We start from the raw sequence: 60948 nt of genomic DNA on the forward strand, positions 1-60948 counted from the left end.
ATATTTATAGCCCACAGGCACATACCTCCCATCCTATGCATTGCTCTGCTACCATCTTGTCTTCGCACGAGTCTGCGGCTGCCGAGTTCACACTTTGAGGTTTTTTTTTTATTTTTTGCACGCTCAACGCTGTGCTGCTCTGGTTTTATTGTTAGATGGAGAATAAAGAAACTCCTTTGCAACAATCATGTCCTGTTCCCTCCCTGCCTCCACTATTACACAACAGTATGGTATCCTATGGTATAAGTTTAAAAATTTCTAAAAATAACTAAAAAAAAAAAAAAAAAAACTAAGTCTAAGCAAAAAAACAAACAAAAAAAAAAGACCAAAAGCAATCAAACAACAGCAAAAAACCTATCACACATATAAACACAAACTTTTTATGTTATTAGTACATGTTTTACTTACATTTTAAATAATTTAATGAATTATTAATTACATTTACACTGTCCCTATATCTCTTCCCTAGAAGACTCCACACAGGTTCCTTTGCTTTTTAAAATAGTTCACTTGATCATCATTAACTGCATTATGCCCTTGTTGTATATCCTGACTCTGAGGTTCTAGTTCACCTTATCCTTTTGTGGCCTAGCTGTATTATTCTGTGTGATTATGCATCTGCCCTGCTAACTACATCTTGTTTTTCACTGTGCTGTCTGTTCTGACAATGGTATCTAGAAAAGTCCTTAACAGGCTACTCAGCAGGCATTTGTATTAAATGTTTAGATCAGTGCTGAAACTATACTATTGTGATCACTGTAGCTATAATAATAATAATAATAATAATAATAATAATAATAATAATAATAATACCTCAAAGATTGCCAAATTCTTATTATTACAAAGGAGTCAGTGTAATGGACTTTTGGTTTGAAAAAGTGAAAAATGAAAGTATTTGTTTCGGGAGGACTACACCACTGCACAGCAGAATCCTCCCCAAGAACCCATTTAGACTATATAAGGATACAATGCAGGAGCCTGCTTTACTTCATTAGAAAAAACTAACTGTCCTAAATCTCTGCCTGGAGTCTAAAAGACCTTCTATCTTTATGCAAAAAGATGTTTTTTGTTTGTTTGTTTGTTTGTTTGATTGTTTTGTTTTGTTTTTACCAATCCAAAATCTTTGTCTATTAGTGTTTGAATTAAACTTGTATTTTATACCATTAGTTTTAGCGATGTTTTCAGACCAGTACGTCTGCAGGTTACTTCAGCTGCCAGCATCATTAACATAAACTCAAAAACTGTTCTCCAGTCAGTGACTCTGGGTAATGTTTGCCTGCCCCAAAAATCCTTTCCTCTTTTCCCACGCTGAGCTGCTCCAAATATATACCCACTCAAACAGGACATGCATACCAAACAGGCAGCAGACTGCAATCACAAATGTCTGGGCCACAAAACACCCATCAGTCCAGCTGGGCACAGAGGCTCTGAGCTTTGAGAGCAGAGTATGTGATGATCCTTATTTCTCCTTCTGAATCTCACCTCTCAAGTTAGAAGCTGCTCTGATATTCTAATTAGTCTAGGTATGGCACTAAAGGGAGGTGTGCCATAACTCCCTCTCTTCCTTAGCTAAGAAGTGAAGAGAAATATGGGGGATGCTCTGACACGCTGAATGTGTGTTGCCCATAACAACCACTCGCCCGTCTGCCCACACACACTCGTGGTGGGGGTAGATATGGGGCAGGGAGTAGTTCCTGATGACACATGATGTTGTACATCATCTACACTTGTCTATTCTCTTCCTTGTCTCATGCACACACTTGTCTTTCTGCTCTCTCACACTCCCCTGTACTCTCTCTCTCTCCTTCCCCCAGGGTCTGATAAGCTGGGGAAGTCCTGAGCTTGAGAGCAGAGAGCCTCTGGCATCACTGCAGTGCTGATATGCTGACATCAGGCATAATCATGGACAGTCATCAATACTGCTTGACAAAATCATCATTAACTATCATCACATGTGGACAGTGATCTTTGATCCTCTTTGATCATTGGAAAATTATCTTCTTCTTTACACATGCTAGGTTTATGCATTACTCTAAAATTATGCTAAAGTGAGCTCTGAAATTATACTAATTATATATTTTTCTCTTGCGAAAAAATGGAGGAGATCTAGACACTAATCTTATGGCCCATCAGATAGACCCACAAGTTTTGAAAAACTGAGTTGAAAACTCACTCAGTATATAATTAAATGACAATTCTGACATTTTAAAACTGACAAAGTAATGCCCACCTCTGTTATCTTGATTCATGCCGAAAACAGAATTATGGGAAATGACAACTGATTATGGGAAAATGTTGACCCAGTTATATTCAGATGTGACAAAATATGGGCCCACTGAGACATTTTGGCATGTTTCTTAAGCTGTTAATGTATAAACTAACTGGGGCTCCCTTGTCATATACAACATGAGATAATACATGGAGGTCATTTTGTGTTGTTTTCTTATTCCAAGTTAACTGAAATCTGGGAGACATTTTTCTATTTTCCTGAGACCACCCATACATCACAGCTTACAGCATCTGAATCTACATACTGAGTACTGATTTATATAGAAATGTATAGCGGGCTTGCCTTTAGGCATGGCAGTGCCAGTCGTGGAGAAGCCGTCTTTCACCCTGCATTAAATCCACTCTATGAGGTATATTAAGTACTCCACCGAGGGAAGCCACGGTCACTGTATTAAGGGTTAAGTTCTATTTTTATGTTATTGTGCTTGTTCGGTCACACTGCCCTGGAGATCGTTTACTGGCCCTCGTGCCTCTTGGTATCGGGTCCTTTTTCTCACGGATAGAAGCCAAGATCTCGTTTTTGGAAGAGAACCGTTGATATCTTCCCACCTAAACAGACTAACAGTTCCAGTTAACTGTTTTTGTCTTTTTTTTGAGAATGATTCTAAACGTGCATAAGCCGCTTTATGTTAGTTTAGACCTCTTAAATGGTATTATATCTTTCAGTCCATGTTTCGGGTTATACTACATTTGTTCGCGAAGCAGTTTTTTTTTTTAAAAAAAGAAAAAAACGCTGTAGCAATGAGCACAATGCGCTGACTTGGTTTGTCTTGACACGTTACCTCCGGAGGCGCTTATTCACCCGAAAAAAACTATTATTAGTCTTAATTAAAATGAATCGACACGGGGAACAATCACACCTAAATTGGATTTAAAGGATTTAATTAAAAAGAGCAGAAATGTACTGGATACACGAACAGGAACTGGAAAAATTGTAAGCGTAAGACAGGCTGGGTTTCCCGGCTTACGAAAAAGTGCCAAGACAAGATACACGCACTGGAGGCATATTGGGGATATTTGTAGGAAGAAAAAAAAAACATTTTTTAATAGGACGGAACAACGCGTTTCTACGCATGATAAATTGAAAATTTATCTTAACTTGATGGACAACCCCCGCTAGTTCTTGGAGAAGGCAAAGCAAAGTGACGTGGAAAGAAGCAGAAATCCTCTTCGGGTAAGAACGGGATGTGAGCGCGTGGATATGGATGAATTCTAAAGCCAGCATCATGCCATTTTTCAACTGCACCCGGTCTCTAGTGAATTTCTTAACCGGGAGCCCGGGCTTTTGAGTAGAACACGCACCATGGACTCTGTGGACGTGTTTGTGTGTCTTTTGGTAGTGGCAATCATCGTAGTATCGTTGCTGTCCAACGTCTTGGTGCTGATCTGCTTTTTGTACAACCCGGAAATCAGGAAACAAGTACCAGGGCTTTTCACTTTAAACCTTACCTTCTGTAACTTGTTGCTAACCGTCTCCAACATGCCGCTAACTTTGGTAGGACTCGTTAGCAAGGGGCAACCGGGGAGCGACGCGTTCTGTAACGCTGTCGGTTTCTTGGAGACGTTCCTGACCACCAGCTCTATGCTGAGTATGGCAGCGCTCAGCATCGACAGGTGGATCGCAGTGGTCTTCCCCCTCAGCTACCACTCCAAAATGCGCCACCGGGACGCAACTGTAGTTCTAGGCTACACGTGGGTGCATTCAATGTCGTTTTCTGCGGCGGCTGCATGTTTTTCCTGGGTGGGCTATCATCAACTTTACGCCTCATGCACTCTGAGCGAGACAAGGGCGAGCCACGGCCGGACTCAGTTCATTGTATTTACCGTCACTTTTCACGCGCTAACCTTTCTCCTGTCATTCGTGGTGCTGTGCATAACATACCTGAAAGTACTCAAAGTGGCACGTATCCACTGCAAACGAATAGATATTATCACAATGCAAACTTTAGTTCTTCTCGTGGACATTCACCCAAGGTAAGCAATTCTCTTCATGACTGTAGTGGGCCATCTATAAATGTATGTATCATTGTAGTGCATTATTGATTTTGACATTTTCACAGCATAGGCAAGAGGCATAATTGAGAGCAAAACTGGATTTGAATTTGTATATCTTGGAATATGTACAAATTGTATTAAATTTAATATACTTGAGTCGAACAACTAATATATTACAAATATACTATTAAAAACACTTGCCATATATGAAATAAAAAATATAGTATTATAAACATTAACAATTTCAGTTAATCAAAAATAATGAAGTTAAAAACAAGGAAATGAAAATTAATTTGTTTATCGACATTAAAAAATGCAGCTTTAAAACTGAGCAGTCAAAGTGTCGCTTATTTTAGCAACACCATCAAACTACTGCAATAGAGAAAGATGGTTTTTGACTCGGGACTGATTCCCTTCATTTGCTGCCAATGCCTGTGGAAGCCCTGCTTTGAGATGCAATTTCATTATGACTCAAAAGACTCGAGGGCACATAAGAAGCGACTCGCTTGAGTAGTTAGCATTCAGCGTAGCATCAGAGGGCTTCGTAATGGCGTTTGTGACCCCTGATCACCTCATTTCGGAACGTAGCTGTTGAATGCAATAGCTATTTAATGTTTCAAAAATATTTCTGAAGTTCTCCCAAATATAAAACTGGACCATAATTATCAAGTGCCTAAAGTTAAAAATTATATGTCCCTTGTCCATATTAATTAGATATTGATTGATTAATTAATGCACTTTATTAAGAAGCAATTAATTGGGAAAACAAATCCTAGATCGGCGCTGTTGTGCTTTAAAGTTTGATAAACATGTGACACAAGCATGTCACACGTGCACACGCACGCCCACGAAAACTATACCAGTGACAAGGCTCTGATGCTGCAGCGTTCGTCAGCGATGCCTAGAGGAGCAGAGAAGGCGGCGGCAGCGCGCGACCAGGAAAATCAGCACCTTCATCGGCACGTTTGTGCTGTGCTTCGCGCCCTATGTCATCACAAGGTAAGAGTCCATATACACGCGCTCTCTCACTCTCCTTCATACTTTATATTGTTTTCTTTTTATTATTAATTTTGCTAACTGGAGTCTATATTTCAACCCCGTTTTATGTATATATTTATATGTATATACTCCTCGTTTTAGGCTGGTTTTATGGATACTGGCTAAACATGGTGCTTAACCAAACCTGCATTCAGAATGTTGCATACAGACTGTGTTATTTAGACTTTGCCTAAGTATAATGAACACAGCATTTTGTTATTATGTGAAGAAAAGAATTAAAATGGCATATTTTAGATTAAGATTTAAGCATTTTGCAAAAGATTCATTGTCTGGTTTTTCAGACCCACAAGACTATTAAGAGCAGGACCAAACTGGGTTGTGAATAGAGAATTCATATTAATAGAGACTGAGCCAGAGGGCTTAAACCATGTGTGGAAAGCTAGTGTATAAGAGGGCCCAGGCAGTCGAAGAACACCCGCAAGGTCAGAGTTAAGTGTTTTTTGGAGTGTGCTTACTGCAGCCCTCATTTATAGCAGCACTATGTGGTACTGCTATACAATGTGTGTGAACTAATACAATATTACAATATCCAATATCCTGTTTCACACACACACGCACACACACACACACACACACACACACACACACACACACACACACACACAACCACACACACACACACACACACACACACAAATACACATACATCTTATTGGCAGACCTTATGATAGAAGATCTGAGGTTACCTCTAACCCCCCACCACAAGCCATACATTATATTAGCCCATATTCACCCAGTCTTATATTTCATCCCTGAATTCACACACCTGATAGTAAAGGTGTGTATGGCTGTTATCATTAGTTGAAAATCTTATACGTGTAGTGTGCCATTATTGCATTTTTAACAAAATGATAATAACGATGATGATATGTTGATTATTACACAGTAAGATGCATGTCTTGGTGTAGTCATTAGAACAACACAGTAATCCCAAATATTGTTGCCTGGCAGTTGAACAGCAGAACATCCAACTATCTATCAGATCCACCATGTCATCCAGGGTGCCATCTGAATAAGCCAGCATTCAGAAATACCTGCTCAGAAGGCCTTTTTTAACTCTTTAATATTACTTATCTGTAGAATTCATAATGTAAAGCAATTTGAAATCCAGGATCCTTGTGAAGAAACCTGAATTCATCTATAAAATCATAACAAGATTCCATTAAGTCTTACTTTGCTAAATTCACTCTAACAGAAGTCATTCATGACAGCTTTGGTGATTCAATAGCACAGGCAACATGAAATGTGCATTCATATCATCACAATGCAAGAATCACCTGACCCATTGAGTGAGCCAGATTTAGCTTGATTACTTGCTTGCACTATTCATTACTTGCTTGTACTATTCATTCATACAGGGTCTGGGAAATAAAATATGAAACAAAAAGGCTAATAATGTAGGATAATTATGCAGCTGGTAAGCACTTTTGACTTTTAAAAAATAATAACCATTTGTACCCTGCACAATCAAACTGTATCTGCTGTAATTAAAATATAACTGGCCATGGCTATGAATTTATTATGCTTTACAGTATTTTACAATAGTATTTTTAATCCTTGTCCTGAAACGTGCACTTCACTCATACTTGCCGCACAAATTGACCACTACTTTTTCTAACCATTGCATTATCATATTTCTTTGTTTAAAGATGTTTGTGATCTTCTGTTTGATTCTTAACTCATATATGCCCCCTCCCTCCCCATCTCTCTCACACACACACACACACACACACACACACACACACACACACACACACACACGACAACTATAAAATGTTAGGGGTATAAGGGCTATTTAGCCACTATATGGGCTCAAAGTGCCCAAAGCATATTTTCTATGTATGTGTTCTGATAAAAGCTTGGAGTGAATGATCATTTGCCAGAATGGCTGTGCAGCTGTGAGCATGTCTAAACAGGAATTGAACAGGTACAGATGCACTTTGTTGGTTTAATTAAGGAGAAACAGTCCCACTGCCTAAAATCCCATCATCATGGCTCCCCATTGTGTTTATCATGTAAAGGACCACTGATATTTTTGTTCCACTGATGTGATAATGGCTTAGCTTTCTTTACCCAATACCCTAACTTCAATAGATATGATGGATGCCTGTATTGTAATTCAACTTAGGGCTGGGCTTTTTCCTTTTGTGTGTGTGTGTGTGTGTGTGTGTGTGTGTGTGTGTGTGTGTGTGTGAGTGTGTGTGAGTGTTTGTGAGTGTGTGTAGTGCCTGCTTGGCAGCCTCAGATGGTTCAGTGAGTGTATTGTCATTAATTCTATTTGAAGACCAGAGGGTTGATGTTCAGGATTATAATAAAATAAATGCTCTAATATATGCCAGCTGCAAACTTACAGTAAAGATAGCAATATCCAACACTCTATGTGTGCACGTGTGTGTCTGTCTGTATGTTTTTATGCTTTAGTCCTTTTATCTCTTGTTCATTTGCTTATTCAATGTCACACAGGAGATTTAATATGATAATGAAGCTTGTATCCACTGTGATGCTGCACAGTATAAATCCAAAGGTGGTTGCCTGTCTTAATAATTCTGTGAGAGTGGTGACATTATCAACGCATTTCCATGAGCTCTCTGCTAAATTCTGCATCATGTCAGGAGGAGAGTAAAGATGGACAAACAGAAATAGGAAAGACATTGTAGAATGCACTTCAGAACCTAAATCAAATACAGGCTATCTGTATGGTATTATTAAAACCACAAATGATATGCAGATGTGCTGCATTAGGCAGATGTCACAGTTGTTTGTAATGAATGAATTAGATCTATCTGTTCCACAGCACGAAACGCTGTGTGAGTCTTCACTATACAGTGTGCTGATTAGAATTTGGAAACCCTAAACACTTATTTCCCCAAAGACCAACAGAGACAGAGCATAAATAATCCTCATTATAAGAATGAAAAGCTGTGCATCAGGTCATGAAGACTCAGAAACCTTTTTTTTAATTTTTATTGGCTGCTTGCCTCCAGTTGAAACCCCAGAATTCCTCACACCGAGATAAGTCACACTTGTATGATACTAGTGATGAAAAATGTATTGGGTTGTTACACACTCTTAGAACTTAAATACATAGTTCTCTCCTTCGGGTTCTGACTTCAGCTTTGTGCACTGAAAGTTCAGAGAAGTAGATCCCTGAGCATGAGATGTATGTTCTAAGAACTTTAAAACAAGGGACGGAAGAAAAAAGCAATCCAAAGTTCTTCATGGTTATTTCAATGGCATTTCATTCCATAGTAACACTATGATTTTCATATCATGTGCCACTGGTGTTTGTTCAACAGATAATATGATTTTGTGCTTAAACTCACAATGAAATCATGGGTATGTTTGCAGGAAAAAAAAAATTAAAGGAGGTTTAGGAGATCCTCTTCTACAAGGGTCTAATGAAATGACTGGTAATTGTACAGTGTGTGTGTGTGTGTGTGTGTGTGTGTGTAGTGCCTGCTTGGCAGCCTCATAGCCTCATGCAGGTGTGGGGATAAAACAGACTTTTAAAAAAAATAGATGATGAAATGATTAAAATGCTTTTAGATATTAAAAGATATTTTTAGATCTTAACAGATCAAGTAACAGCAAAAATATATATTTAAACAATAATCTTGCTATTTAAAGTATGATATTGTAGGAGGTCAATATACATTCTGTTTTAAATAATAGAGTAAAGTATGCTATTAGTAATTCTGATTTCTGGGTTGAAGTTATGGCAGTGAATTTAAAAACCTCTTACACAGACATTGGTTACCAATTATATTGTTCATCTGATATCGCCATTCAAAATATTACTCGCTAATCAGTCATGTTCATTATAGGAATTCATGTTCTATATGTTCCACTTCTATGTATGTAACCTTAGTAATTGTTGTCCCACCTTTTCTATGGCAATTGGAAACCAAGAGCAGCACTTTCTTAATGAAAACAGACAGTCTTGCAAGGTTAGTTTATTTTGCAATGGGATGAATGCCACATACAGAATATGTGGCTTGAAGAGTAAATTAATGTTTCATTGTGCTGTATACTCACATGTGGTCTTACTGAATATGTGTAATTCAATGTCATGCCAAGACCAGTCCACCATCCTTTTAATAGCAGGTGTGGATATGTGATGAGGATAAGGCTGCATTTGTAAATTTACCTCATAAAAATACAACCTAACATTAACCTAGTTTCACTCTATCATTACTTCACTCAAAGCTAGCAAGCTACAAACAATGAAAGTCATGTGAACATTCTAGTAACAGCACAAGTTCTGCAAAAGACCTACCAGAAATAAACACCAATTGCATTAGAACCTTCATAAGAAATGAGTAAAACATTTCTATTGACACTTTTATCCAAAACAAGGTCACAATTCAAGGGTCCAACAGTAGCAACATAGTGGTGGGACTTGAACTAGTAACCTTCTGATTAGAGGCAAGTACCTTAACCAGTGAGGTCCTAAACTGTATGACTATCAACTAAGCCTTGCTGTTCTAGGTTGTGTATATCAACAAGCTACTGAATCTCCATCTACGCATTTTGTTTTTTCCCCCATTTTTATCACACCTGAATCAAATAATGAATTACATTACAGTTGAGTCAGGTGTGCTGGGATACTTGAGCAATGGGAAACAATGTACTAAACAATGAACTAAAACAGCAAAAATATCTCTCTCCTTGTCTCTCTCTGCAATAGGCTTCTGGAACTCTGGCCTACAGTTCGAATAACCCAGCACTGGGGGTTGCTGTGTAAATGCTTGGCCTATAGTAAAGCAGCATGTGACCCCTTCGTCTACTCCCTGCTCCGGCACCAGTACAGGAAGACCTGCACTGACATCATCAACCGCCTCCTGAAGCGCAGGTCTATGAACTCGAATGATTGGCAGCGCAGGACCGGCCCGAGCACCATCGTCCAGGCCCTGGAGTCGCCCAGGGCGATAAAGGGATGTGCTCCGTGAGAGGCGGGACCTGTGGTGGAGGACCCTGAGGAGCCTGCACTCATCAGAGCTGTGATTCAGCAGGCCTGCCACTCACCAGTGGGAACATGCCTTGCCTTGACAAAGGGGAATCTGGAAGGCTCCACTGTCATATAAGTGTTCTAGAAGAGAACATTCTAGACAATTTTCTTATACATGGACATTCTAGAAACCTTATGGATTAGGACTTCTAATTTTTGGAGATATTTTTCAATCATTTTATTACTTGCTTAGTACCTTCTTGCTGACCAGAGCTGTAGCTGTGAATTTTATGAGTCCTGAGTTCAGACACTAAGGGTGATATGCTGGAGGTTGGGGGACATCTGTGGAGTTTTGTGGTTCACTCGAGGCTCAGCACAAGGTGATACAGTAAACTGATATAGTTTGAAAATTTGATAGACTTTTATTCAAAGAAATAACAAGAGTTTATATCTCTTCATGTCTATGAAATCTAGCCTCGCTTGTTATTATGACTCATGGTAGGCTTGTGTGACTACACTATTTCCAAAGGAAATGTGTATGCTTACAGAGAGCATAATACAAAAATGTAGCGCTCAGCTTAACACTCCATAGAGTGTAGCTTAGTGCCAATACAGAGAACAACTTGTCATTTTACCAGTAACGCTAAGTTGTAAATGAGATTATTTTACTCATTTTGTGTCTAGAATTCTGCATAGAAATACAGAGATAAGCCTGAAGGAAAAGAAAAGGGTTCTATCCAGTTTCAAACACTAAAGTATAATCCACTGCAAGTATAATCCACTGTGCTGGTATTCTCCACACACTAACCTCTACAGAATGGAGAATAGTGAGAAAATAAATGCCATGGCCTATAGGTCTTCAGCAGAATCTTTCATATGTGGTGGACCTGTGGCACGACCTCAGAGTTTTCTCTCTGGAAACTTGCCTTTTTTCCAACAGACTCTTGAAGCAATGCTATGTGAAACCAATTAAAGCCTGTGGCTGGCAGCAAAGAGGGGTCGGAGGAGTCAGTGTTGGGATGGAGAGAGATGGGACACAGACCAGGGCCAAGCTGTGCTGATGCCTGTTCTCTCACACTGACAGATCAAGTGTAGCGTAAATGACAGGGCTAGTTTGAGCCTAATGGACAAATCACCACCCTGGCTTTTTAGTGCCTTCCTGCTCAGGCATAATTACATTTAGATTAAGGGCAGTGGACCTCGTGGCTGACCTGCAAGTGCTCCTACTGTAGCTCTCCATAGCGCTTGTGATAGCTGAAATACAGGGTGCTGTTGGAATAAGTCTTGGTGGTCATTTGTAGCCAGTTTTATCCGATCCGTCATAGGAATAGATGTCACAGATGTAATCAGTTTTCTTATGGAGTACTGTTAGTACTGTTAACTTTAGTAGGCAGTAGTCATTAAAGAAGAAAATAAATGACCCAGCAACTAGCTACCTCTGAACAATTTACTCTGTTTTACAGTAAGTAAATGAATAATGAGGTTAGTGTAAAGCCATCTTCTCTATAATTAAAAGATACACTGTATCTGATGAGTCTCTGCATATATAAAACAATCAATATATATATATACTAATATATTTCTAGAATGTAATTGATATTCAAGAACAGGACCCTGAAGCTTGCCAAGGAGATTGCACTAGTAATGGGAATTAACTGAATATGAGTGAGTGAGTGAGTGTGTGTGTGTGTGTGTGTGTGTGTGTGTGTGTGTGTGTGTGTGTGTGTGTGTGTGTGTGTGTGTGTGTGTGTGTGTGGTAACTCCCGGATTTCCAAAGTGTGAATTGTTTGTAGTTGAGTGTTAATTGAACATCACTGTTCCAGGCATGCTTTATCAAAAGTGTAAATTTGGGTGAATACACTTTGGAACCCATATTACAATGTCCATACTTTTCTTCTTTTTTAAATGAACATTGACAATGACCTTATTTGTAAGAGCTAGTATCTGGCCATGAATGTGAGTGCAAAAAAAGTAAAGGGGTATTTTATACAAAACAAAAAAAAAGGCTAACAACAAGTAAAAGCTAGTAGAACTATCTTACATTAGCTCCTTACCATATGTTAATGAGCACCTTCTAGCCCTAATTCATAAATAGTACCATTAACATTTTGGATATTTTGTTAAATATTTGAAAATATGCTTACTGTAATAATTCAAAATGATGGCATAAAACCAAATATAATATCTGGGATATGGCATTCTGAGTTTCTACAGTAAGAGACTATACCTAATTTGTCCAAAGAAAGTAACGGGTTATATTTTCAAAAGTGTTCAAAGTAGGTATAAATTTCTCTTCTCTTAAGCAGAGACAGTTCAATTTTTGCTCATAGAATTAATAAAATAATAAATAAATACATGAGTAATAAAAAGCAGGATATTTGATATAAGTAATAAAAAGCAGTATATTTGATATAGAGTGGTAACACATGATCATTCCAACTTCTAGGAAGTAACTTGATACATTTAGCAATATTCAGATGTTCATCCAATATGTTTGTAGTTTCATGTTTTGAGTTGACATGGTTGGTAGCACAGATTTCCAAATGACTAGTCATCTGTATTAAAATTTGCTGACAGGAAAGGTGTTTGTTTACGAGTCAAAGTAACATGCCAAACTCAATTGGTAAAGTTTACTGAGTTGAACTAACATGCCAAACTCAATTGGTAAAAACCCGCCTGACACATTGCCCACTGATAAGCATGCTGAGAAAATGGCACTGAAATATGCTGCTGACTATTTCTGGTGAATAAATTGTGATTGGATGAAAATCTACGAGATGGATTTGATGTAGTTGTTTTGTAGACAAAGACTATGTCATTGATTCTGTATGATGTGAGTCAATCTGCATAAACAGATTGCGATTTAGAGCAGGGAATTCTGAGAATGTGCTCCAAAGGCTTGGATACTGGAAGCCACTGGGTTTGAGCACTGACCCCTGCATTAGTATGTTGCCCCATTCTTAAGATACATTTCACAACTCCATGTTCTGTCCCACTGAGTGAAAACACTGCAACAGTTCATTTGTATTTGTTTCAGCTTTTGCATAAAATTTGCACTGAAATAGAATAGGGATACACTTGAATGTGAAATACATAATTGTATTTGTTACATGGAAAATAAATAAACTGATCATATAAATATTTATAAAAGAAGAGTTCTGATGTGTTTGGTGAGTTTTAGTTTTAGAAGCTGAAGTGAACAATATTTTTGTGTAATCTATTATGATTGTGTTTTAGAATGTGTAATAAAGTGGATCTTTTTAAACTAATGTAAATAACTAGATAATGATATACCTCTTTATGTTGGTCTTGAAAAATAATATGAAATTATGCTGGTATTACTATATGAATTGCTTTTTTTTTTTAAGTAATTTATCTTTGGTAGCAGTTATTAATGTTTCCAGGGGATCATTAAATAGACATTTGCACTGGTTATGTTTAAGATGGTAGAAGATGATGTCAGAGTTCAAATAGTTTCTGGCTTTGTCGGCGACATTTGTTGCACTACTCGCTTAATGAGGTACATTTAGTGATCTAGTGTGCATAAGGGATTTTGCTAAGTTGTTCTCTGTCTATTGGAAATGTTTTCATTTCAATTTGTGTTCCTAAACTGGCCTTTGAGGTGAATAAAGTTTAAGTAAGAAGGAACTAAATGAGTCTAACATGTGTTTGATGTTGGGCTTCTGTATGTAATAGTCTCTAGTCTCCAGAAGTCATACAGTTGTATGGCTGGGCTGTGCTTAAAGGCATACAACCTTTCCTTCACATTCCTCTGTTACTGGTAACAACACAGCCAGGAGAGTTGGCAGAATCTATACACAAATATGTACAATGTGTGTAAAATTTCAGGTTTATGGAAACGTTCAGCTACTGTGGATAGCCACTTATTCTGTGCTGAATGTGTTGGCCTCTGGTTTTGCGTATACAGCCCTACTGCACTAAACATTCCAATTGAGCAATGAGTGCAAGATAATTGATTAAAGCAGCAAAAGGTTGTTTAGTGGTGTTTGTGTTTTTGTAATATCAGTACACTTCTAGCACTCTTACAGACTTCTCAGTCTTTGCTCATTTAGGATGTTTAGTTATTCTATCAGTGGTCAAACACACTTATGCCAGAATCACTTCAAAATTGCTTCCAGAGAGAGAGAGAGAGAGAGAGAGAGAGAGAGAATAGACCTGGCATTAACAGAGAGAGCTTTCATAGCATGGATTATTTCCATCTGTTTGTGAGGCATCCTAGCCATCCATAATTTTGTGCTTGCTGGAAAAACCACACTATCATTCCCTGCACATGTGTTCACATTTCTCACTCCATATTCAAAAAACTCTTCTTTGGTTAAGTGATTCAAACCTCAGATGAAGAACAGTCCGTACTTCAGCTTGACTCAAAACACAATGCAGACATGTGCTATGTAATGAGCACTCTTTGTCCATGTGCGCTTTTTTTTGTGTGTGTGTGTAATAGTTTCCTGTGAGACTTTTTTAATAAAAATGAAATGATAAATAACATTTCAATGTAATTGCTTAAAATTGCTCACAAATACCAATAATCAATTATCAGTAATGTGTTGTCAGACAGAGAAAGAGGGGTGATGTAGAAGAAATGGTGAAGAGTGTGCATACACACTGCGAACGGGGAAAACACAACAGCTGAGGAAACTTTCTGCTCACTCGTCTGAACTACAAGTGGCCACATTTCTACATCAAAGCTTGGACACTCTTCAGAGAGATATTGGTGACTGAACCTTAGCAGAGGTCAGTGCCTCCTCTTCTTCTCTATTCTTCTCGTCTCTTCTCTTCTTGTCTCTTCTCTGCCGCTTCTCTCACTTACTCACTCATCACTCACTCGCTCACTCCAGCCTGTGCAGTGATAGGCTGTAGCTCTTTGGGCGAACCCCTTCCAACAGGTCTCCGGCTCCCACCTGGCCAAACAACTCTTAGAATAGGTGTTGTGTTAAAATGTCTTGTGGGAAATTGGCTGCTCAATGTAATCTTGGGGTTTTTATTTATCAATGTGTAAGGTTAGAGTTAATTTGGGTGCTGTGTTCATACCTTTTCTAATGACTTGACACAGATGTTTGGTCACACAGGTTGTTGAGAGAACTACATATGCGTATGCTGAAATGTTGAGTATGGTTATCTCGCAGGGGTGGAAGCCAAAGACTGCTTATAACAGTATACATGTCCTGATGAGCTGTCTATGACATTAGTTTGAAGAATATGAATATTCTTCATCACCTACACAGACCCTGTCTCAACAGATGGTGTGATCTCCTCAGAGTTTAGTCATTACTTACACTCAGAAAGGAAACCCCAGCACTGTGAACCATTACAACATAAATAAAAACACACCCCCACACACACAGCCCACAAGAGACAAGATAATTGGTTGACCACCAGTATCAATATCTACTCATCCATATCAACAAAATGTCTACAACACAGAAAATCTGTGGAAAGAGGCGATAGAAGATGGTCGTTTTGGTCAGAGGTTCAGATAATTACAGGAGCACCATAAGGAGGTCTGTGCAGGCTCGCAAGAAGCTTTAAAGACAGTCAGAATACAGCAGGTAGCATGTAACAGAGAGCAGCATAATTAGAGTTTCATTCCCAGCACCATTAGACCGGAACTTTGCCTTTAAAAAAGAATGTAAAAAATCTACAAGGTAATTTGACCCTGAAAAACCCAGATCCCCCCACTTCCCTGGTGCAGGCTGATCAAATGAACAACCTGGTCACCTCACTCTCCTCATACAGGCTGATCAAATGAAAAGCTCAGTCACCCCACTCACCTGGTGCAGATTGATCAAATGAACAGCCTGGTCACACCACTCACCGGGGCGTGGCTGATCAGATGAATATGCAGTTTGTCTAAAAGCAATAATAAAGGTGCAACTCTGTGATCCGCACTAAAATTCACAGAGGGGAAAAACATTGCAAAAAATGTTTGTGTATGAATTTATTGATTACATAAAAGATATCTGGTTTATGTGAAGCCCAAAGCACAAATTAGCTATGTGCATTGTATAACTCTACAGGTTGATGCCACGGAGCTCATGTAATATTGTCTTTATTAACCATTTGCTCATTGGTCAATGTCTCTACTGCTGCATAAATTATCAGTTCATCTGATTTCTCAAGCATTCTTGGACTGCTACAAAGTATTTAGTTTAACTCAAATATGATATAAAACATAAATCCTGCTAGATTTGATCAAGAAAGTGGTCCAGGGAGCTGGAGTACCAGATTATTGGTAGTTGTATACTAGGCTTTCCGACTTATAAACAAAATAGTGATCTAGTGTCATTTGAGTACCTTTACATGTGCATAATGAAGGACCATTATTTGTTTTTTTACTAGTCAAACATACTAAAGAGAATTTTTAGAAAGTGCTAACCCAATTTTCACATTTTATATGTTGTTAAAATGCATTTTCATGTCATAACTGAGAGCTTTTAAGAGACTGGTATTCCATCAGGGTTATTAATCTTGGATCGGGTGATGGCTCTGAGAGGTTTCTAAGACAGTCCTAGGAAATCCTTAGTTCACACGTCTGCTATGTTCTAGCTCCTAATTCACCTGAGGCAGGTAATCAAGGGCTGTAAAACACTGGTGTCCAGATTATGGTGGGCTGGGGGCTGGAGCAGAACAGAACTGTGGACAGGCTGAAGTCCCCTGAGGACTGGGCTGAGAATCTCTGGTTTTTTACTTATAGCGACATAACTATTCACTATGACTATCTTGCAGTTTTCAACCAGCAGCCTTTAATCCAGGCCAAAATGTCAAAACCTTCATCTTTAGCAAGTCTATCTGCAATAATCACATCCACATAGAGTACTTTAATGCCAGAGTTTATTAAGAGCAGTGGTTTTAACATTTCATACATTTACATAAAGAATACAGATACTATTATCAGTAAATGGAACAGATAACAATAAAGTCCCCAAGCATCAAGCATTACCAAATGTCCCAAAACAACTGTGGGTCCAAGCTCAAACTAACCCATCTGGCACTAATATGATGATGATTCTGAATATGACTTGTAGCTGGAGCAAATATGTTAGGACTCAAACTAAACTGAGGGAATATCTCCTGGAAATGTTGGGTCCCCCTGGTTTAAGCAACATCAGAATAAAAAGCTCAAGTAATTCAGCAAAGTAACAGGTCTGAACTCTCAAAAGAATGGCAAAAAAAAACAGAATTCAACAAAACAAATCCTGTTAAAATGCCTCAAATAGCTTCATTACATCATTAAAATAAATTGCATAAATGGCATAAATTACCTCCTCTTTTAATTAAAAATGTTATAATTCAGAAGCTCTTAGGCTATATAAGAGATGAAAAGGTCCAGTTATTAAATGATTTTAAAGGTTTTGATTTTATCACATCCTACCTTCTTCATAAAAATCCAGTTTGCTCATACTGTTCTACCCCAGTGAGTTCTAATAAATGTCAAAGCCCTTGTCTTACGCCAGAGGAACTGATACAGTTTTAAGTTCTATCTCCATGCCTTACAACTGATCTAAATGACCTATTAACTTGAAAGCAAATTTATGAAACTCAATCCTGAGGTAATGTGATCTTATCGATGGCTTGTACATCTAGCAATATCCTTTTAAATCCTTTGCTCATGCAGTCTTTAATTATAATAATTCAAAAAAAGGCATTTGACCTCTTCCACTTCTCTGTTGCCATTGGCACTGGTTAGAAGTGGAACCAGCCATTATCTGAAAATTTTAACATCAGCAGAAGAAAGCTAATACAGTTGGAAGTAGAAAACTTTGGTTCCTAGGTAACTGAGCAGCCCCGTTTTCCCCCTGCCAAACCATTCTCAGTCTGACTATGCCACATTTCCTCCCAGTAAAATAGACAACAAGCAGTCTACATAGCAGTCTAGAAATCTAGAAAGTCCATCAAATAGTGAGAGGACAGTACTGGGACCAATGTTGTGGAACTGTATTTCCCCTGCAGTCCTCAGAAGTCCCCTCTAGGTCCCCAGGGGTCTATGTCGAGGTCTTCTTGGAAGTTGCCGAAGGGTGACTGGCTGCTTATTATACTTCTTCATGATTTCTTTGATTCGCGACAGGTTGGAGCGGGTGACAGTGAAATCGCAACGTGTGGCACCCATGTCATAGCCCACCTTGCACATTTTGCTGGTGGTGGGGAAGCCTTCAGCTCGCACGGTCACCCTGTACTCCCCTGGGTTCAGCAAGCGCCAGTAGTCACCTTCAGCAGCTGCCCAAATGCAAAACACAACCATAGGACCATGTTACTCTGCTGATGATTTTTTTTCATAAAAGGAGTACCCAATAAAATTATAATTTATAAAAACATCTTAAGTAAAACATGAGCTACATTAAATTACCATAAAACTATTTCTATTTAGCACAAAGTTAAGTCTTTAATTAAATTAGTTCATGTAGCTGGTCTAAATGTGTTTAATTTTTGCCATCTCTGCAAGACAACACTAAGAGGTTATCATTTTGTGATAATCGTTGGCTTGACTCAAAGAGAGAAATTTGATATAATTTATCCAGTACACCCTGCAGTCTTTTCATTTCCTTCTCTGTTCCTTCAAAGTTTTGTCTCTAAAACTTTGGGAGTACCTTTAATGTAGTACCTTTCTTTACTTTACTTTAAGTGACTGCCCTTTTTTTTTACCAAATAGAAATTTTCATGTTTCTTATTAGTCCTCATTGTTCTAAGTGACTCAAACCTCTGAGCAACTGCCAAGCTCTTCTGAGCAAAAGCTAAACTTGTGGACAGCATAGCTATAATACAGGTCAGGGACAGAAGGTGAGCATTAATGAAATATGAAAAGTCTTTTCCATGCAAACACCTACAATCTTTCATGTAGATATGGAGAATGACAGATAGGTTGACCACATTAAGTTCCTTTAGATCACAAAGGACAGAGCAGCAGTTCTACCTTGTTTGTAATAATTGGTAATTATTTTAAACATGCAGTTATTACTATAAACACCTAAACACCATCTTATTATATACTGTATATAACACTTTATTTATTATATATAGTATGTTTGCTATAAGAAAAAAAACCCTTGAGAAAATCTGTCTGATTGATTCTAAAAGCTTTTTACTGTTAACAAGGATGTCATTTCTACTAGATAAATTATCTATCCAGGAAAGGCAACCCACAGAAAGCAACTATGGGCTTTGAACATTACAAATAGAAAATCCTTTTCTTTTGTTCATTTATGTTAATATGGTAGCTACAAGCTGGAGACTTGAGACATCTCGGAGAGGCTTTACATGCATTGAACAAACATTTGTATTTATGGTAATCACGATAAATTACATCTCTTTTAATTTCCTGCTTAAAAAGAGGCCACTATCTCTCGAACATTCACTGTAAGAGGGAAGAATGTTATTTTATTTGTGCTTCTCTGCAGAAGTCTGCTGTCACGGTCCTAGCGTCCCAGTCTCCATGGTTTCCCTGTCTTGTTTATTTGTTTTGCTTCCGTGTTTTGTTTATCCCTGCCCATCTTTGGTAGCACCTGTGTCTAGTTAAATCTTATTAGCACATGTATTTAAACCCTGTCTTGTTGCATGTGTGTTTGCCGGTCATTGTGTTAAAGACTTGCCTCTGTGTGTTAATCCTAGCCACTGTTCCTTTTCCAAGCCTCGTGTTTTCTTTGCCTGTTTTGTGATCTTTTGTTTTTGCTCTTATTGTTGCTTGTGCTATTTTTATAGCCTGCTTCCCATTTTGTGATCGCGTTGTGTTTCATGTAGTTGCAGATTCCTTGACTGCATGGCAGTCCTGACCCTGCATGGCTCACTGACCCTGGACTGTGATTGTGGATTTGCCCTTAATAAATCTTGCTCTTCTCAGCGTATGCATCTGCCTTGTGATCACTCCACTTTATATCTGCTATTCTATGGGCAAGAAGTCAAACACTGTCATTGTGAACAGCTTGCTTAAAACTAATGTGACTCAGCTGGGGAGAAAAAAATATTGTTAAAGTTGCTTTAGCACTATAATGTTTATCAATATAGGCAATACAAATGGTAGTTGTCTGTAAAATTCTATCTTAAAACACTACAAACATACCTTATATCGACAAACAATTTTTCATTTAAAAAAATCACTTGAATGGAAACATGACCAGTACTTTTCCAATAATAATTAAACAATGCCTGTGAGACATTTATACCAATGCCCACAGCAGCACACACTCCAGGTAGCATTTCAGTTAAAGCGTTTATTTAAAAAAATCTTGGACCTCAATGATTGTACATATCATATTGGCTTTTGGTGAGAAAGTATGCTTATTTTTAAGTCATCTAAGCTATTTGAAAGCAGACATAATCACAGTCAACAGCACCTGCTAAAGGGCTTTAGCTAGCAGCATATGCATTGAGTGTCTCTAAGGCACTGCTAGGAGCAGAGGCTCTCACAAATGCACAATGTTGGCATCTGAATTCAGGCACCCGGAGAATCACTGGAGAACATGCAGCTTTAGGAGAACCAGACTGCATTGACTGTACAGTGTCAGCAATCCTGCATGCTGTTTCCAAGACAGAGCAAAACATGGCAGGGATAGAAATGTTTTTCTGCTTTAGCAGATTAGGATATATGTCAATAGGTAACAAACTGCAACATCTGTCAGAATAAGAGCTTTTGCAGAATGTTATACAAAGGTAATTAGAAGTGTAATATGCCATGGTGGAAATGCAATATTATGCCAAAAGCCAATTTGGAAATGTTACAGACACAACAGACAGTAACATTCCAGTACTGGCAACTAGTCAAGCTAAATGTACTAGCATGAAAAGGGGAGAACATAGAGACTTTCCAACAATTGCACAGAGGTACAACACACCAACCAAGCCATTGGCCTGGAGAATACTGGGGCTTTGTGCTTCAACTGTCTGGACTGAGCACAACCTAAAAGGTGCATGTAACTTTGTTTAAGTAAAAGATAAAAACACAGAACTAAAGAAAGATGATCTTCAGTCATAACATAGAAATATGTTTCAAAATTCAACTTTAAAGATTTTTTATTGCATGGTTGGTATTACAACTGTGTTAAGATTTCCTAAAAATGATTAGAAAAATGTAGTTGATGTGTGTATGATTTTAATGTATTAATAATAATATACCATTGATCTACATACTGTATAGTGTTCCATGCTCATTTCTCATTAGGTATTCAAATTCATAATGCTCGGTTGCACTGTACCTGTTCGAATGTCATGGTTGATGCCCTCCACAGAGATTATTGCATTTGCAATTCCTCTTCCCTGCATATCCCTTACCACCCCTTTAATACCACGATGAACCTAACACACACAGAGACATCCACACAGTCATCATCACAAAAGATTAATTTACAACTGTATGCAGTGGTAGCTCCGTGGCTGAGGTACTTGACTAGTAATTGGAAGTTTGCCAGTTCAAGCCCCATCACTGCCAAGTTTCCATTGTTAGACCCCTGAGCATTGCTTAAGTTCTATTCAGTCATACTTGTGAGTAGCTTTGGATAAAAGTGTCAGCTAAATTCCATACATTTACACTGAGAAAAAAGTTAGCTTGACTAGAAAGATACATAACTATATATTCATTTATACCACCTACACATTTAAGACTACAACATTTAAATTAGATATTCATTGTAACTGCCTTAAGTAAATAATCTTCATTAGCCTCTTTGAATTCAGCTAAATTGTGAGAAAATATTTAAATTTGACCCTTTGAAAGCCCCCACACACTCACACTACACTTGTTAAGATTACCCTGGATCTCATGAGGCTCCCATCACTGCCACTGCTGGTCTCTTCAGCCTACTCTGATTACATTCTTCCCACTTAATTCATAGTTTCACAAATGCAGAACCCACTGCTCGGATATTTATGCTGAAAGGTGATCTAGAGATCGCATGTGTAGGCTGTTGGTGTAAATGTCATTGGGTTCATTATGTCTTACTGTGGAATATGCCACATGCCAAGTGACCCCTCAGCAGACCTGAATGGAGGTCTGTGTTAGATCTCTGACTGCTACAGGTGACATGATTTACCTGAAGTGAAAATTTGGCTTGGGTGCTGGAAACTAATAATACTGGAATAACAGACATGTCAGTATTTCCTCTCTTTGGTTGGTTGTTGCTGTGTTTGTGTGTGTGTGTGTGTGTGTGTGTGTGTGTGTATGTGGGTGGGGGTACCTGTTCCATAAAAACAAGTAGCGACTCTCGGTTGTTCTCCCACTCCTCAGGCAGTTCACTCTCGTGGGGGAACTTGTCACAGCCAACATACATGGACAGCTCAAAGCAGTTGGTATGGAGGTAGCTGAAATCATTCATACCTGCAAAACAGAGCAAGCAGCACAGGCACAAGCCTTCCATCTGCTGTACCAAATGATGTGATTGTGATCTATCAGGCATCTTAAACCATGCTGCAGCTCACACTGATTGGCCTGCTGTTACAAAACCCAGAAACCATGCTCAGCCCCGCACTGCCACGCCCACTTGCACACACCCCCAATCTGATTCACCAGAGTACTAATACACACCTGATACTCATCTTCCTCATTACTGCCCCCCTACTTAAGCTTCCCTCCCTTGCGTTCACATCGTGAAGTATTGCCAACTCCATGTTGCGTACCGAGAGTTCCAGATCGATGTTTGTCTTCGACTTCTGCCTGTGTTTCAGACCTTGTCTCCTGCCTGAGCCCTGGACACCATCTGGACTCTGCCCCATGTTATTGACCTTGGAACTACCTGACTACAAATACCTGCCTGACCCCACTGATCTGTTTGATTTAAAAAGAAAATAAAACCTCTTGCAATTGGATCCTCTTCCCCTTGTGTGTGTGCAATCGTTACACCTGCGTTCAGATAAGCATCACTGCTATCAGCATCTGAGGATCTAACTCACCACCACTGCACTTCAATTACAGTGTATAAAAGACTAGCGTGAACACAGCAAACTTTCCTCAAGTCAGGAAGTTTCAGGAAAATGTACTCTCTCTCATAAATATGTAGAATACCTGATTAAGTGCTATCTGGTCAGTCTAAGGAAATGGCACCAACACATGCTGAGCATGCTGAGCTGCAGCAATAGACTGGCTGGGTGCACGTGTCTAGTCACACGTGTCCTGATGGGAGCATGTCTTGCTAACTCCTTCATCATATACTTATAACTGGGGCCAAATAGTGTAGACTTTATATTGATATTTTGAGAGTGTTATATTTTTGTTTTCCTTCTTTTACAGAAAGTTAAACCATGCAATACAGTGACACAATATTATGCTCTGTAAACCAAATGCATACTTTACAGCACATAATCAATAAATAAGGCTTCTGTGTCCACTGTAAGAAGAAGCATACCAATAAATGTGCAAATACAATAATATTTTTTAATATGTTTATCATAGAATTTTCCATTAAATATATAGAGCAACACACAGCCATAACAAATGGAATACTTCTCCAGGAACAGAACCCTGACCCCACACTGACCAGTGCCTCATTTACCACCAGAGTATAGCCTAGCCAAAATTATACCAAACTTATCCTTAATGCTACAACATGCGGGTGACAAGTGTTCCAAGACCCTGACACCTGTAAGAAAAATATTTTTACACTAGATAAAATAGTTAGACTTCATAAGGCACTGCACATTGTAACAGGCGTTCAAGCTCCAGATTTGTTTTTTGGCATCTGCTTGTTAAATAAAACTGAAACCCCACCTGCCACCTTCAAAGGCCTGTGATGATCTACTAACCCCCCACCCCAAGTGCCTGTGATGAGCTACTAACCCACTTGCCACCCTCAAAGGCCTGTGATGAGCAACAAACCCTACCCACCACCCTCAAAGGCCTGTGATGAGCTACTAACCCCACCCAACACCATCAAAGGCATGTGATGAGCTACAAACCCCACCCACCACCCTCCAACGCCTGTGATAAGCTACTAACTTCCTGCTGCTGTGTGCCAGGACGCGCCATTAATGGTACCATCTTCCTTGGCGAAGTCGTCAGTGTGGCACACCCTGCGGGCAGCATCCGTCATTAGTCGGTGGGTGGAGGCATATGAGAATGCTAGCCAACGGAACACATGGTCATCTGGAGTGGGTGTGGCTTCCCGCATGGTTCTGTGGGGTCGAGTGCGGTCATACGGGAAGGTCACCACCAACTCGCCGCCTTGCAGGTTGCTCCCCAACACGAATGGAATCTTCTCCATCCATCCCAACAAGGCACGTGTCTCCATGGCAACCTGCACTTAGTGACCAGTGGAGTTTGGATTTGGAGGAGGGGGATGTAGGGAAATGTGTTATCCTTTAAAACTTCAGGCTTATTATTTAGTTATTATTCTTAATATATATTATTCAGTAACTACTGTGAATTATTCAGTTACTACAGTAAATTATTATTCAGTAAAACTGAAAATGATGTGGTTACAAAAGTGAGGGATGACAGTCAAGAGTTCTCAAAGTGCTAGAGGTTAAATGTGTTAAATGTGTTTGGGGACTTTGATGGAGCAAAGGCTCTTAAAACAAGGATAGGATTTAAAGTGGTGCAGCGTTATTATTTCACAAGAGTAATCATGAATGTTAATTTGGAGGTACCTTATAAGAGAAAAAGATATATTATGGCACTGACAGTTAGTACAACACCATGCTAACTCTTTCCTTAAAAGCATTAGACTTTGAAAGGAGTATTATTTAGAATGATAATGCCACAGGGAGTGGTTGAGGTGATATTTCTGTAAGAAGAAACATTACTGGTGAAATAAAGAGAAAACATTAACTCCCCACAGTGCATGTTTGCATTAGTGTGGCAGCCATAATTAGAAAATAGAGGCAAACTGCCCAGGCTGTCAGTGTTCACACTGTTTTAGCAGCGTTTATTCAACAACGCACACACACACACGCACCTCTTCCTGCACAGCAGAGTGTGTGTAGCTACAGCATCTGCTCTGCTGTTGCAGTTATTTTTGAACATGTGTGAGTCACTGTCAGTGCTGCCTGCTGTCCTTGCTGTCCTCATTATAGAAACCGCAAGATTGCACCATGAATTACTGAACACAAAATGTGCTGCTTATGAAACCCTCTTAAATAGACACAATGATATAAATTAACAGCTAAAGCCCTATGTTATAACTGGAATTGTTTAAAAAATAATATTGGCAAGTTTGTTTTTTGTTGTTGTCATTGTTTAGGATAACATAAATATAAATACATTCTAAAATAAGAGCTCTTCCTAAAATTCCTCTGTGTGAAAGATTCAGGAAATTCCGGAAATGCATCACTCCTGAATACCTTTTTCATATTCTTTAGTTTCTAATTAGCATTCCTTTTGCCTTTGCATTCTGTTCCTTTAAAGCAACATAAGAGCTATGAATGACTAGACATAACAGTAACATACCGTGGCATTCTTGGACTGGTACCACTCTGGAATGGGTATGTGGTGGTTGGGGAATCTGCGGGGGACCCACTTGCGGGACTCCGCTTCCCAGAGGATGGCATTGAGATCAGGGAAGTTGTGGTGGATGTCCAGGCCATCCTGGCTCCATCGACCCAGTGACCAACCACTCAACTCAGAACCCTGCGAAAATGTTAGAAGAGTGTTAGGAGTGAGTATGTGTGTGTACGTGTGCATATTAAGTAAGATCAATAACTTGAAATAGCCAGTACAAGACATACATTTAATGAAATGTCAATTAAATTCTACACGAAAGCTGGGAAAAAATGTAAAAAAAAAAAAAAAACATTTTGCAGTTTTTCAAAAAAACTGTAATCAGGTCATAGAGTGAATAAGGTTTTATGTACAAAAGAGCTTTCTATTTCCTGATTAAACATAAGGTATAAACAGAAACATTAACTGTTCATTAATTTCTGTACTTTGCTTATTAAGGAATTTATTCATTCAGTTGTGATTGCAATCAAGTTGAAAGTTATATCTGCTGTTTTGATTGTTGTTTTGTTCTAGTTCTGTTTTTGTTTTTGGATATTGTATTTTGGCCAGTGTTTTGTGAGCAATATTTGATTTTGATGTAGATTCAGAGATTACACATGGCACTTAAGAAAAAGGTTCCCTTCTGTATTGTATTGTATCCTATTCTATTTGTGCACTGATACCAAAGCAGAGCATGAATGAGTATGATTTAACCAAAGCTATAGAAATTAATTTCAGGCAAATGTGGATTTGCACTTCTTCCAATGAGCTGTCAGTATTGCACATGACCCATGGCTGTGTCAGTCTTGAGGCTGTGGGAATGCCAATACCCTTCACTCAATCCTCTACTGCTTATACTACAGCTCAGCAGCAGCACTACACAAGCTCTGTCGAAGGTCAGAGGTCTGTAGAATACTTTCATTTATTCTCTCTCTCTCTCTCGTACACATACACAAATGTTTTAGCTACATCAAAGTCACATACTCATCCTGCACTCAGTCATCTGAAGTATGAAGCCTGATTTACTCCTTGCAAATGAGAAACCATGGACATGAATGTAGTCTTTCAACCTTTTCAGCTTCCCTGAAACTCAATGAAGTTGCTTTTCCCTGCCTGACACTGTAAACTAGTTTAGAGTTCTGTGTGTAAACTAGGTCAGAGGTGTATTTATTAAACTAGGTCAGAGGTGTGTGTATGTGTGTGTGTGTGCATGTGAAAATGTGATCCGAGGAGCTCACGGCTTCTGCCGCTTTGTTGTAGCCATCGGGGTTGATGGAGGGCAGCAGGTGAATGCGAGTTTCATGCACCAGCCGGCGTATGCGTGGATTACGGGACAGGTACTCCTGACACATGAACTGCATCAGCAGGAGCAGGAGCTCTCGTCCCAGCACCTCGTTACCATGGGATCCTGCAGTATATCGGAACTCTGGCTCACCTGTAAGGGTGTCAGGAGATTGGGGGGGAGGGGGAGATTGTGTGGGGCCTTTTGATGAGTCATGCATAGGAAAAGGCTTCGATGAGTCATTGTAATGCTTTGTTCAAGAGGTTAGTGGTGCACGTATGAAACATCTCTTCTACTGTGGCTGCTAAAGGCTGGATCTGGGGACTGATGCCCTTAACAATGTGCTGCGATTAGGAGGGCTTACCCAGCTCATGCTCTCCTGGGTTATCCGAGATCTCAAAGGCATAGAGCTTCTGCCCGCTGTAGCTCTTACCGATGTTGTAAATCCGAGTAATGTTCGGGCACATTTCATTAACCACCTTCATTAACTGCAGCAAAGATGATATTTTATTAAATGTGTTTTAAAGCAAGAGCAATATTCATAAAATCAAAAAAGCAGATCCTGTAAGACACATGCTCTTTAACTCCCTAGGATTTGTCCCAGTAATAAACTTGATGATTAATTTTATTAATAACACACTTTTCTAATATCCATAGTGTAACAACACAAAGCAGAACAGACAATATAACAAGATGAAGATATGCAGGAAGACACATCAGGAGCCATGTGCTGGTATCCAAATACATCACCACTACTAACAAATACTAATCATCGAAAGCCATATACTTGCAAAAGATTCCTTTAATTAATTGAAAAACTTGGAAAAATGCCATGGTTGGGTCTCATTATCTTCAATTAGCTCTGGAACCTCAGTTCAGTATCAGATGAGACCCAGCATAGAGATTATAATAGAAATATTTCTATGCATTTCAATTTCAAGTGTGTACTCTTGTAGAATTTACCATCATTACAAGGCAACTGTTGCACTAACAGAATCATACCATGCAGTCAAAGCAATTCAGGCACTTTATCTTACTTCTGCAAACATTCATATTTGTATGGACTTATTTAAACCACATTTAAACAAGTGGTGCACAAACTAGGCCATGTCCTGCCTTTGGGATCTGCAGTTTGAGGAATTTCTAACCTGCCTCATAAACGGCCCAAAGGCACCAAGGCAGAAAACAAAGCATGGAGATGAGTTGCTGTCGAGGAGGAGAGGTATAATTAACCTCTGATCACACTTTAGATCAGTAATGACGGCAGGTGTCATCACAACAATGACATGAGTTATGGTTAGAAACGTGCTGCAGTGCCCCCTCTGAGGGCTGTGCATCTGGATGTGAGCTCTCTCTCATGGCAAAGCAACAAACGTTTGAGCAAAGGCAATGCATGCTGGGAAACACTATGGCAAGCTGTTAAATCAGCCCATCATTAATTTTAGGTTTGTGTACTTTATTTATTTCTAGTGCCAGCTGGTTGTATGGTAATTAATCAAGACATAGGATTTTAATTTAGAGTATATTGAAGCTTGATTTCTACATTGTAAATAATTTTTTAAACATCTGGTTTTACTGCTTGAGTATGCAGGTGAGCATAATTAACCAAACATTAGACTAGTTAGAACTAAGAAGCTTGACAACAAATACATTTGCAAAATCAGCATAGCTTTTGAATAAACCTACAGTTTGTCTTTTCTTTAAGTACAGGCCATATGAATTATTTGAAGTGAATAAAATGATGCACTAGGAGATTTTAACTAGCAAAAAACTTTCAAGACATTCAGTGTCACATCAAGGAAATACTACACTTCTTGTGCAGTATCATAACAGCAGGATACATTTTGAGTTTTATCAAACAATACTTTCTTATATCACTTTTTTCTCACATCACTGCACGACATCCTTCTGTTTTGAATGCTACAGAGGAGAGTGGATTAGTCTGACTGATATTTAGACATAGTCTTTTTCAGTCCTCAGCTGAAGGCCTGCAGACAGCGCAGCACCATAATCAGCCCAAAACTCCATAACAGCTTTGACACACATACTTTGGCAGCCCTCCATCACCCTATCACAGAAATCTTGCCAGCAGCACTCTACTGCACAGAACTTTATTTTAGGACGAGAAAAGATAAAGAGTTCCACTCACAGGATGAAGAGAGAGAGAGTGCGAGAGAGAGAGAGAGAGAGAGAGAGAGAGAGAGAGAGAGAGAGAGAGAGAGAGAGAGTGTGCAACTGGATAAACACAAGGGTCAAAAGGATGCCCTCTCCATATAAGGATGCTTAGTTTCTTTGTTTTGGCATGGCCCTAAAGTAAGTTGGGCTCTCTCCAATTAGTTTCCCAAAGTCAATGCAGTATAAGCATCATGAACAATAGTTACCCACAGTTATGTTAAAGGAATATTAATTAATGATACAAGATACTGCTGTCATAAAACACACCCTCAAAATGTAATGTGGACGACTGATGGGGCTAAAGTAATGTTATAACCTTAAGAACAATAATGATTTGCAAGGTCACAAGGGAGAAGCACAAGTGTTTATAAAAGAAGATTCAACATTTTCCAGAGGCCAAAGGACACTCCGTGGGATGAAATGGTTCTTGGTGTGTGGGCTTGTGGATCGTCAGGGTGCCGTGTGATGCTCAGGGTTCCATGGTGCTGCTTTTATATTCTTTGTATTTATTCACTGGACTTCGGAATTTGTGGGAGAGAAGGATGGAGTGGGATGGGGTGGGATGACACTGCCTGAACACTCTGCTATGTGTTTCCTCACCACAAGCAGACTAGATCACACCTCCTTCCTCACAAGGCATGCACACAGTGCATCCCTTCAGCATCAAAGAGACCACGCCTCTATAGACAGCATGATGAACACCCACTGGCCCACATCTGACAGAGAGCATGTGGAACACACGCTTGTATGTAGAGTCTACTGTTCTCCATGTTTTAACATTTAATATGCTTGGACTGGTTCATTAACTAATTACCACTAAGTCCACTGTGTACCAAACCAGGTCTGTTATATAACTAAATTATGCAGTGTTGTGATCCTCCTGGATGTTTTATACAACTGCTTTACATGACAGTGCACAAGAATTCCACCTATAGGTTAGTTTAGTAGGCTTAATGAGGAGCATGTTTAATGAGCAGACACTAATACAGCACTGACAGCATGAAGTGGCATAAAATCCGTCCTTTACCTGCCTCATCTCCTTGTAGCTGTGGTGTTTGAAATCTAGGTTGTCTGTAGTGGTGATTTCATTTCGCCTGTGGTAGTAATTGTTTGGATCTGTAAAAATTCATATAAACAGAAACACTGACCAGTTACCTATGAATTTGCAAAACTATCAACCCACTGCAGAAAATGTGAGAGTATTTATTCTGTAAATAACATAATGAAATATTAAATATTATCTTACAAATGTAACTGACAAAGGTTATATACCATTATACATCCTAAACAACATAGGTTTTAACATAATTTTTAAAAATCTTTCAAATATAGTTAATATTAGTTGGCAAAATTATTCATGGCGACCAACACAGCTAGTCAATCCAGTAATTTGATTTGAGATATAATAATTCTTAAAACCTGATTTGAAACACAGCCTGTTAGCCACTCTAAAGACATTATATATATATGACATTTAACTGTTGATCTCTCCTTGTATCATGGATTTCTGTTTGGTTTTTTTTCATTATTTAAATGAAAACAATCAGTCCGTTCCATGTTCCGTGTTTTCCATGTCTTGTGTTTTTGTTCCGTTCCATAGTTTCATTTTGTCCTCACAGTGATTGTGTACACCTGTCCCTCATTTCTAGTTCATGTATTTAAACCCTGCTGTGTGCCTTGGTTGTTGCTGTTCATAGTGTGTTTGACTGGAGGTTTGACGGTTTGTTTCATGGTTTGTTTCATGGTTTGACTTAATGTTAGAATCTTTGAGGGTTGTTTCTTTGTGCCCTGTGTATTTGTGTTTCCTAGCCCCGAGTTTTCACCTGTCTTAGTTATAGCCTGCTGCCCTAGTTTGCTTTCATGTGTTTTTGTTTTGTTACGTATCCCGGTACTCTCTGTGTCGACTCTATGACCCCTGGACTGCCTATATGACCCTGATTTTGGATTTGCCCCTATTAAATCTCGCTCCTCTCAGCACGTGTCCGCCTCCTTACCGCTCATCATTACAATATATATAGCATATGAGCATTTTTTCCTTCATATTTCCTTCATATCCATTTTTAGAATGTAGTTTGACATTTTAAGTAAGGTAGGTTTTAACTCTTCTTCTGGCTTACAAATATATTCTACATAGGTAACATTCTCTTGGGTTCTAACCTGGCATGGGGCATCCCAGTATCTCTGTCCTCATACAGATGCTGCCACCACTATACCATGAGCGAGGGTTGATTCTAATGTAACGAGCTACCACAGGCCTGGGGAACGTGTTCTGGACTGGGATCTCCTTCTCTTTATTGCCTATGAAAAGCTACTGAGACAAGCAGAGGTTATTAAAAAAATGACAATCAAATATTATACATCAACCCCTTACATGCACCATTCTGAAATTCAAAAGAAACCAAGCAAAGTGATAATGTACAGCAAACATTTAAAAACTAAGCTATATGTGCCATACATGAAAGCACAGCGAACACTGAAATATACAAAAAGAGAGATTAAGAAGAATTTTGATTTCTACAGCACATAAAAATAAAAACATGTTCACTAAGTGCTCTACGGAGTAACCAAAACATATCAGATTAAAAGACAAAAGAGAAAGAACAGATAATTTAGCATTTATGTTATTCATTTATCTCATTCAAGCCACTCTTTCGGGTGTAAACTACATTCAGTAAGCAAATACTCCTGTGTCTCTCCTTATACAGGATGTTTATTCATGCCTTTTTTGTTAGACCAACACTCACTCCTTATTGTCCCCGTTCTTTAAAATCAGCATTGGAACTGGTTAAGGACTGCATGATTAAACACTTCAGTTCTTAAGTGGAAAACCAGTGGCATGATGAGTTATCCAGGTGTGCCTTCATCAGCGTATAGAAAAAGCTACTAATGGTTTCATCTTTAGAGAGGAGAACAATTATAGAATACATAGCTTTGCCACAGTCAGGAATTCAGACATTTTCCAGTTTAATGCTCTTTTTGGAGTGACAACTGGCAATCGTGATAAGACCCTACTGCATGCTGACTAGGTACAGAACTTAATAATTGCTGTCATTTTAATTAATCACTCTCCACTTCTCAAACCAATATAACAATGAAAACGATAATGCATGCTCATCATTCTGGGCTATTACAAGAATGCTGCAATCAGTGCCTCTTTTTCTTCTTCAGGCACAGATGAGATCAGCCTAACACTCTTGCCATGACTCAGCACTGTTTTAATAAACTAGTTTGACTCTGCCATATGGTTCACAAATACCCATATTTACAGTATCACCTCCAGCTCATTAGATTTGCAAATGAGCACTCCTACATATCAAAACAGAAAATAAGGATGCTCTGATCAGAAACTGTGCAGAAATTGATCATCTACATCTAAATGATCTGTAACAAATCCCATATCTTTAATTAATAACAATCCCAAGTAATCAAAATCCTAATTAATTAAAAAAGGCAATGATCAGTCTCCAAAGAGAAAATGGATAATGGATATATAAATAATATATAATAATAAATAAAACTTAATGAAAGGTATTTTGTTTTTTTCCCTACAGTTCGGAATGAAGTGATCATATTATGCCAGTGTCTCTCAGAATCACAGGTGGCTTGAAAGCACTGGAGAAAGCATTATATTCTTAGAAGGTAGGGAAGCTCCAACAAATTCTGACCTTTGCATTGCAATGGTTATATGCATCACCTGCCGAGTGGCACTTTATATAGACATTTGTGACTTTTAAAGTAATTTTGCTTGCAGAAGTATAAAGTAGGTATGTTTACTTTTGAGGATAATTCCTTTAAGATAGTAGAGCATTCACAGAGCATCTTTCTTACCGGCTAATTGGTCTTGCATATCTAAAGCTATAAATATTAATCTTAATCTGTCAAAAGCTATGGCCAACAGAACCTCAAACCTCTTCCTTCATCTTAACAGCAAATCAAGCTGTAGCATTACTTCTTTGTTGATCCTAGAATGTACCTTTGCCTGTAGATCACGGCCCTGCTAAGCCCAGGATAATGCCATGCTCGTAACTGTGGAAGACACACGGCCTGCTCACCAGCTCTCTGGTGCCATTCTTCAGGGCCACCCAGGTGTGAGAATCATTGCTGAGCAGCACACGGTACAACGTCACCCAGTCACTTCTGCAAAAATGAACAGAGATGGAGGAACCTGCATTATGGCATCACTGTCTGAATTATGCCATCGGGCCTGCATTATGGAATCATCATATCAATTCATGTGTGGATGGAGGAAGATTAGCTATAGTGTTTATTTAGACTAAGATCTTATATTTCACACAATATTAATCAAGCACTTTCATTTGAATTACTTTATTGTGAAATAATTTCCCCACCAATTCAGTTGAGTTTAAAATATATTGGAATCTCTTATAACATTTAAAATGTATGCAACTTTTAAAAGTTAGAAAGTTGGAAGTGAAGAATGCTTAGCTGAACAATATCTGCAATCTGCACCAGTAATGAGCTCCAAAAAGACTAAAATATCCCCAGCTAATTAATTTATAATAAATTATTCTTTTCTTCAATGGTAATTAATATAAAGTGGCCTTGAGCAGAATTTCCAGTTCGTCCTGTTCCGTTCACAGTGTGGGAGGCTTGAGGGTGACATGATGTATGTTGGCCAGATGGATGTGTCTATGAGAAGTCACAGCAGAACAGAGCAGTGCAGTGGGGAGCGAGACTAAGAATATGAAATATTAAAATGGCACAGAGACCTCAAAATGAACAGAGATATTGGTTTGCTTTCACTTGTGAACCTCATATAAACTGTACAAAATGTGTAGCACATATCTTTGAGAAATTCAGTGTGTGCGTGTGTGTGTGTGTGTGTGTGTGTGTGTGTGTGTGTGTGTGTGTGTGTGTGTCTGTGCGTGTACCCCAGTTTGTCTGTAAATTATTCTTTCCTAGTCCGTTTGAATGCATAAAACCTTCCTCCCTGTCTGTTCTTCCACCATGTAGTGGAGCACCATGAAGAGGGAATGCAGTTGGATTCAGCCATGAGCAGTGAGGGGGTGGGGCTGCTATAGATTACAGCCTATATTCCACCTTAAAGATCAATGCACACAGAAGATCACTATCACCCCCACAGCATCATAGCCCAAAGGCCAAATGTGCATGTATGCACAGAAATAGACGCACAAACATACACAAAGTCATACTCACATATATGCAGACACTCTCCCACACTCACACATGCACACTTCTTCACATGGTTGAAGTGCTACACCAACACGCACACACAGAGTTTGACATGGAATATTATTCACCAGTAAGAATGCAAAAGCTTCCTATAAATCAACAGCTCCTCAAATTAAAGACTCATCATGTAAAATATGACTCACACATACAATGTAAGCTTACGTGTACTGTTTTTGGTCTGTGACTTGTTCAGTCCTAATGTGTTATCTAGCTCTCAGCAAGGTGACTCTTCTATTTTTTAGCTGTCTTTTAAAACAATTACACTGTACTGTGTACTTATGATGTTTTTTGCTTTATACTCCATTATTTGACAGTCTTCCTTCATAACTTGGGTACAAGTGCTTAAATTCTAACCACCACTCACAGTTCAACCAGAGCTACGGATCCTCCAAACCAGTTGGCCCCTGCACTCTCACGGCTAGTGGGAGCAGGCTCTGTGATACACTGCTAGCTCTACCACCGCGGCCCACACACCAGCTGAGCTCTACCACTCAGATCTAGGGGAATCAGAGCACTGGCAGGGCCAAGCATGTCCTGCTAGATGACTCAAAATGACTTGGCACTTCAGCATGGCCCTAGAACATGTGCTGGTGCATTCTGGGTAATGCAACGTGAAGCAGTATGACAAAGCTTACTCAATATGCTGTACCCACTGGGCCACCTCGGAAACTCTGTGTGTGTGTGTGTGTGTGTGTGTGTGTGTGTGTGTGTGTGTGTGTGTGTGTGTGTGTGTGTGTGTGTGTGTGTGTGTGTGTGTGTGTGGGTGGGTGGGTGTGGATGTGAGGCTTGAGCTTTTCCTAACCCATTACTACCATCTCAGAATAGGACTGTGCATGTCAGATAGTGAAAATGCCATATGCTAATGAAAGTCAGGCAGTTCCATGCTGATAAAGTTGTCAGGGTTTCTGCTGAATAATGTTTGCATTCATTAATTGTTAACAAAAAGAACAGACAGCATTGTGTTACTGTCTTACAAAGAAAGAAAGCAGCAGTCTAACTAAAGTTTAGAAACACCAAAAAATTAACACAGTTTAGTATATAGCGAACTAAAATAATTAGGCCATACTGAGACTATGTTCATATTTGTAGTTTGTTGCATGGTATCCTCAGAAACAGCCGCAAACCTGAATCGGGACATATAATGTATGAGAGAAAGAGGAAGAGGAAAAAAAGAGAATGAGCACAGACATATTGAAACCCTTTTGCTGAAATCAACTACAGAAAGAATATTTGACAATGTAACTGTCAAATTGAGTCCTTGGTCTTATGGAGAATTCAAAGAAAGACACACAAAACAGGAATTTTTTTTAAATAAAAAATGGCTCTAACAGAACTATCTGGAAAGCAAAGAGTCTTAAATCTTACAACTTAAACCTGCAACTTCAGTTGTTTTTTGTGCTATGTGTTTGTGTGTAACTCAAAATCACAGGTTCATTAAGATTAAATGGGTCATACAAATTTTAAAAATGTTTTTCAAGGACTTCCTGTTTGGTAACCATAATTTTCTTCAGAATTTTCTGAAATAATATGTAACAAACTGAATGTCTAACAACCAACTTCAAACTGAATGCATCTGGTTCAAAATCAGAAAGTAATGAGCAGAACTGACTGGTGAGATTGTGTGTCATAGCGGAATGGTGAACAGATGGGAAGGGACTGGATGAAACATTCAGCATGTGTTATATGTTGGGGAAGAGGTTTTGGCGTTACTTCCATCATCATAACAGCCAATGTAATTACAGCTTAGCATCCCAAAACGACCACTGCATCCACGAAGAGGCCTTAGGAAGACTCATCCTCGCTCTACTTAACATGATCTTTGCACTGTGGTAATTTTAGTATACAAGGCATTTCTTTGGAAGATTAATGCCAAATTCTAACATTACAATTACACATCACTGAATAAAGTATATGATGGTGTAATTTACTTCATACATGATGCTACCGCATTTTGTCCTAATTTGCATATGAGCTTAGCGATTCTTAATAAAACAACACTGCAAAACAAGCAAACCAATAAATAAGCAAAAGAAAAAAAACACCACATTTAGTCATATGCAAGTAATCAACAAAATTCTACACATGCACCTATTTAGTTAATTGACAAATTTATTTAAAAGGCACTTTTTTTTCTTTTTTTTTTTTGCTCTGTTTAGAGTAAACATGATGGCAAACTTTGCAACTGCAGAGGAAGGGGGCTTGCTTGAGCAGGATCGCAGAATGCCATGAATTTTTGCCATATGATCTGTAACTTTCCTTGTTTGTTTTCTTAATCTGTAACACCTATAGACTGAGAAAAGATAGTATTTTGCTGCTCTGCCTTGATTTAAAAGAAGCAACTCATCAACTCATTCAGTTCCCATATTAGTGAAAGTTACAAATGTGCTACATTTTTATGTAACTGGCAGTGTTCAGCATCACTAGCCTCACATTTGGGGTTAAATCAGTCACCTATCTCTTGGAGTTTGTCTCTGATATTCAAAGCCTAAATTATATGTAAATTTTGTCTGGCTTTTGACTGGACAAAGTGAAGAAAGTTGAAGAAACATGCCATTCCCATCAAAACGTTTTGGGCACGTTGTTTATTTTGGACGTTTGGGGCTTATTTTGGACGTTTGCTTATTTTTTTTTAGTTACGTAAGAATAAGCTATTGATAAAATGTCATAAATGTAAGAAAATAAATACTTGTCATTAAGTACATGACAATTTGCTAAAAACCTGAAAGGTAAGTGCTGAGGAAGGTGGACATCACAATATTATAAAATGCATGGAGTAAGTCATTGTTCCCAAGCTAGCACTTATTATGAAAGCACGACCTTAGGAATACCTTTGTTGTTTCTTCAGTATTACAGGTTTTGTATAAAAAGGATCTAAGGCAGTATCAGAGAATACTAAGGCATGCATCTTAACACAAGAACCCAGGTGACGCATGCGTGATCTGTGGGGGAGTTGAATTAGAGAAATGAGGTGCTGATATACCAAGCATGGAATGAATGCCAGACATTGCCACCTCTGTGTATCAATTCAGGTACCAGCAATTTTAGGCAACTTATAAAAGATGCTTGTACTGGTTTAACATAATGTGCAAATATTTCACCAAGAGAGCTGGGCATGCTGTACATAACTACTCTGGTTTTGTCCATTGGTTGTTTGGCTGCCAGCCAGAACCCATTATGCTGATGATAGAGAGAGAGAGAAAGAGAGAGAGAGAGAGAGAGAGAGAGAGAGAGAGAGAGAGAGAGAGAGAGAGAGAGAGAGAGAGAGAAAGAAATTTTTTGATCACGCATGAAGTTTTAGACTTTGTGTTCATCCAATCAAAACTAGATATTTTTTTGTTTTCAGCCAACACAGTACAGATCAGTTCAAAATAAATTCTAATTAAGGTGCTATAGTTAATAATAAAACAGAGTATATATGAATGGGTGGAACATTTTTCCATGTTCCATTTCAGGTTTGTTCACAGATACACAGAATGAAAATTAAATTGATAGGAAGGCTACAATATTGAATTTCTTGGGCTCATGCACTAATCAATAATTAGCACCTCATGGCCAATACTGCTATTAATAACTGATCATTTTACATTTATGCGTTTTAAGTCAGTTCAACCTATAATCTGTATATGAACCACAATGAGTGCAAGACATGTTAAATTCTAAAAATGGATCAATAAATAAATAAATAAGTGCCTTGAACTGGTACAAGTATGTCTGGAAACCTTATCCCCAGTTGTAATCATCAGCCCAAATTTCCAATATTGAACTGATAACAAAATTAAAAATGGTCCTTATTGGAAAATAATACATTGACTGCAAATATATCTTGCACCTATATAATTTGGAATAACACAAATTATTATAGCTGTCTTGTCTCTACTGTGTGTCATTTCTTTTGAATGCAGCTGGATACTATCATAACCCATCACTATAATACATCTAATAACATCTAATACATCTGCTGGTTGTATCCAGCTTTTTATACAACAGTATTTTCAATTCTTATGTGAAATTAGCAGACCATCCAGCTCAAGTTGCAGCAATAATCAATCATAGAAAATGGCACTGTAACTCAGCGTTATATTACAGGACAGGACTCAAGTGCTAAGCTTCTACTTCTAAGATTGACTGACAGAGAGACAGTGAGAAAGAGAGAGAGAGAGAGAGAGAGAGAGATCTATGAGCAGGGTTTTCTCTTAAATGTTTTGCATTTCAGTCATAGCAGTAAGCAGAACATAGGTGTCAGGCTCCAGTGCTGCTACAGAGTTTAGTTTCACAACTAATTCAACAATCCAGTTAATTACTCTTCACAGGCGTAGATGTTCGTAGGTGTTAGAGCTGGACAACCCTAAGATATGTAGTGTATTGAAAGACAATGAAAAGAGCAGGGAAAACATTAAACTCTGCTCTGCTATTTCAAACTCCAGTACCTCAGGTTTCAATCATTCAGGTTTTCAGTCATTTAGGTCATGGAACTGTCTAGAAGTAGTAAACCAAGCTATTTGAAGTAGCAGCTTAATCCTGATATTTTGCCACTCATCCCATCACTCAGTCCAACTGGTGAAGTTAAATGAGCAGCAAATCATCTTCAAGATCACTATCCCAGTATGGACATTGTGATTTTCTCCTGCCTAGAACAGATGAGTCAAGGCTTCCAGTGTGTGTATGCAGGTACTCACGACCAAACTGAGCTCCTGCCTTGGGTGATGACCCCAGTGAATTTGGTCAGCCGTCTGGCATCCACCTCAAACCACTGCAGAGGATCGTTCCTGCCAGCACACCAACCGCCATCATACAGATCATCCTCATACAGACCAGCCTGGAGAGAGACAGACACACATGGGAGAACACGCACGACATTTCATATTTATTGCCCAAACAGCACCACATCTGCCTCTGAAGGATCATTGGAAATGTGCACATATTTAGTGTTGTTATATTCAGAAATTGGGCCAACAGCTGTAGTGGTCTTGGATTGTTGGTTTGAAAATATATGCAGGAGGCATCCTACTGAGTTAGATATGCACTGGAGTAGGGTTATATGGTATTGGAAAATAATCACGTTGTGATTTTTTTTGTATTTTTATGATAAATGATGTGATACCACAAAATTAAAAATATACAATAAACAAAAACAGTAAAATAATTTCCATTAGAAAGTTAATTATAAAACAAGCAATGGAAAGGTTGCATTTGGAGTAGTGCAATAATAGCCACTACAGTATGTTAAAACACACCACTCTATCTTGATATGACTGCAATATTAATATCACAAAAGCCACTATTGCGATAACAATTACCAAGCCATGTGCAGCCCAGTACTAGGGGAGTTTTTATATATGTATATATTATACATATATGAATAAAAATTTCCCACTTGTCTTCCTCCAGGCAGTCTTTTTCCTTCAAGTTCGGGTACTCTGCCAGAAGCCTGTGAGCTTGAGGGTCCTGTAGCTGTTCGCAGGACTGCACTCTTCTGTACGGAGGTCTTGGATGTTGTTCCTGGGATCTGCTAGAGACATTCTCCCAGTGCTCCAATTACTACTAGAACCATTGTTGCCTTCACCTTTCACATCTTTTCCAGTTCTTTTCTCAGCCCTTGGCATTTCTCAAGCTTTTTGTGTTCCTTGTTCCTGATGTTGCTATTGCTAAGGATTGCTATTTCCCTATTCCGCTGTCTGAGGTATTCACTAAGCACTTCGTCACTTGGGGCCATCTTCCTGTTGTACTCCTGGATCTTCGTTGTATCATCCTGGACATTGGCTCTAATGCTCACTAGTCTTCTCTCCCCCTGCTTCTTCTTAGTCTACTGTCTCAGAGTGCTGGAGTTGAAACCCTCCATGCATTGTGAGAAGATTCCTTGTCTTGATGTCAGTGGATTCTATTTAGGTCTATCTCCTCTTTAGGTCATCTTATTATGCCAGCAGGGTATCTGATGAGCGGTAGAGCATAGGTGTTAGCCCAGATCTTGTTCTTCCTATTCAGGGGTTGTCTTCCACAACCCCACTGAGTTCTTGATGAAGGCTCTTGGAGTCTTGTTGATATTATACAGTCTCACATATTCCAGGAGCCACGTGTGGGCCATTGGATCATAGGCTTTCTTGTAGTCAATCCAGATAGAACCAAGATCTAAGAATACAATCAGATTATTGGCCCCAAGTGACAAAATGCTTAGTGAGTACCAAAATCCTTAGGAGAAACAGGGGCCATCATGGGAGAAAAAACCCTTGGACAGTATGTACCACCTGCAGATACTGGAAGTGGTTGATATACAGAAATCCTACCAATGGCTGGAAATGGCTGGATTGAAATACAACACAGAGGCACTAATCATGGCAGCATGAGAACAAGCATTAAACACGAGATCAGTATTGGCTGGGATCTACCACACCAGGAAGGACCCCACATGCAGGTTGTGCAAAGATGCACCTGAGAAAATCCAGCACATAACAGTGGAATGCAAGATGCTAGCAGGCAGGGAATACATGGAACACTATAACCAAGTAGCCTTGGACAAACAGCAGAAGGCTGTAGTGATAGCTGTGATAGATATGGCGATCCAGAGTGATAGCAACATCAAGAAAAAGGAACACCAAAAGCTCAAGAAATACCAAGGGCTGAAGGAAGAGAGAAAAATGTGGGGGTGAAGGCAACTGTAGTTCCTGTCGTAATTGGGCACTTGGGGCTATAACCCCCAAACTGGGAGAATGGCTCCAACAGATACCAGGAACAACATCTGAGATCTTGGTCCAGAACAGTGCAGTCCTGGGAACAGATAAGATACTACGCAGGACTCTCAAGCTCCCAAGTTTCTGGTAGAGGACCCGAGCTTGAAGGAAAAAGTCTGTCAGTAGGGCGAGTGGGGAATAATTTTTATAAACACACACACACACACACACACACACAAACACACACACACAAATTCACTATAGCACTGTTATAATGACTTATGACCCATATTTCCTTTTTCTGCCAATGTGAGTACCACAGCATTTCTGCAGATGTCACCTGAACAACCCAAAAGTAAACCATCCAAGAGTCAGTGTTTTTTCTGTCACTCTGTCATTTTTCATGTACCAGAAAGGCCAACTAAAATGCAACTTGTACTTTCCAGCTGATTCACTCTCTCCTTCTCACCTTTTTTCCCTGTCTACTTCCCAGTTCCACTCCTCCACTATGCTCAACACTATAATTTTTTTTTGTAGGCCAGCATAGACCATGTTGTTTATTTTCAAAACTTTATTTAGATTGATATAGAGCCCAACACTTATTCAACCAATACTCATATACAGTAGCATCAGAACCCTCCAGACAATCCATATTTTGAACAGAGCTTCCATCTCAACTGTACTAGCTCACTGTTGTTAAGCAGTTGTTGAGCAGTGATAGAGTAAGAGTGTGAACACTAGGAAACACTGCCCCATAGCCACAGTTGGGAAACACTGGTATTGTGGTCCTCCAGGGCTCTGGATGATCTCCACATAAAGTTAAATTTGTCCAAGTAGTGTTTTGTCACCTTAATGACTGAAGTCATGAAACAGCAATATGCAAAACTCTAATTTCTTGGCGTTCTCTCTCAGCACACTGACCACGCAGAAACAGCTGGGAGAAACTTGTGCCTCATGTCACTGCTGGAAGTCTGTCCATCCATCTTTCCCATCTGCTTTTTTATTTCCCCCAGTTTTCTATTCCTCTGGGTCTGTCAGTGCAATGACCAAACCCTCATACAAAGAGGTCTGCGATGCGTACAACCCAAGGGCTCAGAGTGTAGCAGCTAACACAACACAGAGCGCTTTTTGTATTTCATTGGAGGATTAAATGCAGACTGCATGGAAATTATTAAGTGCTGGTGTTCTGTGGCAACTCATTAACAATGGGGGGATATTGTTGCATGCAATCCTAGAAGGCAACAGCATGGCAACATTTAATGCTAGTGGCTCTCACAGGAAATACCATATATTTGCAGATGCCAGGTGTTTTTGTAAGGCTTAGGGATAAACACTGGGGTAAGTCCTATTTTAGCAGCTCAGCTGCTGTTTGGTGTGTCTCACTGGGCTTCATGAATATGAACTTTAAAACAAGCTGCACATACAGAGCGCTGAAATATTGCCTTTATGGGGGTTTTCCAGTGACCTTTACTGTAATAAATGAAGCTGTGCTGTATTACTATGGGTATACCTGTATAACTGAAACCTTATTCTCAGTAAGCATGCAAAAAAAAGACCAGTTCCCTGGAACTGGAAGCAGCAAAATGTCAGAACAGCACTGTGGGGGGTTTCCTGACTGTATTTACTTACCCCTACCCTGTTTACCCAACCACGATGCAGGTGAAAGTTTAGTGGATTTAAAACAATTTATCTGACTACAATTTATCTGACTCCAATTAACAAATGTACTAGAAAAAGAAAATTCTATTGTATTTTCCCAGCATAAGTCATGAGAATGTGTATCCAATTTTCTAGCATTCCTTAGTGTTAAAACACACTGCTTTGACAGAGGTTTACTGTTCAGCGAGCCTAATTTGTGGTGTAACCTAGTCAATGTGCCCAGCAGATTGGACACTTCACAGTGAACTGGTTTTGGCAATATATAAAACTATAGCTGGTTCTTTACTGTAGTTAGTGAGTACTTAATTACATCTTACAATATGGCAATGAGGCAACACACAATTCTGTAAATAACCAAAACGCAGCATAAAAATACTACTTGAATGTAGTATTCTTGAATGTACCTATAGATGGATAGAGAGAGACAGTGAAATAGAAAGCGAATGAGAACAAGCCTCAGGGCCCAGGGAGAGATTTCTCCAAACCAAACTCCTCATTCCACCAGCTTTGTCCCATCTCCACTCCAACTGTCTTCCAGCAACCCCCAGACTTCTTCTGTCTTATCTATACCAAGAACAGAGTTTGCCACCACTGACCAATCAAAAGTAGCCACATACTAATTTCACCTCAAGTCTGTACCTGACCCTAACCATCACAGGAAGTCACCTGGTATGACATTGATTTACAGTCCTGAATAACAAGTGACTGTAGTGCCTAAGTGACCATTGTGACATGAACACGCTTATCTTTGTGAGACAATAGATGTGCACAGTAGTGGACATAGATGAAAACAATACTTCAAAGACTGCAGAGAAATAGCTTGAATAATGTAAGAAACATTAAAAAATACTTCAATAAAAATACTATCTAGAACAAAAGCAGACAAAACCAAAACAAAGTTTAAGATGTTGCTATTAATTTGTAAGGGTGGTTAATGTTCTTGTTTGGAAAACGTAATTCACAAATTCTCCAAATCAGCATTTAAGTGATTTTAATGCTACAGAGAAAAGAGTTATTAGGTTTTGCCTTGTGTGTGTTGGACAAACCATGTTTGCCAGTATTGCTTGTGTGATGTAGTGTTACTGTGTGTGCCACTTAGATATGATTAGTATGATCCCGCAAGAGCCAGTGTCAGAAATTAAGCTTTAGCAATTTGTAGTGCAAAATTTAAAATATCCTGGTGCTAAACTAGGGAACTAAAAGACTGTGGATCACTGTTATGCTCTCTTTGTGGCTCACTGTTATGTTCTCTTTGTGGCTCACTGTTATGTTCTCTTTGTGGTTCACTGTTATGCTCTCTTTGTGACTCACTGTTATATTCTCTTTGTGGCTCACTGTTATGCTCTCTTTGTGGCTCACTGTTATGTTCTTTGTAGGAGCATGATAAAAATTAATTTAGAGGTATGGCACTGAATGCTGTTGAGAGAAACGTTTAATTGGTTATATTCAACAGGGATTTTTGTTCCTTAGTGTGGCTTAAGTGGTGTTATGGGGGAAGTAACATACTTCACCAGTAGGAGGGATGGATATGTTCAACATTATGGTTTTGGACAGCATTTACAGATTCTTGCTTAAATGTGAGACTCCAAATGTGCACAGCATTAGGGGCAGATGAGAGTAAGACTTCATAGATCAGAGTTTGGCCTATAGCTGCAAAAGTTTCATGTTTCCTGGATATCCCTATAAAAAGATGAAAACAGAATAAACATATGCATATATGTCCATGCAGTTCCCTGAGGGTCATTTATTATTTGAGCTGGAATAAGATCATCATTGCTGGTCAATCTGTGGAGTGTCCTGGGGTGTTTCTAGTTGACTGTCCATTCTGAATCACATGCCTTTTCTTAGGGATCAGAGACAGAAATACACAGCAGGAAGCAGGAGAAGTAGATGAAGATTCAGTTTGAGCCACTTTGTGCAATAGAGGATGGCATTGTACAGGAGTACAAGTACATTGGACAGAAATAGTTTTTTTTCCATTTTATAGTAGGGGTGGTTAAACACAGGCTTAAAGTTCAGTAGCTAATAACAAAGCCCTTCACAAACTGAATTAGGCATGGTAGTAAAAGGATAACACTAAACACTAATAATTCTCAGGGTTTTTTTTACAATGGCACAGTGCATCTATACTATACTGTATGTTTTAAACCCACAATGTTATAATAGATAGCTATTTAATATATAGCAGATGGTAATGAAATAGATAGCAGATGGTAATGTTCTGTTTATATTTCTAGATGTAAAAGCATGTAGCTTCTCATAGGTAAGTTCCACATTTTCTGAGCTCCAATGTGATAATTAATTGCTGTGAGCTCACCTGGATATTGAGTCGACCTCTATGAGCACCCAGACCATAACGTTGCATGGTCGAGGCATGAAGCTGGAAGTCATCAATTTTCAGGTTCTCCAGACCCAGCGGAGGGCATTCTATAAGATCAGCACCAATATTTATTGTCATTAAAATCAAACCAGCAAATAACACAGGAAGCAGCTCTTTTCATGTGACTCATCTTTAATGGCTTATAGTTTAATGGTTGTTGCAAACCCAGTCTAGGCAGCATGGCCATAACAGAAACACTGAGTAATTTGAATAACTGAGACAGGTGGAGTATGGAATAAAAGAATCTAAAATAAAAAGTGATATGGCAAAAAAGTGATGTATATTGTACTTTCAGAAGAACACACACTGGTGAATCATCAGGAGTGGTTGCCATGGCAAAACAACAAACAAAAACACACTATAATATAAATCCCAGATCTATCTACCCTCAAACAAAACATATACTACAAAATACTACTATATATACTACTAAATATACTAAAAAATATACTATATCCTACTCTAGCTCCCTATCCAGAAAAACAGACACAAACCCCAAACCCAAGCACACTCTACAACAAGTACTCTTTACAAGTATTTACAGGTCTTCACACAGGTCTCATACAAACAATGAGCAAGATGGGATACACAGGGGAACTAGGAGAACACAAACACAATGTTAACAAACTCTCTCAATCCAGGCACAGGGATAACAAACACAACATCCTAAGGGCTAATAACCTAACAGAGACAAGCCCAAAGACACTAAACCAGAACAAGCCCTAAGCAGAGTAAAAGCTAACAACACTGAGCCATAAGTAGCCAGCTTCAGGCTTCCAACTTCCAACAGTGTTACAAAATGGAATAATGTACACATAAATATCCATATCTGAAGCAGCCACAAATCAGACTCTGTAGCACTGAAAATAAGGTCAAGCATAATTTTAATAAACATTCATCATGTCATTCATCACCTACTAAGGTTCATCACTATCTGTGAATTTAAATAGACATAATGTGAAAATGTCAATTGTTTCTCATTATTCCGACTGCTAACATCCAATCCAATGAAGGGAGAAGTGAGAATCCACTTTATTGTACACCACTCTGAAAACAGCTCATGTGTCTCAGGGGCCAGAGAAGCTGGAAAATGTCTGGATGTTGTAAAAGACTGCTTAGTTGTAAAACACTTTGTCAGTGATTTGAAAACTCATGCTGACCACTCTAATTTTTTAGTTTATGGTTTTTGAAAAGATATTTTCCCAAGACCACTGGTATTTATGAGACCTCCACAATGAAAAGGGCAAACTTTACAATAGCTACAGATGACAAATGAAACATTTCTACATTCATGTGGTGCTGGCTGGCTAGGGCTGTGCTAAAAGCACAGCAACCACATAGAACATGTATTTGATAGGCCACCAGATATAGGGAGAGGTTTGATTAACACATATAAAGTGTTTTCATTTGGTCACTTTGCAACAATCTGTATCCCTGCTGTGATTATGTCCCTGTTCATCAATATATATATATATATATATATATATATATATATATATATATATATATATATATATATATATATATATATATATACAATAAATAATGATAAGCTTATAATAAATATGTACTAAAGGCAGTAAATGTAGTTATTATTAGATGCATTCAATGCAGCTATTATTATATCCTCAATTTTTTGCCCACTGATAATATGATGACTCCTCTGATAAAATGCAATAGTCATTCCCAGTCAGGCAATTTATTGGTAATCTACTTTCATGTCAGGTTTTCATAGCCCAGGGCACACCGGTAGTAAATAATCCTCCTGTGTTCAATCTATGCAATGTATTAAAAGTGGCCCTAATGTGTACAGAAAAGGGCATGAAGTTTACTTCCCTATGGTGTGTTGCCATGGCAGGCTTGTTGTCAAGGCGACCCATGAGGTATGTGAACCATCAATAAACCATTCTCACTGTCAGTGTATGTGTAAATGCAGATTTTAAAAAACCCATAAAAACAGAAATAAAAGCAGTAACATGTAATAAGCACTTAGGCTCATTTCTGCAAACTAATGACATAAAATAAAGCAAATATTTAAAATACATAAAGAACTCAAATTTAAATACCTACTTATGCTGCCAATTTACAACACTGCAGGCTTAGGTTCTCAATCCAGTCCTCAAGGATTTCCAGTTAGTCCAACTTTCTGTTCTGGTTCAGCTCTTTATACAGTACATATGAAACAGTTAATCAAGATCTGCAAATCTCTTCATTACCTAGCAAAGTTCTGTAGGGAGCTGTGAAAACAAAAATCTGGTCTTACTGGGGGTTCCCAAGGAGTGGACTGTGATCTTCTACTGTAGAAAATTGGGTGGTGTAGGGAAAGGTGCCCATCAAGGTACTCCACCCTGCTCCTGGAGAACCAGTAGCACATTTTGGACTCCTCACAATCATTCCATGCTCAAATGAACCAGATTTAACCAATCAGTTAATTTTAAAGATTAGTTTGTAAGTGCAGGGAAATGACCAATCAGGGCAGGATTCTGGACTGCTCCCAGGCATGGGTTGGAAACCTTTCAGTTACACCATAATTCCCTGAAACACCTTGACCTTCATTGCAATAAACATGTTTAGGGCATTACTGGAGGATGTATAGTTTTCCTTCACTGAAAATGTGGAAGGGCCAAAGAGCATTTACAGCAGCTGTGGAGAAGTTTGGAGTAAAACTTCCAGACAGCTACAGGTACAGCCTGACATTTATGTGTGTGAGATGTTGGTGAGTTCTTTAGAAGACAAGCGTATATGAAACGGTGATGTCCACCAGAAGGTTGTTTGAGGTGAAAGGATTTTTCCCAGCACTCAGCAAGAGTGCATTTTACTACTGACAGAAAACACAGAAGGCATGAGATCAGAGATCCAGAAGGGAAAATATAAAGCTGTAAAAGACAGTGTTAGCTGCAGGGACAAAGAGAAGGGTTAACTCTAGCCTGGATAAAAATGATGCTGTTCATAGTGATTAAAACCAACCAGCTCCCAGAACACCCAAGCGACCTGTCACGTTCTATTGGCCAGTATGAACACCTTCCGCAGATCATCTTCTCCAAGAATTCTAACTCTATTCCCCTGTGGCTCATTTCCATAATCCTATAAAAACACTCTGGTTAGCTTAGTTTTTTGTGAAATATTGCCAGCTAAGAAGTGCCTTCTTAGCAATTTCTTGTATCGCCTTTTTTGGTCACAATTGCATGTTCTGGTTTTTGGATTTTGGATTGCCGTTTGGATTTTGTTCACCTGTTTCTGGTTTTTGGTACTTTTGGACTGTTTTTTTGACTACAGCTCAGACCTCCCTTAGGTTCATGTTTTCCTGTGTAGTGTTATAGACTGCTCTTCTGACCCTTTTGTAATTAAACAGTTTCCTACACTCCACAAGAGTCTGTCTGGTCACAAAACATTACAATGATGGAGCTGTCTGTTTCCAAACCTGTTCTGTCTGTTTCCAGACAGAAAAAGTAGATGGAGATGAAGTGCTGAGACAGCAGCTGCACATGCTGTTATTTAACAGCTCTCTCATACTGTTAGCTCGGGCCATTCAAAGGGATTCAAAATAAGCATACATGCAGTTGCCCATATGTGGGTTAACACTCAGCATGTTTACTACATGGTCCCCATTATATTTACCTGACACATTTATCCAAAGGAACTTACAATTGAGTACAACTTGAGCAATTGAGGGTTACAGGCCTTGCTCAGGTGCCCAACAGCAGCAACTTGGCAATGGGGGGGGGCTTGAACCAGCACCCTTCTGATTGCAAGTCAAGTACCTTAACCACAGCCCTGTTATATAACTATGACCTTGCCAGAACACAGAATATCAATGCAGAAATGAAAATTCCTCCAACCCAGAGAGGTGTAGAGTTTAATACTACTCACCCTTCTCCAAATGGTCATATCTTTACAGAGAGCAGAGAGTCCCTTTACCATGTGGCTTCGGGCACATACAGTTTATAGGGCTCTGTGCCAAAGAGAGCAATTGTAGCAATTTCCCTATTAAATTTGATCTCCCAATTTATTTGAGCAGTTGATTATGGCAGCAAAATCAGGTCTAAATGAAACCTACTGACAATGTAATAATTAGAAATTTAATTAAATTAAACACAATTGTGCAGTCGGTCGACTCATAACACAGGAAGTAGGTCACTATTAAATAAATGCTATTTGTGTCTGCCAAATTTAGGTAATTTCTTATTCCATTCCATTGAGTGATGGGATATGACCCAGGTGTCCTTAATGGTTTGTATTTGAAGTTTATGAACTCAATCTATTACAATGGAAAACTCAGCTTTCTCAGCAATACAGAACACACATTGCACACATCCCAGACTCCCTGTAGGACACCGGTGCTCCACAGAGGGATTTATTTATAAAAAACAAAAGCTCCTGTGGGAGAGTCATTCAAGGCTGAAGTTCCTGAGCCACAGCCCGGCAGATTACAGCTCCTCTTCTCCTGGCCAATCCACCATCCACCGTTGTTTCTTCAGTGGGAATGCTTCATTCATCAGATCCACAGGAGAACAGTGGGAAATGCACATGAAGCAAGCAGGGACTGCAAAAAGTTAATGCAGCGGGAGAAAGCAAAAGCAGCACATTATTTGGTGTTCAGCTGCCGTCGATCTGGGAGCTTCACGCTTGGCTCCCTCCATGGGTCCATGTGGGAAAAGCTGCAGGTGTGCATGCTGTTTTCAGAGAGTGAGACATCACCTCTTATCGGCATGAAATTGCCTGAGCACTCCGAGAAGAGCCCCAGAGGTTAATCAGAAAAACAAACTGAAGAACCTGACATCAAATCACGCATGAAGTTTTGGAAAAAGCGCTCAAGAAATTCAGCAAGAGTTTTGTCTAAGAGACTCACTCTTAGACTCACACACACACACAGATGCACACATGCACACACACACACACACAGACACACACACACACACACACACACACACACACTTAAATATATACACACCCAGGTTCAGGGGAAAAGTGTCATGAAAACATAATGTAGTGAAACAATCTCACACAAACCTGCTGCATATATCTCAATAAATGCTAAATATTTTGCTTGCATATACATAAATAACAACAAAGATCATCACTGATGATCGAGCTCATCAGGTCTCCTAATGGAGATCTGCCTTCCTGCAGAATTAATTTAAAGCCAACACAACATACCTGATCTAAATATTATAACAACTAAACTAGCTAAATCAATCTACTGCAGAGTTCAACAATCTGAAAACAAATAACTTCTCTCTTTGAATCTCCAGGAAAAGGATCCATGACTAAACTTAGTTGTAGAAAGCCATAGGCCATACTCAGACCAGTTTTGCTTCATTGCTTTATTAAGTTTAGGAACTAGGCTTAGAAGTACCCAAAACACTTTTATACACACACACCATGATTCATCCTTCACATAATCTTGTAAATTTATAAGGAAAGATAAGTATATGCAGTTGACTGAGTTAATAAGAAAACAGATAACTTCCTACCTATTGGCAACTGCAGACTGTTGGTGATTTAAAGAATGAAGTAAATCAGTGACTGTGTGACTGTACAGTGAAATACCAGGGTTAAAGCCATTTGCCTCACCTGCTCTTCCCCTGACATGTTTACAAACAATCTCCCCTCCCACAAACACACACAAGCTCTATTGAGTGATCAGTGATATGTAGATGTTACATGGGACAAGGTTGAATAGGTTCTGCTGTTATCACATAACAGGTAATAGGATCAATTACTTATTGGTAATATGTGGTAGAAGAAAGCTTGGGACAGGAAAATAGGGTCACTTTCTCACACATACACAAATACACACATAGACACACATAAAATTGTCAATGCCTCCTCTCAGTTGCAACTTCGGAAATGTTATCTCTAGCCCTACCTCCTGAATTATGACACCGTATGTCAGTCTTGGTCCTCTAGACAGTTACACGGACACTCAATTACACCTTCAAAACAACAAATCTATTCAATGACCCTCCAGCGAATCTAGGGATGATGAGTTACCATTCCTCTCTGAACATCTGTGAAAAGAGTGTGTTGGAAGCAGATGTGCATTTGGAGCAGTGTGGAGCTCAGCCTTTGGAAATGCTCTTTAGCTTCTAGAAATGGGCCCAGAAACAATGCTGTCATTCAGCTCAAGTCAAATTCTCTCCTCAGTTTGATCCTAAAGCCTAGATCTTAAAACCTTCAAGGACAAAAGAATTGTAGCAATTTTCCCATAAATCCTTTACTTTTCCATTAATACACTTCTCTTGTTAGATCATAATATATCATACCTTTGTGCATCGGGGTTGATTGTATGGATTTAAAATTTGTTCATTGTAGTATTGGATAATTGGATTGTAGTGTTGGATTATGTCTTACAATGGTCATCTTAGTCTAATGTTGTCTCTACTAAAAGACATTAATTCAAAAGCCTTAACTTTCCCAGAAGTTTAAAAAGACTGATCCTGACTAATCAAAATGTATGTGGAAGGCACCAAAGTAAACTCAGTAATGCAGGGTTTGGTTTTATAAGATATGTTATAGTATAAAGATTATCATTGACTAGACATTGATAGGTATTTATTAATGAGCTCGCTGAAAACAAAGGTTTTTTTAATACATTTTTACACCTGTTTATAAGGTAATTTCTGACTAAGAAAAAAAAGATGCTTGCTCTCGGACTCTCAATCAAATGACTTGTGCAGGAGATTATGTAAGATAATTAATTCATGTTTGTTTTACTTGATATCACAATTATTTCTACAATATGAAATAATTATGAATACACATCAGCATGTATAGTAAATACTATTACAATTTTCCCTTAGGGATGGGGTGGTCTACTGATTGCTTGTCACATTCGCCCCTCCCTGGCATCAAGGTTCCCATAGCAACACCTCTGTTTATTTACTTCCTGGTTTTGGTTTCTTCATGTTTCCTTTCTTGTTTTGTTTTATTTTGGTTCTACACCCTAGTTACTTCTATTACCTACCAGTTATTGTAATCACCTGTGTCTTTTTTGTCCTCATTACTCTCTGTATATAAGCCCCGTGTGGTCAGTTTGTTTTTGCGAAATCCTCGTTATGTTTCTGAGCCATTGGTCATTGTAACTGTGTATCCCTGGTTATCTGAATTTCCCTCTTTGCCTGTTCCCTGTCTGTTTTGGTTGCTTCGTGGACTGATTTTTGGATTTTTGACTCTGGCTTTTACTTTGGATATCGACTTTGAAACTCCCCTGTTCTCTAATAAAGCTGCATATACCTTACTGTGAGCAACTGGGTCTCTGCACATGCTCAGACCATTCTATTGCTCTTAGGATTCTATGATGTTTTTAAATTTTTGGATTTTGAATTAATTTAAATGTTGAATAGAAAAATGATTCCAGCCACAGAAAACTGACAGAAGTCTAGAATACTCAGAGGTGATATTTCAGATGGCTGAAATGGCTGAAGCCTGTGGAACTTTGCTTCTGTTTTATAACCATGGAAACCAAACATGGCGCTTCAGCTGAATGAAAGTCAGCAGGTTCTCTAAGAAATGTCATGCATATCATTATACATATCCTCCTTTTTTACCTGGGAAATATGCTTCCAAGCAAGCATTACACATATTTGCTTTCTGCATGTGTGTGTGTTTGTGTGTATGTGTGTTTCACACCAGACTCCAACATAAAGGAGTTTCATTTCTTAACTAAGATTAGATGAAGGCTACTGATGATCAGTATTTCAAATTTAAATCAGGCATTACACTTAATTTTTTTAATTATTCATTAGTCTAGCATACTCTTTTCCTCACAGAATTTATTATACTGCCTAAAGTCACTTTAGTTAGTATAACAATAAAATGTCAGCATATAGCTATTTGTTTATATGTAACAGACTTTAATGTGTAAATTCAGGAGAGCTTCCCTCACTGACTCATGATTTGATTAATTTCAAACTTCCATTAAAAAAATTGAAGAATGGGCTTCTGATGGGGCAACAGAAAAATGTTTGCTCCATCATTGATAGATTGCGATTCCTTGATGGCTCTACAACCAGAGAGAGCAAACTAGTTAAGCTTTCAGGTAGGGAGGAGTTGCATACTCACTCTCCTATCAATTACAGCAACACTGGCCAATCGTGGGCATCAGTGTGCTCATGCATCAAAAAGGTGTGGATAGTGCAATCCTCAGTGTGTGTAACTCCAACCCATTATGTTACATAAGCTTCAGTTTGAAAATATGTGGTGATTGGCTGCATGTACCTCAGAGAAAGCATGTCACAACCCTTGCCCTCTCTGACTGGCAGCTGACCTGAGATAGGGAAGACTTACCTGACTGGGAATTGGATAATAAATTAGGTTGAAAAATCCCCCCACTCCCAAAAAAGGTTTAATAAGAATTCTGCCATAGTAGTGTTTCTAGGCGCAGACAATTGAAACTACACTGGAATTCAAATTTTTAAAAAAAACATACTCTCTCTGTAAATCAAATCTATAATATGTCCCTCTGTAATTTAAATTCAAACGTACCCACTCTCTCTGATAGGAACTGGCGTTCTGCTTCGCTTATGCTGTTAGAAGTCTTCTCTGTCTTCTTTTTTGAAGCTCTGACTGAAAACAAAAACAGAACAAAAGTTTTTAGCCACTGGGCTTCAGATTTGCTTGTTAGTATGAGCCCATTATCATATTGTAGCTTTGGTGAGTAGACTCAGAGAATGCCGCTGCGGACTCAAATGGAACATTGTTTAAACAGGCATCACAGCAGTAGAAAGTTCAAAGTTCAACTTCAAAGTTCAAAGAGGTTTTATTGTCATTTCAGCTATATACAAGTACACAACAAAAATGAGACAATGTTCCTCCAGGACCATGGTGCAACACAAAACAACAGTGCAACAGACAACATGCTACACAAGTGCAAACAGTCCAATAGGACAAATGGGGAAAACAGGCGGGGGCTAACTAAAAGGACAGACTAACATGAAGAGGTTTTAAAACTTGCACTTTTCTAAAATGCTAACTCTTAAGAAAAAAGGTACAAAAGGAACATTAAACCAAATACATGCACAGAATAAATTATTAAAACAATAAACTGTGAACTGAAAGTTAAACTAAAGATTCCAGGGAAGCACATGGTACCCTATGAGTCCCTACCATGCTCTCTCTTTCTCTTTCTCTATCTGTTGGTGGCTGTCCCCTCAGCAGCCCCCCTGACCCCAGTATGCCGACCCCAGTATGCGGACCCCAGAAATCCACACAAAGTTCATTAGGCACACAGGTGTGCATTGTTCGTGCTGCAGTCTCGTGGTAGCTACTACTCCAGTCTGCCTGCCATCCTGGCTTGCTGCAGTGATGTTCAGTGTCCACTCATCACAGCCCAGAAATATATCCTTTCCAAAGGACCAGTACGGGGTGAATCAGTCTGTTGATCATGACAGACCAATGCTCCAGCCAGACCCAGTAAACAAAATCTCCTAGGCACTCCACGACCACACAGACATCCTCCCACAGCAACTGGAGCTTGGGGCAGAGTCCCTTCCAGAGGTGTAGGTTGAAGAGGCAGACCCGAAAGCCGGGTCAGAGCAACTGCCCCAGCAGCAAATTGCATGCCCGCATCTGATTGGTAATGGTATAGCCCTGGTTGTCCCTGGAGAGCCGGTGCACACTGGGGAGGCAGTAGCAGAGTTCCTTGGTATACCATGCCCCAGGCATGATGTCCTCCTCCAGTCCTAATCAGGTAGGCAAAGGCAAAGTCCATGCCATGATCTCATGGCCAAAAATGAGAAGAGCTGAAGTGAAATCAGCAGCCTCCTGCATGGCAGACTGGGATGCCAGCAGGACCAAGGGCAGGTGGTGGTCCCAGTCAGTGGTGCTGGGAGGTGACAAAGGCTAGTGATGGAATGGTGAGTGTCCATTTGAAGCGCTCCAGAAGGCCATCACTCTGAGAGTGGAGGGGCATCAATCTGAGGGTGGAGTCTGGGTCTTCCAAATGCCCAGCTGGTTGCAGACCTCAGCCATGCCCACCAAATTGAAGTCACTATGGAGAACCTCCAGTAGTTTAAACTGGCAGCCCAAGGACCTGCTCCTTCCTGCAGCCCACTGTGTAACTGGACACTGTCCCGGCCAGCCCATGTGGCATAGTGATCATCCAGCTCAGTTTTAGTCCAGGCTGGAGCCATCTGGGTGCCCAAGAGAGCTCCACATCCTCCCGTTGGGCAAGGCAGAATTCTTCATGGCTCAAAGAATCAAACCCTGAGTCACTGGGAGCAACAGCAGTGGTATCAGCACTCCTCTCAACTGCTGTTGCTCTCTGCTCAATGTATGCACAATACTGACTTTCTTTGGTGGCACACTGGTAGCAAGACATGGCTTTGGTATTATTGTGCATCCAATGATGAACCATTATACCTGGCTCTTGAGCTATTTGAACTGCATAAGCCATGTCAGCAAAGCAAGATCAGTGAGAAAGAAGGGTACACCATAGAGGTAAGGGTAGAAATGACAAAGGCCCACCGTCACAGCAAACAGCTCTCTTCTTGTCACACAGTAGTTTCGCTCTGACTTGCTCAAACACTGACTGTAGTAGGCTACAAGCTGCTAAGCCCTGGTCTATACCTGTGCGCCAGTGATGGTATTAAGAAGCCAACATCAGGAAGCACTGAATATCATCAGTGTCTTGCAGCATTCACACTTTGGCTCTGCTCATGATGTGACAAAGGTAGCTTACACATTCATGAAGGAGGTTGAACTTCTTTGAATGCAGCACGAATGCCAATAACTGCTCTGCAGATCCAGTTAACTAAATCACACTGAGCCAGCGAGCTGCTTTAAAGCACTGTCAATGTGTGGGAGTGGGTATGAAACACCAGTTGCCATAATTTTTCTTCAGCAGAATCACTGGTGCCACCCAGGGGCTGTTTGATGGCACGATGATTCTCACAGTTGCCATCTATTTCACTTTTTGACAACCAGTAATGTTGATGTGTGTTCAGCTCTTCCAGCCTGGCAGCATCACCCACAAAAAAAACGTGGTGCCTCCAACCAGAGAGTGCACCCATATCTGGAGTTCCACCAACCAACTCTGACAATGCATGTTCAGCTCATCTAGAGTTAGTTTTCCTCACATTGACTGCCAAGATGCCCCAACTCTGCCTCCACCACAACTCTCTGCCATGGACAGCTTCACATGCCTCTTATTTAAACCCAGCACCTTGAGGTCAAGTATGGCCCCAGCCACCTTGAGGAATTCCAAACTGAACACATGCATCCTGTATACATGTAAGCCAAAACTTGTGCACTTGATTAAGACTCCCAGCACAACTTCTTCTCTCTCATGTCGACACTGCTGCCAGTGACTAACTTGAATTGAATGGTCATCACCTTCCAGCCATCTGGTATTCTGCTCACAGTGCAAGGGAGCACACATGGCTGCAGCAGCTACACTGACGAGCCTGCATCAGTGAGGGGAGTGTGCTGTTTCCCATGTATGCTACACTTGACCCAAATCCACAACAGTAGCCAATCTTCCTAGCTGTAGAATGGATGCTAAGGGTCTTAGCTCCTGTTTTCTGCAGGCATGGATTCATGGTATTGATTAGCGCAGTGCCAAATTTTTTGTATTGCCAGCATACTAGTTGTTCTGAAGCTTTGGTGATAGATACTTGGAAGTTGGCTGATATAGTGAATTGCACATTGTCTCAGCTCTTCCGGCAACAACACATTGGGAAAGTGTTCCAATGCTAATTCCTCAAGTGCAGCCTTCACAAACTTTGCTCAGCTCTGTGGTCAACATGCTGATCCACTCTCCTTGAAGCCTTCATCTCTCCAGGAGAAGCTGCAGGACCAATAGCACTGCCAGTACCTTCCTGAAACTTTGCTGGATGATACTATGACACTATGACACAAGCACCTGTAGTGCTTTCATGCCCAAACACAACTGCATCACGGTGACAGCCACTGTCAAGCCATGATGCCATCTGAGTTTCAGTAGCATGTTGACATGAATGAATGGAATTCGTAAATTAAAACCTTGGCTAATTTCAGAGAATCTTATCCTTTTTTTACTCTGACAACTGATGCATGTCTGGTCTTTTTCTTCTTGATATTTTGGAAAATTGGGTTTAAATGTAGACCAAATAGCATAACATGCAAATATTGAAGAAAAACAAAACGTGTTACCAATTTGGGTCATTGCTAATCCAGTACAAGAAATTCCACTTAACCTCAAACCTATAGTCTGTAAGATGTGAAGTGCTGTGAGATCACTGGAGCCCTGGTGAAATCGGGTGTTGGGGCCTTAAATACAAAGTAGAGCAAACCACGGTATGAATGATTACATCTGAATGGGAACAGATGGAGGCCACTCATTGCCAGTGCTTGGGAGAGGGTGCTCAGGATAAGCAGTAATTCAGCATCAGATATGCAGATTATGCAGGGATGGTTGCTGGAATCGTCTGCTAATCAGGCATATAAATGCAACCATTTGTTCTAATTCTGAACCTACAAATCCACTTATGAAACCCCTACATATAATAAATTGGATCTATTCAGTATGATCAGATGCTTGTTTTAATTAGACATTGTAGAAATTATGTTAGGAAGTAAATGATAAGTCTATATAAGGAAGTTTAAATCCAACATGTTTTAAGGACAATCTATAATAGCTACAAATTGTATTAGGAACCACAGATGAGGAGGCTATCCATATAATAAACAATTTGAAAATTGTTCCTCTACTAAGATACATTTTTCCTTCCAAATGGTGAATAAGATTTCATTTTCTGAGATGAGATGAAAGCCATCAATCATCAGTTTATTAGATTTTAATAATGTATTTCACTTAGGATGGATAATTTAGTAGACTCTCATGCCTACAAATCCTACCCTCTCAACTAAAGATGCATCTGTTATTTATATCTATCAAACCTCAGATAAAAACTTTGTACAGGATATGCCATTCAAAAGTCATTTTAGGCCTGTGTGGTTCTTAAAGACTTTGGTAGAATGAAGCATTCCCAGCAATTAGCTTATCTAGGACTAGAAGTGGTCAAATTACTTTTTGACAACAAAGTGAAAAGAACTTCTTCCCTTGGTAAGGGACCTTACAATCAGCAAGAAAAGCAAAACCAACCAGAAAAGTGTAGTCTGTATGAAAAGTATGCATTGTTCAAAACTCAGATTTAGCACCTGTTGCAGGCAAGCAGCTCTTCCATCCATGCATGTGCGTGACTATGCCTGGAAGAGTGAGTCACATCACTACATCTGCTTTCAATTCCCACACGCTGTCCCACTTTCAAATGCACACATAGCAGATCTGTCACAGCACAGCTATGTTTGATATACTCCCTACTCCATGCTGTACAAACCATTAGGCTACCGTTGGGCTGCAGACTTCACAGAGAAAGATTTGCGGCATAGTAGTAAATGCTAGTAGGATGTGTAAATAGCATCGCAATTCCAGGACAGTATTCACAAAACATTAGTTTACCATGACTGTTCTTAGGTCAGTCTGCAAGGCTACAGAGTTGGATAAATAGAGAAAAACTCCACCGTAGATCCTCTCATTCTCTGAGCTGTTTCATAAATGCAAACCTCTGCTCATATAAATCAAGTGTGTAAGTGTGTTGAACTAGGACCAGCTCAGGATATGGCAGGCAAAAAAGAATCCTAAACCAGCAATTGGACTATTAACCTTTGAATAATATATGCACTTTAAGTATTAACAAAGTGGATCACATAAAACAGTGAAGCAATTACTGCTACAATTGTGTAGGTTATTACAAAAATAAAATAATTACATTTCAGTTTATGTAATAGTTAGTAATAGACCATTTGGGCTTTTGTTAGTGTGCAGCAATTGTTGGTGCTGTAAAGTGGTGTTCCCAGTGCATTACTATTGTCACTACAGCTGAGAGCAAGGTAAGGAACTAAGGGCATCACAGCAATTCTAATCTTAAAATGTGGCACTTAAAATGTTATAATAAACTGAAATGTTCTTTAAACTATAATTGTAAGTATAACTATATTAAAAAAAACTACAAACTATAATTTGTAAGATGCAAATCACTGAATTTTATTAACAGAAAAGTGCCTTCTCTGAAATGCTTTAGTAGGTATACTTTAGTAGGTGTTTTATTTTAGAAAATGACAGATGATGGCCAGTCATTTATGTTTCCAACATAGAATTCCAATTTATAATGCAATTTTGTGCAATATTCTGATTGATCTGTGTCTTTTAAAATTTAATTTAGCACACAGTAGTTGTTGTTTCAATTTAAATATAGCTAAACTATTTAAGTTTTTTTATTTGTATGTTCTATAAATCCTATAAATCCTATAAATATAAATCCTATAAATATTGACAGCTAAAAAATATACTCGAGACATCTTGCACTTCTGTGCTAGCAAAACAGTTCAATCAGTTCAATGAATATTTTTCTTCTCTGAGAAGAAACCTGAGTGGTTCCACTCTCAAAATTTTAAAGGGAGAGAAATAGTGTCCAAACTCCAAGAGTGTTGGCTCACAGCTTTTGGTCGGTGTAAGATTCAACGCTTTATTTACTGTGAAAGAGGTGGACTATATCTGTTTATTCAGTAGAGGGGCTTTGGTTTGGTCTGGTGTCTGAAAGACTTCAACAGATGAAATAAAAACAAGCTCCTTCACTTAACATAATTTCATACCTGCTGATACCTGAATGATTTCATGTCTGCTAGTACTGTCCTGGTTTAACTGTTATTTATGTACATTTGTGATAAATTCTGAGTGGTTTCTCTGAGGTCTTGTTTTAGTTTTTTCAAATGCTCTACTTTTAACCCCCATTTTGTCACAATTTAATGAACAGCTAACTTAGAATTCTGATTAAATTCACAGAAAAAAATGTAAAGAGTGCTAAGGCTCTACAGCTTTGCCTACAAGGCACACTTAAAACCCTTAAAACTATAAAAATCTTTAAAAACTTGTCAAGAACTTGCAAAACAGGTTTATTTTGCAGTGCACATGAAACATTGTGGCTGTTTATTCTGTTCAAATGCTGAAGGTTGAAGGTTACCTGAGTTTTCTTTGGTTCCGGTTTGCTTGACGGTTGGTTTGCCAGACGTAGACTTGACTTTGGGCTTCTTACGGGCAGCTGGAATGAGAAGGTCATCTGCCCGGATCTCGTCTCCTTCCACAGGGCTTTCCTCTTGGGCAGGAATATGATAATAATGTTCCCTGCTCAGTAATTCCTGCATGTAGTAATCCTCATCCTCAGATAGGTATCCTGAGCATACCTCTGGCAGCAATCCCAAAAGGCCAAGCAGTGCGAGAGCTAGAAGAGCAGGGCAGTGTCCTATGGTTGCTAGAAACAACATCATCAAAGAACGGCCCGGGGAGCAATGCAGCTGTGGCGAAAAGTCCCATCTGCAGCTGAGCTCTTCTTTCTCCGTTCCTCTGCTTTATTTCTCTGTTCCTCTCTGTAAAATCCCAGAGCTGGAAAGAAAGTTTTTGGCAGACTCAAGATCCTTAATGAAGGTTAAAATGCCAAGAGGTCCCTGCAAACTCCAGCTTGAGAACTCTCTCTCTCTCTCTCTCTCTCTCTCTCTCTCTCTCTCTCTCTCTCTCTCTCTCTCTCTCACTCTTTGTCTTTCTCAACAGAAGGAGGGAAGGGGGAATGTGAGTGAGAGAAGAGAGTTCATGGATGAAAGAACAGACAGATTGAGTGAAGCCCTCTCTTTTTTAGATGCTGGTAGGTGGGTTTTTTTCTTGGAAAAAGTTGAAAGTATTTACCCTTTTCACTCCTCAGAGAAGACACCAAAATGAAGGATGGGGAAAAGGGGAGACATATGGAGACATATGCTCTTCCCCTAACCTGATTTCCATTCAGCTTTGCATCCTTCAGTAATTCTCTAAGTTACTCTCATTCATGTCCTGTGAAT

At 39.2% G+C, this 60948-nt stretch overlaps 2 protein-coding genes across 2 annotated transcripts; one reads left to right on the forward strand and one right to left on the reverse strand.

Annotated features, from left to right (window-relative positions):
• The first annotated feature begins 3443 nt into the window (after nucleotides 1–3443).
• On the forward strand, nucleotides 3444–11971 carry LOC113581571 (G-protein coupled receptor 26). Its single transcript, XM_027016797.2, has 3 exons — nucleotides 3444–4263; nucleotides 5170–5283; nucleotides 10031–11971. The coding sequence occupies exons 1-3, from the start codon at nucleotides 3593–3595 to the stop codon at nucleotides 10290–10292; spliced, it is 1047 nt and encodes a 348-aa protein (XP_026872598.2). The 5' UTR covers nucleotides 3444–3592; the 3' UTR covers nucleotides 10293–11971.
• A 5150-nt stretch (nucleotides 11972–17121) lies between these two features.
• On the reverse strand, nucleotides 17122–60600 carry cpxm2 (carboxypeptidase X (M14 family), member 2). The gene is made up of 14 exons (XM_027016780.2): nucleotides 60084–60600; nucleotides 53569–53649; nucleotides 45019–45128; nucleotides 39054–39193; nucleotides 33216–33300; nucleotides 31321–31471; nucleotides 30191–30279; nucleotides 27353–27476; nucleotides 26945–27141; nucleotides 25677–25856; nucleotides 24228–24525; nucleotides 22474–22613; nucleotides 21496–21595; nucleotides 17122–18526 (listed from the first exon to the last, which is right to left on the reverse strand). The coding sequence occupies exons 1-14, from the start codon at nucleotides 60385–60387 to the stop codon at nucleotides 18279–18281; spliced, it is 2247 nt and encodes a 748-aa protein (XP_026872581.2). The 5' UTR covers nucleotides 60388–60600; the 3' UTR covers nucleotides 17122–18278.
• Between the last annotated feature and the right edge of the window lie 348 nt (nucleotides 60601–60948).

The sequence above is a fragment of the Electrophorus electricus genome, chromosome 14 (assembly GCF_013358815.1).
Source record: "Electrophorus electricus isolate fEleEle1 chromosome 14, fEleEle1.pri, whole genome shotgun sequence".
NCBI lineage: Eukaryota > Metazoa > Chordata > Actinopteri > Gymnotiformes > Gymnotidae > Electrophorus > Electrophorus electricus.

What these genes read in the sequence shown, in the direction of transcription:
- LOC113581571 (XM_027016797.2), top strand. Translation starts at nt 3,593, where the DNA reads ATGGACTCTGTGGACGTGTTTGTGTGTCTTTTGGTAGTGGCAATCATC. An exon ending in CTCGTGGACATTCACCCAAG is followed by an intron (nt 4,264 to 5,169) that starts GTAAGCAATTCT and finishes CTGATGCTGCAG; the next exon opens with CGTTCGTCAGCGATGCCTAG. An exon ending in GCGCCCTATGTCATCACAAG is followed by an intron (nt 5,284 to 10,030) that starts GTAAGAGTCCAT and finishes TCTCTGCAATAG; the next exon opens with GCTTCTGGAACTCTGGCCTA.
- cpxm2 (XM_027016780.2), bottom strand. Translation starts at nt 60,387, where the DNA reads ATGATGTTGTTTCTAGCAACCATAGGACACTGCCCTGCTCTTCTAGCT. An exon ending in CGGAACCAAAGAAAACTCAG is followed by an intron (nt 53,650 to 60,083) that starts GTAACCTTCAAC and finishes TTTTGTTTTCAG; the next exon opens with TCAGAGCTTCAAAAAAGAAG. An exon ending in AGAATGGCACCAGAGAGCTG is followed by an intron (nt 31,472 to 33,215) that starts GTGAGCAGGCCG and finishes TTGTCTCAGTAG; the next exon opens with CTTTTCATAGGCAATAAAGA.